A 70,687-nucleotide genomic window follows, 5' to 3' on the forward strand; every position below is an offset into this window, starting at 1 on the left:
AACCTGAGAAAAAAATTTAATTTTTTAAATTTTCGTGAACATATACTTCCCAACATTATCCACCTAATCAACACTAAATAACATAAGATCCGTAAACCTATCTAAATTCCCTATACTAACCACCTAATCTATCCTAAACTAATCAAACTAGAGAGGAATTAGCGAGACTTACCATTGCTACGAATTAGGGAAGAAGTGGAGAGGAAGTAGAGAGGAAAGACGGAGCGAGCTCGCTCGGGATATATATAAGATTACTTGTCCTCGTAATTTCCTCGTAAACTTACGAGGAATTACAGAGGCCCGCGTTTTCAGTTACGACGAAATAGCGACGAAATACAAAGGCCCGCGTTTTCGTTAACGACGTTTTTACGACGAAAAGGGTTACGTGGAATTAACGAGTTAACCAGTTACGAGGAATTAGCGAGCCTTTATTTTCTATAAATACCCACAACTTTCCTTCTCAAACCACACACACAAACTCACAAAACACACCCTATCTCAAATCACACTCCTCACCAAAATACTTTTCAAATTAGAAATATTTGAAAAAAAAAGAAGAAAAGAAGATATTAGAATTTATGTGGGTGAGACTTAAGTCTCGCCACATATAATTCCAGTATCTTTCTTTTTTTATTTTTTTCTAGTTTTTATACTATGAGGAAGTAGCAAGTCCCGCTTTTCACCAATTTAGAAAATTTGGAAAAAAAAAGAAGAGAAGAAGATATTTGGAACTCATGTGGTCGAGACTTACGTAAGTCTCGCCAAATGTGATTCAAGCATCTTTCTTCTCTTCTTTTTTTTAGTATTTTTAATATTTTCGTCGTAATATCGTCGTTAGTTTACGACTCTTTTACGACGATTTTGGCTTACGTGGAATTAGCGTGCCCCGCTTTTTTAATTTCGTCGTAAAGTCCTCGTGGCCTTACGAGGTGTTTACGACGAAATCATCCTACGTGGAATTAAAGAGTGCCTCCTTCGTCATTTACTTTACGTGGTATTTACGTCAATTTACCTTACGAGGTCTTTACGACGATTCTGTCCTACGTGGAATAAACGAGTGCCTCCTTCGTCATTTACTTTACGTGGTATTTACGTCAATTTACCTTACGAGGTCTTTACGACGATTCTGTCCTACGTGGAATAAACGAGGATTACGTCGTACATTCGACGTAAGATTACGAGGAATTAACGAGCAGTACGTTTAAATCCCTAAAATCCGAAACCCCAAACCCCAAAACCCATATTCCTTATCTTCTACTTCATATATTCCAAACCCCATCTTTATTTTCATTCCAAACCACAATTCCCACATTTACTTATTTATAAAACAAACTCCCACAATTTCTTATTCATAAAACAAACTCCCACATTACCTTATTCATAAAACAAACTCTCACATTACCTTATTCATAAAACAAACTACACAAAATCAAATACATCAATCGGATACATCGACATTCTCGTCATCACTAGAAATATCATCATTTTCATTAACTCGTCTTCTACAGCTTCGTCTGTGGCATCATCGGTAAGATCTTCGTATTCGTGATTATGCGGATCAATGAGAAGGATGTCATCAACTTCTTGTTCAGGTTCCTCGACTTCATTTATCTGTTCTTCTTGCAATGGTGGTTCTTCTCCACTGATGATTCGTCCTCGAGGTGTAACTTTGATCACTGCTAACCAATTTATACCCGAATCTCTCATCCGAGGGTATGGAAGGAAGCTAACTTGGTTCGGACCAGGTATCAATATCGTCAAGAATAGCAACTCCCGTTGCATGCACATCTCCGGTGGCAGGTTGTATGGCGTAAGAAAGACTGGCCACAATGAATATTGTCTCCCTGACATTCCGAACGGACTAAATCCATCTGTGCATAATCCGAGATACACATTCCGGCTATTGCTAGCAAAATCCGGATGTACTTTGTTGAAATGTTTCCAGGCTCTTGCATCTGATGGATGAGTCATCTCACCATCCGTCTGAGTATGCTCGGCATGCCATCTCATCTTTGCAGCAGTCTGCTCTGATTGATACAATCTTTTCAATCTGTCTGTAATTGGTAGGTACCACATCCTTTGGTACGGTACCCTATTACGTCCCCGTCCTTGCGGCTTGAATCGTGGCTTCTTGCAGAATCGACATACTTCTAGCTTCTCATCATCTCCCCAATAGATCATGCAGTTGTCGATGCAGACATCTATCATCTCCGAAGGCAACCCAAGACTATAAACTAATTTCTGAATCTCATAATAAGAATCAGCAGACACATTGTCTTCCGGCAAATACTCTTTAAACAAGTCCGCCCATTCGTTCATGCAACTTTCAGGTAGATTGTGATCAGTTTTAATATTCATCATTCTAGCAGCCAACGACAATTTAGAGAGACCTTCTCTACAACCACTGTAAAGTGGTTGATTCGCCGCGTTTAACATTCCGTAAAACTTTTTTGCATCTATATTAGGTTCTTCATCTTCATCATGAGCTACGAATGCATCAGCTACCATATCATGAACCCTATCATAATCTACCATCTCCTCCTGATGGTAACTATGTTCATTATGCAAATGATGATTAACCGGTTCTTCCTGAAAATTGCTATTACTACTACTAGCTTCATTCTGATCATAATTATAACCTTCCCCATGTTGAAACCAGATATAGTAATTTGGCGTGAAACCTCTATTTATTAAATGCTTCCAAACATTTTCACGGTTTGCCAATTTCGAATTGTTGCATTTCCGACAAGGACAGAACATCTTACCACTTTCTTGGGCGAGCGGTGTTGAATCTGCTTGGTGCATAAATGTCTCCAGCCCCGCAAGGTATTCTTTCGTCACTCTCCCGTTAGCATCTCTATGCATATACATCCAATTCCGCAACTCGTAAATAGTCCCAGAGCCAGCCATTTTTTTTTCACGTTTTTTGTTGTTGGTGTGTTTAAAATGATGTTCCAACATCCATATTTAGAGAAAATTTCGAATCTGGTAGTTGTAATTTTACTATGAAATTACGACGAAAATTAATTGTATGGCCAAAAAAAAACGTGAGCCACCTACCAAGTTGGTGGATTCAAAATTTCCTCGTTAAGTACACGTAAAATATTTCGTCGTAAAGCACTCGCGAAATTTACGTGGCTTTTACGAGGAAAAACTATTTCCTCGTAAAAGCCACGTCAATTTACATCGTCTTTACGACGAATATTTTTTGTCGTTACCTTACGACGAAATAACGATGCTTTTCTTTCTCAACGTACTTTCCTCACAAAATCAACGTTTTTTTACGAGGATTATTTTTCCTCGTTAAACTTCCTCGGTAAAGATACGTTTTCTTGTAGTGATGCCGTCTTTTTTTAAGTGAAAAATAGTAATCTTACATATGTTTAATGTAGTTTTTCCATTTTTTTATGCTGTATGTTTACATATTTTTTACAATTTTCGAAAATAAGTAATATTAAAATGTAAAACTATATTTTATGCCACGTGTCAGATTTTGGGAGAATTTTTTTCCGCTGATTTGGACGCCCTATGGAGCCTCAAAGCTCCCTTTTATTAGTAGAGACTAGGGATTAACCCGGGCTACGCCCGGGATTTTTATGTTTTTTTCAATTTAAGTTGTTAAATTATTTATATTTAGGTTATGATATATATTTATATAAATGTTAAGATGCATGTCATAATTAAAATTTATTTTTAAATTTTAACACATTAAATTAACATATTTTTTACTATTTAAATATTTTTTTGGAATTTTGTTGGCTATCTAGTTATCATATTTAGCAAAATTATCTGTTGAGTGTTGGAATAAATGTTTTAGATATTTAATCAAACTGCAGAGTATTTTCGGATCGACCATATGCTAAACAATCGATCGATCCGTAAAAAGATGGTCGATCTCCTTAGCCAGGTAAGTACAATTTTAGCAAAAATATCTTTGATTTTTAAATATTAAGTATATAACTATTCTTTTGAATATTGTTTTTTTGAATTGTATTTTCTGATTAAGTCATTGTATTATAATGTTTATGTAAATATTTTTTTGTGATGTTTGAATTTGTGTTGTTCGTATACTTAACCTAGATGATATTGATGTTTAACAATTTATTGTTTTCTGGAAATAGAAAATAATGATATATCAAAACATATCTAATACTTATTAAATGATAGTATAATGTAAATTACATCCATTATTTGAAAATACCATTTGTTGTTTTTATTTTATTTTTAAATCAGAAATTCTTTTTATTTAAAAACATTATCATATATAGTATAATAGTTTAAGTTTGGAAGATTAATATATATATATATATATAGATATATAAATTATGTATATTTAAAAAAAAAAATTAAGAAATTATATATTGAGTAACTGAATAAAAGCTGAATTTCTTATCTTGAAAATCAAATAATTATATTTTTTTCTTTATGTTATACTCACCAATCCATCATTGATATTTATAACTCAGTATGTTTTTAAAAAAATTTAGTTTTAAGGAATAAACAAATTTAATAAATTAAATTCATCACCTATAATGTTCTGTAAACTATATTTGAAAACTCTCTAAAATTGTATTTTAAGCATAATATTACTATTATATAATTTAAGTTATTTTAAGCATAATATATGCTAAACCAACTTAAATTATATTTACAATAGGACCATCCTAAACCGGTTAATAAACCAAAACAATACTAAACCAACATGAATCAATACCTGATTCGGCGAGAAAGGAAGTGTTTCGGGATAAACGCTTGAATGGTTATTAACTGTAATGGTTTGATCATGAAAGAGTTACTATGAATATTAACAATAAAATTATGGATTAGATTAATTTAAAATTGTAAGAATACCTTTGAGTCTATGAAAAGCAATTCAATTCCCATGAATAAGTTTGGCTTTTGGAAGTTGCGGGTTTTCCAACAATGAATCCACCTAACAAAAAGTTCGTTGTTATAAAAAATCTCTTTCAAGGTCATTAAAGGTTTTTGGGACGGCAAGAGTTGATGGTGGAACCATTTTTTTTGCTCGAGTGCTTTGAAGTTTTCCTTGATAGTGTGAGGTTGATGTTGATGGAATAATGAGTTTTATAGAGACTTTCTTGATGTAAAACTACACATTTTTATTTTTTTTGTTTAATGTGGTATTTCTATTTTAATATAGTTTACTACCATTTTAAGATAGATGTACATTTAAGATAGATGTTTAAATCTTAATGTACTTTTTCCATTTCTTATATTTTTTATTTACATAATATCTATATTTTATATTTTAAAATAGATATTTAAATCTTAATGTACATTTTCCATTTTTTTCAATTGTGTATTTACTTATATTATATATTTTCCATTTTAAGATAGATGTTTAATGCTTCATGAACTTTTTCCATTTTTTTTTAAAATTGTGTATTTACTTATTATTATATATATAATTCATATATTATATATTTACATTATTCACTTATTATTTATTTTCATGTTTATGTATTTCCATTTCTTGTATTTTTTATTTACTTAATGTCTCTATTTTACATTTTAAGATAGATGTTTAAATCTTAATGTATGTTTTCCATTTTTTTAAATTGTATATTTCCATTTGTTATACTTTCTATTTACGTAATATCTGTATTTTAAATTTTAAGATATATTTTTAAATCTTAATGTAATGTTCCATTTTTTAAATTGGGGATTTACTTATATTATATATTTACTTAATATTTTTTTATTGTGTATTTATATTTCTTATATTTTCTATTTACTAATAATTTTATAATTTAAGATAGATTTACATTTTAAGATAGATGTTTAAATACTAATGTAATTTTTCCATTTTTTTTCAAATTGTGTATTTCCTTTTTTTGAACTTTCTATTTGCGTAATATCTATATTTTATATTTTAAGATAGATGTTTAAATCTTAATATACTTTTTCCATTGTTTTTAAGTTGTGTATTTATTTTTCTTATACTTTCTATTTTCTTAATATCTATATTTTACATTTTAAGATAGATGTTTAATATTTAATGTACTCTTTCCATTTTTTTAAAATTGTGCATTTACTTATTATTGTATATATAATTCGTATATTAATATATTTATAATATTTAATTATTATTTATTTTTCTATATATTTATTATTTCTCTTTCTTATACTTTATATTTATTTAATATCTATATTTTATATTTTATATTTTAAGTCTCAATGTATTTTTTCATTTTAATGTAAAACGGTAATATTTAATAGAAGAACTTGGACAAATAGTCAAATAGTTATATTTATGTTTTTTTATTTTTTTAAAATGATAATGTTACATTATGGAGATAAGCCGTTTTTTCTAGTGTAAAATGGTAATCTTACATATGTTTAATATAGTATTTTCATATTTTATGTTGTATGTTTACATATTATTTATTATTTTCAAAATTATATATAATGTTTTTTTTACAAAATAGTAATGTTACATTATGGAGATAAGACGTCTTTTTTTTAGTGAAAAATAGTAATCTTACATATGTTTGATGTAGTTTTTCCATTTTTTATGTTGTATGTTTACATATTATTTTTAAAAAAATAAAAATGTAAAATGGTAATCGTACATATGTTTAATGTAGTATTTCTATTTTTTATGTTGTATGTTTACATATATTTATTATTTTCCAAATTATATATAATGTTTTTTGTTTTTTTATAAGACGGTAATGTTACATTATGGAGATAAGCCGTCTTTTTTCAAGTGAAAAATGATAATCTTACATATGTTTAATGTAGTTTTTCCATTTTTTATGCTGTATGTTTACATATTATTTATAATTTTCGAAAATTAGTAATATTAAAATGTAAAACTATATTTTATATCACGTGTCATCTTTCGGAAGAAGTTTTTTTTGCTGATGTGGACCCTCTATGGAGCCTCAAAAGGTCACTTTTATTAGTAAGGATTTCGAAAGTAAGTAATATTAAAATGTAAAACTATATTTTATGCCACGTGTCATCTTTCGGGAGAAATTTTTTCCACTGATGTGGACGCCCTATGGAGCCTCAAAAGCTCCCTTTTATTAGTAGAGATATGTTTAATGTAGTTTTTCCATTTTTTTATGTTGTATGTTTACATATTTTTTACAATTTTCGAAAATTAGTAATATTAAAATGTAAAACTATATTTTATGCCACGTGTCATCTTTCGGGAGAAATTTTTTTCGCTGATGTGGACGCCCTATGGAGCCTCAAAAGCTCCCTTTTATTAGTAGAGATTAGTAATATTAAAATGTAAAACTATATTTTATATCACGTGTCATCTTTCGGGAGAAGTTTTTTTTGCTGATGTGGACCCTCTATGGAGCCTCAAAAGGTCACTTTTATTAGTAAGGATTTCGAAAGTAAGTAATATTAAAATGTAAAACTATATTTTATGCCACGTGTCATCTTTCGGGAGAAATTTTTTCCACTGATGTGGACGCCCTATGGAGCCTCAAAAGCTCCCTTTTATTAGTAGAGATATGTTTAATTTAGTTTTTCCATTTTTTTATGTTGTATGTTTACATATTTTTTACAATTTTTGAAAATTAGTAATATTAAAATGTAAAACTATATTTTATGCCACGTGTCATCTTTCGGCAGAAATTTTTTCCGCTGATGTGGACGCCCTATGGAGCCTCAAAAGCTCTCTTTTATTTTACATTATTTTATATCACGTGTCATCTTTCGGGAGAAGTTTTTTTTGCTGATGTGGACCCTCTATGGAGCCTCAAAAAGTCACTTTTATTAGTAAGAATTTCGAAAGTAAATAATATTAAAATGTAAAACTATATTTTATGCCACGTGTCATCTTTTGGGAGAAACTTTTTCACTGATGTGGACGCCCTATGGAGCTTCAAAAGCTCCATTTTATTTGTAGAGATATGTTTAATGTAGTTTTTCCATTTTTTTATGTTGTATGTTTACATATTTTTTACAATTTTCGAAAATTAGTAATATTAAAATGTAAAACTATATTTTATGCCACGTGTCATCTTTCGGGAGAAATTTTTTTCGCTGATGTGGACGCCCTATGGAGCCTCAAAAGCTCCCTTTTATTAGTAGAGATTTCACTTCTAGTTTTATATATTTTTATCAATATTTGTATATTATATCTTTTGATGGGACAGTGCAACTATATATTTTTATACATCTATCAATACCGTAAACACTAAAGCTTTCCTCGGAATCTCCGAATGACGAAGAAGAAGCTCACCCCTTTGGAAGATCCACCGACGGCATCTTCAACCGACGACGATCAAGTCGAGGCCTTGTCCGGAGACGATGAAAAAGAACAGATCTCCGACGATTCTTCCTCTGACCATCTCATGAATCCAGTCGCCATCCCGTCCGCGAAGAGATCCAAATCTGAGAAGCCGATCGCCGTCACCAAACCCAAGGCGGTGAAGAAGCGGCCGATCGAAACGACCTCCGTCAGTGCAAAACGGGCCAGAATTGCAGAGGAGGCGAAGAAACCGTCGTCGTTTCAGAGGCTGTGGAGCGAGGAAGATGAGGTCTCTTTGCTTCAAGGTATGATCGATTTCAAAGCTGATTCGGGGAAGAGTCCGTACGAGGACATGGATAGGTTTTACGAACTCGCCAGCAAGTCGATTAGCTTCGAGGCTAGTAAGATCCAGTTCGTGGATAAGATTAGGTCTTTGAAGAGGAAGTATATGGGGAAAGCCAAGCACGGTGCTGAGTCCTTGACTAAAGCTCATGATATTGACTGTTTGAAATTGGCCACGTGTATTTGGGGATTGGCTCTCGAATCTAATTCGAGTGCGAAGAAGCTTGGTAAAGAAGAAGAAGAAGAAGTTGTGGCTCCTGAATCTGCTAATGGTGACAAAGTAGAAGAAGATAGGGAGGTCTTGGTTAGTGGTGGCGAAAAGGATAAGGAAGTGTTGATTAATGGAGGAGGAGCTTCCAAGTCTCATGGTGTGAGAGCAGATGACTGGTTTGAAGACTCGTTTCTTGTAGGATCTATTGCAGGTTTAGGTGTGAGTGAACAGTTTGTGAAACAGAAATGGAGCATGGTGACAGTGGAGACGAAGAAGAGGATGGAAGAGAAGTGGAAGTTGTTGCAGGCCAAAGAAATGGAACTGGTGCTGCACAAGACTGACTTTATGCGTGAGATAGGCTCTGTCATTGCTGAAGCATCTTAAGAAGAAGAAGCTATTAGGTATATAATGGTTTATCGGTTAGAACAGAAACGGAGCAGGGTTGCTATGTCTCTTTTGTTGTGTAATTTAGGACTTCCCTTGTCTTCCTACTTAAGTTTCTGGTTTGCTAGTTGATCTTGTGAACTCATTTTTGGATTGTTGCTTGCTTATGTACACGTAAGTAAGTTCTGCCAAATTCGGGTAATTAGCTACAAGACTTTCTTTTGTAAGACACGTTAGCCAACATTAAGATCTCGAGGTCTGTCTTAAACAGATTTTACAGGCCTTTGATTCTCTTTAAAAAAAAACCTTTAGCCAGGTGAAAAAAAAAAATATCTATCAATACCGAAATTACATTGAGTTCCTTTTTTAAACTCACTATGTAACTTTTATTTTATATATATGTGGAAACAATAATTATATATCTCTTTTGTATCATAAAAATTAATATGTTTATTTATTGTAATAGTAGATGTTGTTGCATCTACTTGCTAATCATGTACTTATTATACTATAAAAAACTTCATAAACTATAATTATTTTGATTTTGATTTTGATATTAGTCACATTAATATGCGACGTTTTACATGATTGAGATTATGTGCGTTTAAAATCATTAAAACATGTTTGTAAATATATTTTGTCAGTAAAACCACATAGATTGAAGATCTTTATTTTTTGAAAAATATTCGTGATATATCTCTTAATTTATGTAGTTTTATATAAAAACATTTCATTTAATAAATGTAAGTAAAATAATAAATAGAATTGGTGTTAAAAAAATAGAAAAAATGACAAGACTAATACAAAAAAGTGAGCTAATGACTATACTAATAAAATTATAGATTAGATTAATTTAAATTTGTAAGAATACCTTTGAGTCTATGAAAAGCAATTCAATTCCCATGAATAAGTTTGGCTTTTGGAAGTTGCGGGTTTCCCAACAATGAATCCACCTAACAAAAAGTTTGTTGTTATAAAAAAATCACATTCAATGTCATTAAAGGTTTCTGGAACGGCAAGAGTTGATAGTGAAACCATTTTTTGCTCGAGTGCTTTGAAATTTTGCTTAATAGTGTGAGGTTGATGTGGATGGAATAATGAGTTTTATAGGGACTTTCTTGATGTAAAATTATACATTTTTTTTTGTTTACTGTGGTATTTCCATTTTTATATAATTTACTACCATTTAAAGATAAAAGTACATTTTAAGATAGATGCTTAAATCTTAATGTACTTTTTCCATTTTTTAAAATGTTTATTTCCATTTCTTATATTTTTATTTACGTAATATCTAAATTTTATATTTTTAAATAGATATTTAAATATTAATGCACTTTTTCCATTTTTTAAATTGTGTATTTACTTATATTATATATTTTACATTTTAAGATAGATGTTTAATGCTTGATGAACTTTTTCCATTTTTAAAAAAATAGTGTATTTACTTATTATTACATATATAATTCATATATTATATATTTACATTATTTACTTATTATTTATTTTCATGTATATGTATTTCCATTTCTTGTACTTTTAATTTACTTAATATCTATATTTTACATTTTTAGATAGATGTTTAAATCTTAATGTATGTTTTCCATTTTTTAAATTGTATATTTCCATTTGTTATACTTTCTATTTACGTAATATCTATATTTTAAATTTTAATATATATTTTTAAATCTTAATGTAATTTCCCATTTTTTAAATTTGGTATTCACTTATATTATATATTTACTTATTATTTATTTTTCTTTATATTGTGTATTTCTATTTCTTATACTTTCTATTTACTAATAATTTTATATTTTAAGATTGATTTACATTTTAAGATAGATGTTTAAATACTAATGTATTTTTTCCATTTTTTTAAATTGTGTATTTCCTTTTCTAATACTTTCTATTTACTTAATATTTATATTTTACATTTTAAGATAGATGTTTAATATTTAATATTCTCTTTTCATTTTTTAATAATTGTGCATTTACTTATTATTGTATATATAATTCGTATATTTATATATTTATAATATTTACTTATTATTTATTTTTCTATATATTGAGTATTTCTCTTTCTTATACTTTATATTTAGTTAATGTATATATTTTATATTTTAAGATAGATGTTTAAATCTTTACGTATTTTTCTATTTTTAATGTAAAACGGCAATGTTTAATAGAAGAACTTGGACAAATAGTCAAATAGTTATATTTATGTTTTTTTTTCTTTTTTTAATAAAATTCTAATGTTACATTATGAAGATAACCCGTTTTCTTAGTGAACAATGGTAATCTTACACATGTTTAATGTAGTTTTTCCATTTTTTTATGTTGTATGTTTACATATTATTGTTATTTTTAAATGTAAAATGGTAATTTTACATATGTTTAATGTAGTATTTCCATTTTTTATGTTGTATGTTTACATATTATTTATTATTTTCGAAATTATATATAATTTTTTTTTTACAAAATAGTAATGTTACATTATGGAGATAAGCCGTCTTTTTTTAGTGAAAAATAGTAATCTTACATATGTTTAATGTAGTTTTTTCATTTTTTATGTTGTATGTTTACATATTATTTTCTAAAAATAAAAATGTAAAATGGTAATCTTACATATGTTTAATGTAGTATTTCCATTTTTATGTTGTATGTTTTACATATATTTATTATTTTCAAAATTATATATAATGTTTTTTGTTTTTTTTTATAAAACGGTAATGTTACATTATGGAGATAAGCCGTCTTTTTTTAAGTGAAAAATAGTAATCTTACATATGTTTAATTTAGTTTTTACATTTTTTTATGCTGTATGTTTACATATTTTTTATAATTTTCGAAAATAAGTAATATTAAAATGTAAAACTATATTTTAATGCCATGTGTCATCTTTCGAGATTATATTATATATTTACTTATTATTTATTTTTCTTTCTATTGTGTATTTTTTATTTCTTATACTTTCTATTTACTAATAATTTTATATTTTAAGATTGATTTACATTTTAAGATAGATGTTTAAATACTAATGTACTTTTTCTATTTTCTTAAATTGTGTATTTCCTTTTCTTATACTTTCTATTTGCGTAATATCTATATTTTACATTTTAAGATAGATGTTTAAATCTTAATATACTTTTTCCATTGTTTTTAAGTTGTGTATTTCTTTTTCTTATATTTTCTATTTACTTAATATCTATATTTTACATTTTAAGATATATGTTTAATATTTAATATACTCTTTCCATTTTTAAAAAATTGTGCATTTACTTATTATTGTATATATAATTCATATATTTATATATTTATAATATTTACTTATTATTTATTTTTTATATATTGAGTATTTCTCTTTTTTATACTTTATATTTAGTTAATGTCTATATTTTATATTTTAAGATAGATGTTTAAATCTTTACGTATTTTTCTATTTTTAATGTAAAACGGCAATGTTTAATAGAAGAACTTGGACAAATAGTCAAACATATTTATGTTTAATGTAGTATTTCCATTTTTATGTTGTATGTTTTACTTATATTTATTATTTTCGAAATTATATATAATGTTTTTTGTTTTTTTTTTATAAAACGGTAATGTTACATTATGGAGATAAGCCGTCTTTTTTTTTTAAGTGAAAAATAGTAATCTTACATATGTTTAATGTAGTTTTTCCATTTTTTAATGATGTATGTTTACATATTTTTTACAATTTTCGAAAATAATTAGTATTAAAATGTAAAACTATATTTTATGCCACGTGTCATCTTTCGGGATAAATTTTTTCCGCTGATGTGGACGCCCTATGGAGCCTCAAAAGCTCCCTTTTATTAGTAGAGAAGTCAAACATATTTATGTTTAATGTAGTATTTCCATTTTTAGTTGTATGTTTTACTTATATTTATTATTTTCGAACTTATATATAATGTTTTTTGTTTTTTTTTATAAAACGGTAATGTTACATTATGGAGATAAGCCGTCTTTTTTTTTTAAGTGAAAAATAGTAATCTTACATATGTTTAATGTAGTTTTTCCATTTTTTAATGCTGTATGTTTACATATTTTTTACAATTTTCGAAAATAATTAATATTAAAATGTAAAACTATATTTTATGCCACGTGTCATCTTTCGGGATAAATTTTTTCCGCTGTTGTATGTTTTACTTATATTTATTATTTTCGAAATTATATATAATGTTTTTGTTTTTTTTATAAAACGGTAATGTTACATTATGGAGATAAGCCGTCTTTTTTTTTAAGTGAAAAATAGTAATCTTACATATGTTTAATGTAGTTTTTCCATTTTTTAATGATGTATGTTTACATATTTTTTACAATTTTCGAAAATAATTAATATTAAAATGTAAAACTATATTTTATGCCACGTGTCATCTTTCGGGATAAATTTTTTCCGCTGATGTGGACGCCCTATGGAGCCTCAAAAGCTCCCTTTTATTAGTAGAGAAGTCAAACATATTTATGTTTAATGTAGTATTTCCATTTTTATGTTGTATGTTTTACTTATATTTATTATTTTCGAACTTATATATAATGTTTTTTGTTTTTTTTTATAAAACGGTAATGTTACATTATGGAGATAAGCCGTCTTTTTTTTAAGTGAAAAATAGTAATCTTACATATGTTTAATGTAGTTTTTCCATTTTTTAATGCTGTATGTTTACATATTTTTTACAATTTTCGAAAATAATTAATATTAAAATGTAAAACTATATTTTATGCCACGTGTCATCTTTCGGGATAAATTTTTTCCGCTGATGTGGACGCTTCCATTTTTTTATGTTGTATGTTTACATATTTTTTACAATTTTCGAAAATTAGTAATATTAAAATGTAAAACTATATTTTATGCCACGTGTCATCTTTCGGGAGAAATTTTTTTCGCTGATGTGGACGCCCTATGGAGCCTCAAAAGCTCCCTTTTATTAGTAGAGATTTCACTTCTAGTTTTATATATTTTTATCAATATTTGTATATTATATCTTTTGATGGGACAGTGCAACTATATATTTTTATACATCTATCAATACCGTAAACACTAAAGCTTTCCTCGGAATCTCCGAATGACGAAGAAGAAGCTCACCCCTTTGGAAGATCCACCGACGGCATCTTCAACCGACGACGATCAAGTCGAGGCCTTGTCCGGAGACGATGAAAAAGAACAGATCTCCGACGATTCTTCCTCTGACCATCTCATGAATCCAGTCGCCATCCCGTCCGCGAAGAGATCCAAATCTGAGAAGCCGATCGCCGTCACCAAACCCAAGGCGGTGAAGAAGCGGCCGATCGAAACGACCTCCGTCAGTGCAAAACGGGCCAGAATTGCAGAGGAGGCGAAGAAACCGTCGTCGTTTCAGAGGCTGTGGAGCGAGGAAGATGAGGTCTCTTTGCTTCAAGGTATGATCGATTTCAAAGCTGATTCGGGGAAGAGTCCGTACGAGGACATGGATAGGTTTTACGAACTCGCCAGCAAGTCGATTAGCTTCGAGGCTAGTAAGATCCAGTTCGTGGATAAGATTAGGTCTTTGAAGAGGAAGTATATGGGGAAAGCCAAGCACGGTGCTGAGTCCTTGACTAAAGCTCATGATATTGACTGTTTGAAATTGGCCACGTGTATTTGGGGATTGGCTCTCGAATCTAATTCGAGTGCGAAGAAGCTTGGTAAAGAAGAAGAAGAAGAAGTTGTGGCTCCTGAATCTGCTAATGGTGACAAAGTAGAAGAAGATAGGGAGGTCTTGGTTAGTGGTGGCGAAAAGGATAAGGAAGTGTTGATTAATGGAGGAGGAGCTTCCAAGTCTCATGGTGTGAGAGCAGATGACTGGTTTGAAGACTCGTTTCTTGTAGGATCTATTGCAGGTTTAGGTGTGAGTGAACAGTTTGTGAAACAGAAATGGAGCATGGTGACAGTGGAGACGAAGAAGAGGATGGAAGAGAAGTGGAAGTTGTTGCAGGCCAAAGAAATGGAACTGGTGCTGCACAAGACTGACTTTATGCGTGAGATAGGCTCTGTCATTGCTGAAGCATCTTAAGAAGAAGAAGCTATTAGGTATATAATGGTTTATCGGTTAGAACAGAAACGGAGCAGGGTTGCTATGTCTCTTTTGTTGTGTAATTTAGGACTTCCCTTGTCTTCCTACTTAAGTTTCTGGTTTGCTAGTTGATCTTGTGAACTCATTTTTTGGATTGTTGCTTGCTTATGTACACGTAAGTAAGTTCTGCCAAATTCGGGTAATTAGCTACAAGACTTTCTTTTGTAAGACACGTTAGCCAACATTAAGATCTCGAGGTCTGTCTTAAACAGATTTTACAGGCCTTTGATTCTCTTTAAAAAAAAACCTTTAGCCAGGTGAAAAAAAAAAATATCTATCAATACCGAAATTACATTGAGTTCCTTTTTTAAACTCACTATGTAACTTTTATTTTATATATATGTGGAAACAATAATTATATATCTCTTTTGTATCATAAAAATTAATATGTTTATTTATTGTAATAGTAGATGTTGTTGCATCTACTTGCTAATCATGTACTTATTATACTATAAAAAACTTCATAAACTATAATTATTTTGATTTTGATTTTGATATTAGTCACATTAATATGCGACGTTTTACATGATTGAGATTATGTGCGTTTAAAATCATTAAAACATGTTTGTAAATATATTTTGTCAGTAAAACCACATAGATTGAAGATCTTTATTTTTTTGAAAAATATTCGTGATATATCTCTTAATTTATGTAGTTTTATATAAAAACATTTCATTTAATAAATGTAAGTAAAATAATAAATAGAATTGGTGTTAAAAAAAATAGAGAAAATGACAAGACTAATACAAAAAAGTGAGCTAATGACTATACTAATACAAATCTTTTGAAAATGACTAGAGTGTTTTTAGAACCCTAGTAAATTACTGTTTAAGTCCTTTATTTTTATTTTTAGTTGTGATTAATTTTAATTTGAAAATCCACATCAGAAGTAATGATACCACGTCACCTAACACGAAGGAAAATCAAACGACGATCATTAACTTCTCCGAGACTGTTCTCCCACTAAACCCTAACTGTTTTCGAAATCGTGTTCACTACAACTCTTCTCGGCAAAGCGGTTTCTTTGAAATAATCTCCGTAATCTTCTTCTCTAGTCTCCGTAAGCGTTTTTTCTGAAATCGTGTGTCCGTAAGCTTCTTCTTCAGATTGGTTGTCTCCTCAAATCTCCGTAATCGTATTCTCTGGTATATTTCGAGGCTTTGCTTTGATTTTATCGAGTATTTGAGTGAGTATAATTAATGCTGTGAGTTAGATATATGTTTTGTCTGAGTTTGAGTTAGTATTCGTTACGACTGATTTAGGATCCTTAACGACTGATTTAGGATCCTTAACGACTGATTTATAGAAGGTAATTGTGACTGATTTAGTATTCTTTGTGACTGATTTATTTATGTAATGATGGCTGAGTTATGTTTTGTGGCTTGTTTATTTTATGTCTTTCTTCTGATTTATCATTGATAAGTTATATATGTCTTTTTTGATCAGATGGATGTTTCCGAAGATCTAGCAAGTGATTACCCTCAAAGACTTTACCTTGAAGGGGCTTCTATTTTTGAAAACAAAAGCATTAATACGAATAGCCATTTTTCTGAGATCCCTCGACTTAGACAAGCAATTGGAATAGATGTGTGGGATAATCTGAAGACGTATCCTGTTGGATTGATTGCTAAACTGGCTGAGAGCAAATTGGTGTGGTCTGGTAAGACCGTACATTATCTACTTTGTAGACAGCTGCGAGTCTATAAGAAGGAGATTTGGTCTCTCGTTGTTGATCAACCTCTCAGGTTTAGCTTAATAGAACTTGGTGAGATCACGGGTTTAAACACAAATCCACTGCCAGAAGAAAGTTTTGAACCTGATCAAGAGAATTACAAAACGTTGTGGGAGTTGTTGAAAGTGCCGCTTGGGTACGGACCCAAGTTTGATGAACTTATAGAAGCTTTAACGGAGTGTCCATTCTGGAGTGCTGATCAGCGGAAATGGTATGGGCTGTTGTTTCTTCAAGCCATTGGACTTTATGGCTTGCATCATAATTGTAGAATACCCTTTGAAAGTGCAAAAAGAGTATTCGATGATGACGCCCTGATGACTTATCCTTGGGGTCGGACTGCCTATGAATTTCTTGTTGATTCTATCAAGTTTTTGCATCCACAAGGAGGGTCGTACACCCTTAGCGGCTTCAAGGACGTGTTATTGGTTTGGGCGTATGAATCTGTCACAGTGTTCGGAGAGCTTTATGGTAGAAAAGTGAATCCAGACGAAATTCCGCTTTTGCGATGGGGTGGAAGTCGTACTCGTGCAAGTGGTGATTTTACAAATAAAGTAACACCTCAAGAATGCCGAGGCGTGCCTCACCACTTGCTCGGAGTGTTTGACTCCGAAGCTGGCAACCTAACGGCCACCGACTTCTGCCGCCTTGCGTCACAAGAAATCTCAACACTCTCGGCTAACAACAAGCTTCCTATCGTAGCCGGTGGATCAAACTCATACATCGAAGCACTTGCGAATCATTCGTCTGGATTCTTGTTAAACAAGTACCAATGCTGTTTTATTTGGGTCGACGTTTCCTTACCGGTTCTTAACTCATTCGTCTCAAAACGTGTCGATCGTATGATGGAAGCAGGATTACTCGAGGAAGTAAGAGAATTACACGATCCGAAAGCTGATTATTCTGTCGGGATACGACGAGCTATCGGTGTCCCCGAGCTTCACGAGTACTTATGCTACGAATCTCTAGTGGACCGTGGTACACAGAGAAAGATGCTTGACGCAGCGGTTAAAAAGATTAAGGAGAACACAGAGATTCTAGCTTGTCGACAGTTACTTAAGATTCAACGTCTGAGCAAGAAGTGGAAGTTGTCTATGCACCGCGTGGACGCAACAGAAGTGTTCTTGAAACGTACCGAGGAAGAAGCAGACGAGGCTTGGGAGAATCTAGTAGCGAGACAGACCAAGAGAATAGTTGATAAGTTCTGTGATAACCAAGTGATGAAAAATGATGATGTTGAGCACTGTTTGACCTCCATTGGAGCGGCGTCTTACGGCGGAGGAAGTGGAAGTAGGGCTCACAATATGGTATGAGAAGGTTTTGTCTTTTGGTCGTGTGATGCTTTTTGGGGTGTAAAAGTGAGATTGCTACGTAGCGACCGAGCGAGATTTTTATATTTATTTATTATAACCGAGCGAGATTGTGGTGGTGACGACGGCGGTCCTCTGAAACTCGTGCTCACCACTCCAATCTGCCACAATTCTTCTTCTTCACTGTGCCGAGCTTGGGATTTCAAGCTTTGTCGTTCTCTGTTCAAACTCATCAAGACGATGTGATCTCACATCTCTTATACATAAATTATTATATTATAAGTTGAAGAACATTGGTGATTAGCAGATGAAAAATCATCCACGAAATTTTGTTCACATTATATAAAAATAGGTCCACATGAACTCATATCCATATTTATATATCCACATTTCTGAGTCCACAATTCCAATGACCCGCAGGTCTTTGTTCATATTTTCACTAATCCACATTTTTGATTTTTAAATTTTCTTATTTGTCTACATATTTTGCGTACATGTCAATTTTTTTTTTAAAGATTTCAAATTTGTAATAGTAGAAGTAAATTGTCGTACATATTCTTTGTATTTCTTTGATTCATATATTCACAAGTTACTCGTCATCCACAATTCGTCACAACTTGTCATCCATAATTCGTCATCCACAACTCTCCATTTTCCATAAAGATAAATTTGTCAAAAATACACTTAAGCCCCACCAGAAAGTGCCTCATAAGTGGAAAGTAACTCTCAATGTAAAGGAAAGACAAAAAGTGTCTTTATGTGTAATCAACTCTACCTTTTATACACATAAAATTCATTAAGAATTACATCTTTTTTAAACTCATTATACACAAACAATAGTTTTATTATACACACACCAGTAGGAAACAACTTTAACCACATTTTTTTATTCTTTAAAATCATAACTACTCAAAATTACAATATAACAATATACTACAACAATATGACTATAGCCCATCGAGACATATCAAATTCGACCACATGATATATTATTTTCTAAGAAATCAGATTCATTCAATATATTGACGGAGGTAATCTTTATTTAAATCAGATTCATTCAATATATTCCCAATCACAATTCATTCAATATATAACTTACAGATAAATGTCGATGGCTCTGCAATTCTGGCCCGTTTTGATCCGTTTTCCAATATATTTTTAACGGATCAATATATTGAATCTAGGAATCTGCATGAGTAAAGCATCCTTGACCATCCAGTCCTGAATTTAATCTGTCATACTAGACAACTGGAAAAAGGCTACCGTTGAACTAGAAAGCTAGTGAGCATTATCAACTTACGCCTAAGGCTTAACTAGAAGCATCGATCAATACTATCTTTTGACAATCGATCGATATTTGTGAAAGGTTTATCGATCGATATCCCTATAGGACCATCGATCGACACTTTCTTGTGATCAATATACGACAGTTGAGATCCAAGTTCTAGTTAGTTAATCAGTGAAACATTGCCATCATTGATCACTGTGTCTAAGGGGTTGAGCTCTAATATATCATGCATGCAACTGATACGCATCTATAGGATTATAATCTCCAATACCTGAATAGAAACCCTGCATCTAATACATTTCCAATAAGTTACACCCCCAAATCATCTTGTTAGTCGAGCAATAGACTTGCTCAATTAGGATTGCTATTTACTTTAAAACCATAAAACAACAAACACTTAGAATTAATAAATTACTAGATTTAATAGGTTCCCTAGCTCCTTGTGGATTCGATCCCTAAGTACTACAATTGAACCTCTTATTTGAGAGAGTAATTCACTGCTTAGGGTAATTTGAGTGGTATCAAATTTGGCGCCATTGCCGGGGAGCTTTGATCGCCATTAGATTTAGTGTTATTAATTCTTTTCTTTTTCTTTACCCCCATTCTGACACAAAAAAATTTTCTTGTCTTTTCACGTGCATGCCCAGCAGTACCAGAAGCAACAAGGAAAAACACCTGCTATTCTCAGAAGATCCTGCTCACCTGGAATGCACAATCCGTAAAGGTCAACTTATCACATCGATCGACGCAGCATCTTTCACGTCGACTGATTCTCGCACCAACCCATCGACCGATACCCGACCTTCATCGTCGACCGATATACCTCGTTCGACATCGATTGATCCTACACCGCTTACATCGATCGATCCCAGTCGCGGAACATGGTTGCGACTGTTATTCTCAGAAAAGGATGAGAATGGAAACCTGTATGACCAGGATGGTCATTCGCGTAATACAACAAGTCAGAAACTAGACACTCAGGGGAATGTAATCCCTGATGCTGATACTACAGGAGCTGCTCAACCTGTAGAAGAGGCTGCTCCACCAAAGGCACTGGCCGACTACAATCGTCCAGACGAGTACTACACCAACAGATCAGCTATTCGCCTTCCAGAGATTCAGAAGGAGAATTTTGAGCTGAAGCCTCAGTACTATACACTTGTGTCGCAGCTATCTACTCTGGGTTATCGCACGAGCATCCTATGGATCATCTGGAGAGGTTCGAGGATCTTATCGCTGCTATTCGTATGGATGGAGTCCCTGAGGACTACCTATTGGTCATGCTCTTCAAGTATACTCTAACTGGAGAAGCGATGCACTGACTTAAGTAGCTACCCACATGATCTCTAAAATCCTGGGCCGACATCAAGAATGCTTTCTTGCAAAAATTCTTTGATGAGGCATGCGCTGAAGACTTGAGGAGCAAAATTGCTACGTTCGCGGAGGAGACTGGAGAGTCTTTTAAAGATGCGTGGATCAGGTTCAAGTTCTTCCAGCGAGACTGTCTACACTATGGATTCAATGAAGTGCAACTGCTAAGCACTTTCTTCAGAGGTATCGCCTTGAGGTATCAAATGGCTCTTGATACAGCTAGCGAGGGAAAGTTCAACACCAGGAATCCGGTGGAGGCTATGAGACTGATATAAAATCTAGCAAACAGCAGCAGCACCAAGAACACTAACTTTGAGAGGAAGAAGTTTGTTGCATCCCTAGGAAAGGAACAGAGGGACGAAGTTAGAGCAAAGTTAGATGTGGTTCATGAGCTTCTTAGGAAGCATGTCTATTCAGCTGAAGGAGAAGTAGTTGTAGAAATGGAAGGAGAAGAGGATGTGAACTACATTGGAGGTACTAGATTTCAGAGATCTGGAAACCAGTGTGGAAACAAAAACTTCTATGGTAATGGTCAGAGGAGTAACCAGAGTTCACAGTTCCAGAAACCTTTCAGCAACAACAGCAGAGGCTATGGAAACTTATACTACCAGAATCCACCACCACAGACTTAGGAAAGCAAGATTGATGCACTACTTGACAGAGTTCTGGAAGGACAACAGCAACTCACTGTGGACTTCAATGGAAAGATAGATTCTACCTACAACAGTCTGAACACAAGAATTGAGACCTTAGGAACTCAAGTGAGGAAGCTTGAAATGCAAGTGGCTCAGACTGGAGACACTATACAGAGGCAAGAAGCCTTGGCTAGAGAGGTAGGAGTTGAGAAAGCAAAACACCACGTGAATGCCATCCTAGATGATGATTTCAGGCAAGTGGTGAAGCATGAGAAGCTTGAAGAAGGAGACTTCGAAGTCGAAAGCTCCATGAGTTTCAGCGGATCACACTGGTGTCGACCGATGTCAACGGATGCATATCGCTCGACAGACCAAGACGAAGATCGATCGACGGATTACTCTAGACATAGATCGACGTCATCTGCTGAATCGACTGCGGAGTGTAGTGCAGTTCGAATCATGACTCATGAGGAATTTGCAGAAAAACACCCTCACCCATCCTCCCTTCTCTACGTCAAAATCGATCAACCGCATGAGCCAGACATCGATCGACAAAGAGAGACCGACATCGATCGACCCCCCTCACTTCCCATCGATCGACTGATACCTCTCACCCACCGAGTGCGATTACCATCAATTGATAGTAACTGAATCAACGCACTCAGACCACCACCTAAACCTTTAGCAAACCTACCAGAACCTACAACCAACCCTTCAGACACTACACCAGAGCCTATGCAAGTTGATGAGGCAACTGAGGGAAGAGTGTTAAGAAAAAGGAAGGAGAAAACTCCTAAGAACATTAAGAGGGAAGCTAATGAGAAGAACATGGATGGTTTCACTAAGAGAGTCCTCAGAATCCTAGTGGAGAAACAATTTGATGAAGTTTATTTCACATACCGGTTGTGGATGTTCTTCAAGGAGACTAAGGAAACTAAGGAGGACATTAGGAGAATGTTTCATCATGTCAGGGAAAGGATGAAACTAAGGATCACATTGAAGAAGAAGAGTGATCCTGGGAAGTTTGTAATACCATGTCTGGTAAAGGGTATTGAATTTCCCTATGCACTTTGTGACACAGGAGCATCAGTCAGTATCCTACCTAAGGTTATGGCAGACCAGCTGGGTCTGAAAATAGAGCCAAATGCCTCGTCATCTATATTTTTCTTTATACTTCAAATCAGATAAACTTTCAGAACCAATCCTCAGGATGTTGAAGCCTTTGGTGTTTGGGGACTATCCAGATGCAATGAAGAGAGTCTTGGGACCGAGGTTACCTGTTTTCTCAGAGGGAGAGTCAGAGCAAGTTAAAGGTTCGTCTGACTTTTTAGGAATTATCCACTACACCACAGTCTATGTGAGAAACAGTACATCCACCACACCTTCTCTGCTTCCCAGAAGACAAGACTTCTTTACAGACATGGGAGCCGAGACGATCTGTAAGATTACTTTCTTTTCCACTCATCAATAGATCAAAACATGGCGTCTTGGTTCTTGTAACTGAAAAAATCTTCTTGTTCTTGTTTTTGGATAAGTCATGGGGAATTCTACATTCTTTGAGGTAAGAACCTGCTCACAAAACTATTGATATCTTTCTTCTTGACTTTAGAAGTCTTCCTTATTTGATTTGGATACTTGATAATTATGTAAACATACATTTACATTTGAGGTAAGAAGCTGTATTGATCCTGTAAACGGTTATAAAAATATGAGGAAGAGTAAGTAAGAGATGTTTTCTTCATAACCAATGCTCTTATTATTTTACTATTATAGATTATCAAAATCCCACCAGTTCTTGTCTCCCATTTCTCAAAAAAGTCTCAAGCTTTTGACTTGTTTGACTGATTTTAATCCCATTCCTCATGCTTTACATTTTATAGGTTTTGACAAATGGAATCGAAGTGAAGTTGCAGAGGAATGCACTTAGTGTCATTGAAGCTCCTACAGGGAATGAAGATCAAGAAGATGATATTGAAGTCGACCATACGCAATGGAATAATCCCCTCATATGGGTAAGTTTGGTTCCTTGTCGGAAATCTGTAATTGTCTCATGTGTTAAGACATGTTCTTGTGTGTGTGAAGACATGTTCTTTGATTGTCTCTGATGTTACGTGTGTTAAGACATGTGCTTTGATTGTCTTTTCCAGCATCTGATGACACTTTGAAGCCTCATAAGGCGAAGCAGAGAGGATACAGATCAGCTCGGTTATCACAAAAGACAATGTGCAAAGCCTTATCTTGTGACTCACACTCAAAAAGCCAGAGTATTATTACTCCTCGTGCGAACATGGTAATGCCAGTATATTGTGGTGGTGACGACGGCGGTCCTCTGAAACTCGTGCTCACCACTCCAATCTGCCACAATTCTTCTTCTTCACTGTGCCGAGCTTGGGATTTCAAGCTTTGTCGTTCTCTGTTCAAACTCATCAAGACGATGTGATCTCACATCTCTTATACATAAATTATTATATTATAAGTTAAAGAACATTGGTGATTAGCAGATGAAAACTCATCCACGAAATTTTGTTCACATTATATAAAAATAGGTCCACATGAACTCATATCCATATTTATATATCCACATTTCTGAGTCTACAATTCCAATGACCCGCAGGTCTTTGTTCACATTTTCACTAATCCACATTTTTGATTTTTAAATTTTCTTATTTGTCTACATATTTTGCGTACATGTCAATTTTTTTTTAAAGATTTCAAATTTGTAATAGTAGAAGTAAACTGTCGTACATATTCTTTGTATTTCTTTGATTCATATATTCACAAGTTACTCGTCATCCACAATTCGTCACAACTTGTCATCCATAATTCGTCATCCACAACTCTCCATTTTCCATAAAGATAAATTTGTCAAAAATACACCTAAGCCCCACCAGAAAGTGCCTCACAAGTGGAAAGTAACTCTCAATGTAAAGGAAAGACAAAAAGTGTCTTTATGTGTAATCAACTCTACCTTTTATACACCTAAAATTCATTAAGAATTACATCTTTTTTAAACTCATTATACACAAACAATAGTTTTATTATACACACACCAGTAGGAAACAACTTTAACCACATTTTTTTATTCTTTAAAATCATAACTACTCAAAATTACAATATAACAATATACTACAACAATATGACTATAGCCCATCGAGACATATCAAATTTGACCACATGATATATTATTTTCTAAGAAATCAGATTCATTCAATATATTGACGGAGGTAATCTTTATTTAAATCAGATTCATTCAATATATTCCCAATCACAATTCATTCAATATATAACTTACAGATAAATGTCGATCGACACTTATGATGGAAGCAGGATTACTTATCAGTTTACAGCCTTGTTTACAGATAAATGCTTTTATCTGTAAAAACTAATCCGTTTTGTCTATGAGAAAGCTACAAATATATTTTATTGATTTAAATCCATAACTTTTTCCAGTTTACAGCCTTGTTTACAGATAAATGCTTTTTAAAGCCATAACATGAAAGCTATTTCTTATACAAAAGTATCCTTGGCTCGGGCTCGGTCGCTACGTAGCGACCGAGCGAGACGGACGCTCGGTCGCTACGTAGCAACCGAGCTGTGTGCATGCTTGGTCGCCGCGTATCGATCGAGCTTGGCTTGTCCGCGGTCTGATTTCCATACTTGAGTTTGTCCGCGGCCGATTTGGATACATGTCCGTTGCCTTCGGACAATCGGTATTTAGTGGTTCGATTGAGATTTGGACGATATTTTACTGCAAGGATCTTCGTAAAGATATCTTTACGAAGATTACTTTTCGTAAAAACGTTTATGCTGATTTTTACGGACTTCAGACATTGATTCCGTCGTGACCGATTTTGACCCTAACAATAACGGAGATCTCACAGTTATTTTTAGGAAGAGGAAGTAAACACAATGTCGACAGCGATTTCGTATCCTTGCGGTTCCTTCTCCGTATCCGACAATGTTTTTTTTTTCTAATTGTTTTGTCAATCAATATTACTGGTTGATGAGACTATCTGAGCATAAAAGTAAATAAAACTAACCAAAGGCTATTTATGTCATTTACCAGAGGTAACAAAACATTCTCGCTTTTATCAATTTGATTTAACGGCTGAGTTATATATTAATAAACGCATAGTTTTGTTTACATACGACTGAGTTAAAACAACTTAAAAGTTAATAAATGCTGAGTTACATAACACGCGAAAGCTGACTTATGATGACAAAACATGACTAAACAGAGAAGTAGTAGTAGCAAAGTATCGCCATTACAGCCACACAAACAACCACATTCCTCAAACACCGACTCTTACTCAAACATTCGCCTCCTTTTCTCTCAGATTCTGTCTTTACTCCATTCGCCAACCGAGCAACGTTAACTCGCAACTCCGAGATGTCTCTATTCATGCCATTTATCACTGCCTTAATATCTTCAACCTCTTCCACTAAGCACTCATCCGCCCATTTGAATAAATGACTCTGTTTTCACCAATGTAACAAGATCTAAGTATTACGTTTCCGAACATGGGAAATAAGAACCAGAACTAACCTTATGATATCCTTTTGCAAAGCAATAGTACAATCTTCCTGGATTTGTTTCGCTTCCAGATGTAAAAATGTCAGATGGTGCACCACACCAACACTCTTTTGGCGTTCTTCTTTCCGTATTCCTACGTCGTCTGTAATAATATCCTGAGGTGAAGGATGAGGAAGACATTGTTAAAATAGATTTCAAAGTCCTTGGAAACTAAAAATTGTTTTACTTTGTAAGAAGAGATACGACATCACAGATATAATACTATTAAATATATAAAATACAATATAATATCAGTGTCTCGATATTGTAAATGAAACATATATATAAAAACTCGTAATAATGAGTCTCGATATTATCATGGCAGTCAAATTTTCCCACGTGCATAATGATGGAACTTCTCATATACCGCCTCTTAAAATTAAATCGATGCTGAGTTATTTAAATACAATGATGACTGAGTTATTTAAATACGATATGCCTGACTTATTTAAATAAAATGATGGCTGAGTTATACCTTAATTATATTAGATATGTGGCCGAGATAACATTCACAAAGCGTTTCAAAATACAATTACGGCTGAGTTATTGAAACAAGTTATGGCTGAATTATATAAAATGTGTGGCCGAGATTACATTCAAACTAGTTGCGGCTGAATCATTGAAACAAGTTATGACTGAAATAATGAAGTTCAAAATACATACACGAAAAGACTTTCAGGAACCAAAATTATCTGGACCAAACTCTTCAAACATGTGGCAGAGATCAAGCCAAACGCTGGTTAGCATCCAAGTTGGCTTCTCGCCTCCTTCCGACCAAGTCCACCTCAAATGGCGCATCTGACAACGAAATAGACTTCTGGCCACAAGATTAAAATTACGCCAAACTGTCAAATGATGCCTTCGATCCCATGTGTTTGTCCGCTACGGCAAACAAAAAAATACAAAGATTACAGACCGATGGTATATATTAATATATATGAACAAATGTCGGGCCTTACAGCGAGTTGAAGAAACCAGCGTTCTTTAAAATGATCGGGAATGTCGCAGTATGTCGGCCATGCATGAACCCATCCTTCTGCAAGAATTGTCGGGATGACCAGGGAGAGATCAATTAAAAATTTAAACCATGTAGGGCTGGTTGTGTCAAGCATGTCACACGGACCAGGGTATAGAACAGGGAGGTTTTCACGATTTGCAGAGCTTAGTATCGCAAAAACACTGTTCTCTAACCTCTGTGAATTTCCAGGAACAATCGGCATGGCTTTTGATGGGATAGAGAGATATTGTTTAGGTTTTTTCTAGAGAGATAAAGGCGTAAGAAAGGGTATTAGAGAGGGCACTATATATAGAGAAACATAGAACGTGAAACGGCGGGAATTGAAATTTCTCAAAATTTATTCATCTTATTTTCCGCCAAACAACAACATTTAACAAACGTGGCATCCGAGTTATATAGCCTATTACGGCTGATTTAATATTTGGGATTTAGGGTTTAGGGTTTAGTATTTAGAGTTTAGGTTTGTTTATTTAGGGATTTATGATTAGGATTTGGAATAACGGTGTGATAAATATAACAAATAACATAAATTTAGTCTTAAAATGCATTGTATATAGTTTAGGAGAGTTGTATTATGATCACACTCTATATCTACATGTAAGGTTTTAAGTAATTGTAAGACAACATATACCTCAAGATAATGATCGATTCTAAACTCGTTAATTCAATAAATAAGAGACATTCGGTTGATTATATATTCACTTATTAGGGAATGTTATAATATTTTGAAGTATAAACATATCAATTATTTTAATTCAGGGTATGGTTTGAGGTATGGCTGACTTTTATCTACCTTAACGGCTGCTTTATGAAGACGAATCGGCTGACTTATTAAATATTTTCCTATCTTAGGGTATGGTTTGAGGTTTGGCTGAGCTATATCTACCTTAACGGCTCTTTTATGAAGACGAATCGGCTGACTTATTAAATATTTTCCTATTTTGGGGTATGGTTTGAGGTTTGGCTGAGCTATATCTAACGTAACGGCTGCGTAATTTAAACAAGGTGGCTGAGTTACGATAAACAAATCATAACTTTAAGTCAAGTACAAAATATCTAGCCATAAGTCATACAAAACTCATCTTCATTCATCGCCAAACGACCCTACCAAACTACAATTTCCTTCATCGAAGACATCTGCTGCCATCTTCATTCTCAGACCTTGAATATTTTCATCCGATATCCCATCAAAAGCTACACCAAGCGCTAGACACTCAACGAACTTCAATGCATACACTCCACAGTCGCCTTTCAGGTTGTTTTGTGGAACAATACGTTTTGTTCTTCGTCTGAATACAAACTTTTTCTTGGTAGGGACTCGGATATCATCAGGAATAAGGGCATTCAGAATCGCAGGGATCATACCAGTAAGCGGCCTAAAGAAATTTAGCATTCTCAGCTCACTTTCGAGTGTTTGCTCTCCAACGATTGAATCATAGCAATCAACCTTCTCTTTATGCAGATCCACGTGAAAACCCACCCAATGATTGCCGCCAGTATTAAGCACTCCGTACAAGTGATCTACATATGTAAACCACCGCAACTTTGTCTGAATGTATGTGGGGATCAAACCGTTTGCTAACCCTTCGTAACCACTTCCTTTGAATTTGACCATTTCCGGTTTGGCTTCGAACTCCTTATAATCGTGAACCCATGATTGAAGGAACCAAGAGTCTATAAAGGCAACGCGCTTGGACCAGAATGGGCTGGGATCTTGTTTGGACCTTTGAATGAGGACTCTAATATACGCAGCAATATGCTGCACAGATAATATATAACTCAGTTGTACCATACTTATAACTTAGCCGTAAAGTAAATATAACTCAGCTGCATACTTACATTTTCAATCAGCCATCTATATTCTTTGATGGGCCAAGGTCTTGGAGTGATGAGGATTCTGTAGAACTCAATATCCTCGTGAGTTTCTCCATGTGGAATTTCCCTGATAATTTAACACAACTCAGTCTCTGCAAAATCTTTTTATTAGCTAAAATCAACGAAATGGTGCAAAAGTCCTTACTCTTGTGGCTTTAGGTGTTGCAAAAGATTATCCCTTTTAACCGGATCAACAGGTCCTAGGGGATCATATATTGCAGGTGAAGGTTCTAAACCTTTTCTCATGCACGTCGTTACATTGTCTCCGATGTGGGGAAATGGTACAGAAGGACCAAATTCCGCACTCATTTGAGACCCATCTGGATATAATTGAACAGCTTTCAGCCGATACTCCTTTATTCTTCCACACCTTTTCCTTTCATCTTCCTCCACATCAGATTCTGGCAACAGTTCGTCTGGCAACAGTTCGTCTGTTTCCGCCTCAATTTGCTTAGTCGGAATGGTTATTCTTATTGTACCACTGCGAGTCCTTTTTGAAGCAGGAATATCTTTCTTTAAGTCAGCCTCTTCTTGCTTCTTCTTCTTCTTTAAATCAGCCTCTTCTTGCTTCTTTTTCTTCTTTAACTCAGCCTCTTCTTGCTTCTTCTTCCTCTTCAACTCAGCTTCTTCTTGCTTCTGCTTCTTCTTTAACTCAGCTTCTTCTTGCTTCTGCTTCTTCTTTAACTCAGCTTCATTCCTCTCCAAATCAGCCGCTAAGTTATTTCTTTTCCCTAAGCCCCTGCAACCGCTTCCGAATGGTGGTTCCTTACGAGGAGAATCAGAGACCAAATCAGCATTTGTTGCATCGGCATTACCAAACGCCGAATCCAAGTTCTTTTTCACCCCAGCAGCCTTATCCCTGACAACCTTCGAATTCAGCTTTGCTCCCATACCTTTCGCATCAGCTTTAGCAATATCATCTGCCAGATTCTTCTCAGATTGGCCTTTATCAGGGGTCTTTTGCGGTTGGCTGTCTTCGGACTGTTTATCAATAGGGGTCTTAGATGCAGGTTGACCACTATTGGAGTCCGGCTGTCGGTTGTCTTCTGAGACCATCACGTTTTGACCATCAGGTTGACCACTATTGGACTTCGGCTGTTGGTTGTCTTCTGAGACCATCACATTTTGACCTTCAGGTTGACTACTATTGGACACCCCCAAAACTCTCAGACGCTCTTCAACTGTAGTTTTCACTGTATCTCGAATGGTATCCAAAAGGCCTCGGGAAAAAGATCCAAACTTGGTGTCGTTTTCTGTTAATCTCGAGTCAAATTTTCGGTCCAACTTCTCGAGATGAGCAACTATGTTCAGCAGAACCGCTTCGCTACGACCCTTCTCCTTTGCACTCTCCTTCTCCTCTACAACAGCAGTTTCACCCTCATTGATTTTCACCTCCTTCTGTTTCTTACCTTTCTTCTGCTTCTTTGAGGGTGGCTCAGCCTTTGACGAAACTCCAGCCTTCGTTTTATTGTTCTTCTCATTCGATTGCACATAAAAATCTCTAAGAAACCTATCTGCATGTATATCTTTAATTAGGTTATCAAGTTGTGGGTCATCTGCTTCATCCTTCCACTGAGGAAACAGCTCTTCTAGACCCTCCTTCATCACCATTTTCCTCACACGCACCTACAACACAAAAACATAAATCAGTCATTAAAATTAACAACTCAACCATAAAATAATCCAATAACTCAGACATTACATTACAGGATTCATATGTCTGATTTAAACCTTACCGTTCCATGATCATTCATCTCCTTAGCTATTGTAGTAGCAAGACTTGCACGAGTACGACTTCCACCCCATCGCAAAAGCGGAATTTCGTCTCGATTCACTTTTCTACCATAAAGCTCTCCGAACACTGTGACAGATTCATACGCCCAAACCAATAACACGTCCTTGAAGCCGCTAAGGGTGTACGACCCTCCTTGTGGATGCAACAACTTGATAGAATCAACAAGAAATTCATAGGCAGTCCGACCCCAAGGATAAGTCATCAGGGCGTCATCATCGAATACTCTTTTTGCACTTTCAAAGGGTATTCTACAATTATGATGCAAGCCATAAAGTCCAATGGCTTGAAGAAACAACAGCCCATACCATTTCCGCTGATCAGCACTCCAGAATGGACACTCCGTTAAAGCTTCTATAAGTTCATCAAACTTGGGTCCGTACCCAAGCGGCACTTTCAACAACTCCCACAACGTTTTGTAATTCTCTTGATCAGGTTCAAAACTTTCTTCTGGCAGTGGATTTGTGTTTAAACCCGTGATCTCACCAAATTCTATTAAGCTAAACCTGAGAGGTTGATCAACAACGAGAGACCAAATCTCCTTCTTATAGACTCGCAGCTGTCTACAAAGTAGATAATGTACGGTCTTACCAGACCACACCAATTTGCTCTCAGCCAGTTTAGCAATCAATCCAACAGGATACGTCTTCAGATTATCCCACACATCTATTCCAATTGCTTGTCTAAGTCGAGGGATCTCAGAAAAATGGCTATTCGTATTAATGCTTTTGTTTTCAAAAATAGAAGCCCCTTCAGGGTAAAATCTTGGAGGGTAATCCCTTGCTAGATCTTCGGAAACATCCATCTGATAAAAAAAGACATATATAACTTATCAATGATAAATCAGAAGAAAGACATAAAATAAACAAGCCACAAAACATAACTCAGCCATCATTACATAAATAAATCAGTCACAAAGAATACTAAATCAGTCACAATTACCTTCTATAAATCAGTCGTTAAGGATCCTAAATCAGCCGTAACGAATACTAACTCAAACTCAGACAAAACATATATCTAACTCACAGCATTAATTATACTCACTCAAATACTCGAAAAAATCAAAGCAAAGCCTCGAAATATACCAGAGAATACGATTACGGAGATTTGAGGAGACAACCAATCTGAAGAAGAAGCTTACGGACACACGATTTCAGAGAAAACGCTTACGGAGACTAGAGAAGAAGATTACGGAGATTATTTCAAAGAAGCCGCTTTGCCGAGAAGAGTTGTAGTGAACACGATTTCGAAAACAGTTAGGGTTTAGTGGGAGAACAGTCTCGGAGAAGTTAATGATCGTCGTTTGATTTTCCTTCGTGTTAGGTGACGTGGTAACATTACTTCTGATGTGGATTTTCAAATTAAAATTAATCACAACTAAAAAAAAAAATAAAGGGCTTAAACAGTAAGGTACACACGTACATACAAACTTAACTTGTTACCCCTCCATATATAAGCACATAGCTAAAGATCAGTTTGTGTACAGTTGGGAGCAGAGTTTGTTGGGACACTGATACTGATATTCGCCGGAACAGCCACGGCGATTGTGAATCAGAAGACAGATGGAGCTGTGACGCTTATCGGATGTGCCGCCTCGGCTGGTCTGGCAGTTATGATCGTTATATTGTCCACCGGTCACATCTCCGGGGCACATCTCAATCCGGCTGTCACCATTTCATTTGCTGCTCTTAAACACTTCCCATGGAAACACGTCAGTTACTTTAATTTTATTTCTTGTATACATTTTTGGACATTACTGAGAAATATGCCAATTTGTAATTTTTATATTAATTTATTCACTGTGTTGTCCAATAAATTTGAAATGATTAAAACTCATTATTTTTTGTATTTTCAAGATTGGAAATTAGCGGATGGTAAGCAATCTGATATCAAATTTAATTAAACTTTGTTTATGCTTTACATACTTTTATCTTATTTATTTAGGTTTTCATATTAAAAACTTGTTAGAATTTACAACTCATTTAAAACTTAGTTATGTTTTTAGAGTCATTGAGTTCATGTTTCTCTGGCATCAGTTTTCAAAGGTAGTATAAAAGTAGAATCCGGCTCTTTACATTTTCTATGGTGATGAATGTAAAACTATATTTTATGCCACGTGTCATCTTTCGGGAGAAATTTTTTTCGCTGATGTGGACGCCCTATGGAGCCTCAAAAGCTCCCTTTTATTAGTAGAGATTAGTAATATTAAAATGTAAAACTATACTCCCTCCGTTTCATATTGTAAGTAGTTTTAGGGAAATTTTTTTGTTTCAAAATGTAAGTAGTTTTCATATTTCTAGGTAACTTTTACATTTATTGAGTATAGTGTGACCAATCAAATTAAATAAACTTATTTTTGATTGGTTAAGTTATATCTAACCTATTTAATATACAATACTTTTTAAAACATAATAATTTTCTTAATCTTTGTGCTTTTATCCAAAACTACTTACATTATAAAACGGAGGGAGTATTTTATATCACGTGTCATCTTTCGGGAGAAGTTTTTTTTGCTGATGTGGACCCTCTATGGAGCCTCAAAAGGTCACTTTTATTAGTAAGGATTTCGAAAGTAAGTAATATTAAAATGTAAAACTATATTTTATGCCACGTGTCATCTTTCGGGAGAAATTTTTTCCACTGATGTGGACGCCCTATGGAGCCTCAAAAGCTCCCTTTTATTAGTAGAGATATGTTTAATGTAGTTTTTCCATTTTTTTATGTTGTATGTTTACATATTTTTTACAATTTTCGAAAATTAGTAATATTAAAATGTAAAACTATATTTTATGCCACGTGTCATCTTTCGGGAGAAATTTTTTCCGCTGATGTGGACGCCCTATGGAGCCTCAAAAGCTCTCTTTTATTTTACATTATTTTATATCACGTGTCATCTTTCGGGAGAAGTTTTTTTTGCTGATGTGGACCCTCTATGGAGCCTCAAAAAGTCACTTTTATTAGTAAGAATTTCGAAAGTAAATAATATTAAAATGTAAAACTATATTTTATGCCACGTGTCATCTTTTGGGAGAAATTTTTTTCACTGATGTGGACGCCCTATGGAGCTTCAAAAGCTCCATTTTATTTGTAGAGATATGTTTAATGTAGTTTTTCCATTTTTTTATGTTGTATGTTTACATATTTTTTACAATTTTCGAAAATTAGTAATATTAAAATGTAAAACTATATTTTATGCCACGTGTCATCTTTCGGGAGAAATTTTTTCCGCTGATGTGGACGCCCTATGGAGCCTCAAAAGCTCCCTTTTATTAGTAGAGATTTCACTTCTAGTTTTATATATTTTTATCAATATTTGTATATTATATCTTTTGATGGGACAGTGCAACTATATATTTGTATACATCTATCAATACCGTAAACACTAAAGCTTTCCTCGGAATCTCCGAATGACGAAGAAGAAGCTCACCCCTTTGGAAGATCCACCGACGGCATCTTCAACCGACGACGATCAAGTCGAGGCCTTGTCCGGAGACGATGAAAAAGAACAGATCTCCGACGATTCTTCCTCTGACCATCTCATGAATCCAGTCGCCATCCCGTCCGCGAAGAGATCCAAATCTGAGAAGCCGATCGCCGTCACCAAACCCAAGGCGGTGAAGAAGCGGCCGATCGAAACGACCTCCGTCAGTGCAAAACGGGCCAGAATTGCAGAGGAGGCGAAGAAACCGTCGTCGTTTCAGAGGCTGTGGAGCGAGGAAGATGAGGTCTCTTTGCTTCAAGGTATGATCGATTTCAAAGCTGATTCGGGGAAGAGTCCGAATCATAAAACAAACTCCCACATTACCTTATTCATAAAACAAACTCTCACATTACCTTATTCATAAAACAAACTACACAAAATCAAATACATCAATCGGATACATCGACATTCTCGTCATCACTAGAAATATCATCATTTTCATTAAACTCGTCTTCTACAGCTTCGTCTGTGGCATCATCGGTAAGATCTTCGTATTCGTGATTATGCGGATCAATGAGAAGGATGTCATCAACTTCTTGTTCAGGTTCCTCGACTTCATTTATCTGTTCTTCTTGCAATGGTGGTTCTTCTCCACTGATGATTCGTCCTCGAGGTGTAACTTTGATCACTGCTAACCAATTTATACCCGAATCTCTCATCCGAGGGTATGGAAGGAAGCTAACTTGGTTCGGACCAGGTATCAATATCGTCAAGAATAGCAACTCCCGTTGCATGCACATCTCCGGTGGCAGGTTGTATGGCGTAAGAAAGACTGGCCACAATGAATATTGTCTCCCTGACATTCCGAACAGACTAAATCCATCTGTGCATAATCCGAGATACACATTCCGGCTATTGCTAGCAAAATCCGGATGTACTTTGTTGAAATGTTTCCAGGCTCTTGCATCTGATGGATGAGTCATCTCACCATCCGTCTGAGTATGCTCGGCATGCCATCTCATCTTTGCAGCAGTTTGCTCTGATTGATACAATCTTTTCAATCTGTCTGTAATTGGTAGGTACCACATCCTTTGGTACGGTACCCTATTACGTCCCCGTCCTTGCGGCTTGAATCGTGGCTTCTTGCAGAATCGACATACTTCTAGCTTCTCATCATCTCCCCAATAGATCATGCAGTTGTCGATGCAGACATCTATCATCTCCGAAGGCAACCCAAGACTATAAACTAATTTCTGAATCTCATAATAAGAATCAGCAGACACATTGTCTTCCGGCAAATACTCTTTAAACAAGTCCGCCCATTCGTTCATGCAACTTTCAGGTAGATTGTGATCAGTTTTAATATTCATCATTCTAGCAGCCAACGACAATTTAGAGAGACCTTCTCTACAACCACTGTAAAGTGGTTGATTCGCCGCGTTTAACATTCCGTAAAACTTTTTGCATCTATATTAGGTTCTTCATCTTCATCATGAGCTAAGAATGCATCAGCTACCATATCATGAACCCTATCATAATCTACCATCTCCTCCTGATGGTAACTATGTTCATTATGCAAATGATGATTAACCGGTTCTTCCTGAAAATTGCTATTACTACTACTAGCTTCATTCTGATCATAATTATAACCTTCCCCATGTTGAAACCAGATATAGTAATTTGGCGTGAAACCTCTATTTATTAAATGCTTCCAAACATTTTCACGGTTTGCCAATTTCGAATTGTTGCATTTTCGACAAGGACAGAACATCTTACCACTTTCTTGGGCGAGCGGTGTTGAATCTGCTTGGTGCATAAATGTCTCCAGCCCCGCAAGGTATTCTTTCGTCACTCTCCCGTTAGCATCTCTATGCATATACATCCAATTCCGCAACTCGTAAATAGTCCCAGAGCCAGCCATTTTTTTTTTCACGTTTTTTGTTGTTGGTGTGTTTAAAATGATGTTCCAACATCCATATTTATAGAAAATTTCGAATCTGGTAGTTGTAATTTTACTATGAAATTACGACGAAAATTAATTGTATGGCCAAAAAAAAAACGTGAGCCACCTACCAAGTTGGTGGATTCAAAATTTCCTCGTTAAGTACACGTAAAATATTTCGTCGTAAAGCACTCGCGAAATTTACGTGGCTTTTACGAGGAAAAACTATTTCCTCGTAAAAGCCACGTCAATTTACATCGTCTTTACGACGAATATTTTTTGTCGTTACCTTACGACGAAATAACGATGCTTTTCTTTCTCAACGTACTTTCCTCGCAAAATCAACGTTTTTTTACGAGGATTATTTTTCCTCGTTAAACTTCCTCGGTAAAGATACGTTTTCTTGTAGTGATGCCGTCTTTTTTTCAAGTGAAAAATAGTAATCTTACATATGTTTAATGTAGTTTTTCCATTTTTTTATGCTGTATGTTTACATATTTTTTACAATTTTCGAAAATAAGTAATATTAAAATGTAAAACTATATTTTATGCCACGTGTCAGATTTTGGGAGAATTTTTTTCCGCTGATTTGGACGCCCTACGGAGCCTCAAAAGCTCCCTTTTATTAGTAGAGACTAGGGATTAACCCGGGCTACGCCCGGGATTTTTATTTTTTTCTAATTTAAGTTGTTAAATTATTTATATTTAGGCTATGATTTATATTTATATAAATGTTAAAATGCATGTCATAATTAAAATTTATTTTTAAATTTTAACACGTTAAATTAACATATTTTTTACTATTTAAATATGTTTTTGTAATTTTATTGGCTATTTAGTTATCATATTTAGCAAAACTATATTTTGAGTGTTGGAATAAATGTTTTAGAGATTTTATTAAACTGCAGAGTATTTTTGGATCGACCACATGCTCAACATTCGATCGATCCGTAAAAAGATGGTCGATCTCCTTGGCCAGGTAAGTACAATTTTAGCAAAAATATCTTTTATTTTCAAATATTAAGTATATAACTATTCTTTTTAATATTGTTTTAATTGTATTTTTGATTAAATTATTGTATTATAATGGTTATGTAAATATTTTTTGTGATGTTTGAATTTTTGTTGTTCGTATACTTAACCTAGATGATATTGATGTTTAACAATTTATTGTTTTCTGGGAATAGAAAATAATGATATATCAAAACGTATATAATACTTGTTAAATGATAGTATAATGTAAATTACATCCATTATTTGTAAATAAACATTTGTTGTTTTTATTTTTATTTTAAATCAGAAATTATTTTTATTTAAAAACATTATTCATATATAATATAATAGTTTAAGTTTGGAAGATTAATCTATATATATAAATTATGTATATTTTTTAAAACATAATTTAAGATATTATATATTGAGTATCTGAATAAAAACTGAATTTCTTATCTTGAAAATCAGATATTTATATTTTTGTCTTCATGTTATACTCACCAATCCATCATTGATATTTATAACTCAGTATGTTTTTTAAAAAACTTAGTTTTAAGTAATAAACGAATTTAGTAAATTAAATTCATCACCTATAATGTTCTGTAAACTATATTTGAAAACTCTCTAAAATTATATTTTAAGCATAATATTATTATTATTTAATTTAAGTTATTTTAAACATAATATATGCTAAACCAACTTAAATTATATTTACAATAAGACCATCCTAAACCGGTTAGTAAACCAAAAACAATACTAAACCAATATGAACCAATACCTGATTCGGCGAGGAAGGAAGTGTTTCGGGATAAACGCTTGAATGGTTATCAACTGAAATGGTTTGATCATGAAAGAGTTAGTATGAATATTAACAATAAAATTATAGATTAGATTAATTTAAATTTGTAAGAATACCTTTGAGTCTATGAAAAGCAATTCAATTCCCATGAATAAGTTTGGCTTTTGGAAGTTGCGGGTTTCCCAACAATGAATCCACCTAACAAAAAGTTTGTTGTTATAAAAAAATCACATTCAATGTCATTAAAGGTTTCTGGAACGGCAAGAGTTGATAGTGAAACCATTTTTTTGCTCGAGTGCTTTGAAATTTTGCTTAATAGTGTGAGGTTGATGTGGATGGAATAATGAGTTTTATAGGGACTTTCTTGATGTAAAATTATACATTTTTTTTTTGTTTACTGTGGTATTTCCATTTTTATATAATTTACTACCATTTAAAGATAAAAGTACATTTTAAGATAGATGCTTAAATCTTAATGTACTTTTTCCATTTTTTAAAATGTTTATTTCCATTTCTTATATTTTTATTTACGTAATATCTAAATTTTATATTTTTAAATAGATATTTAAATATTAATGCACTTTTTCCATTTTTTAAATTGTGTATTTACTTATATTATATATTTTACATTTTAAGATAGATGTTTAATGCTTGATGAACTTTTTCCATTTTTTAAAAATAGTGTATTTACTTATTATTACATATATAATTCATATATTATATATTTACATTATTTACTTATTATTTATTTTCATGTATATGTATTTCCATTTCTTGTACTTTTAATTTACTTAATATCTATATTTTACATTTTTAGATAGATGTTTAAATCTTAATGTATGTTTTCCATTTTTTAAATTGTATATTTCCATTTGTTATACTTTCTATTTACGTAATATCTATATTTTAAATTTTAATATATATTTTTAAATCTTAATGTAATTTCCCATTTTTTAAATTTGGTATTCACTTATATTATATATTTACTTATTATTTATTTTTCTTTATATTGTGTATTTCTATTTCTTATACTTTCTATTTACTAATAATTTTATATTTTAAGATTGATTTACATTTTAAGATAGATGTTTAAATACTAATGTATTTTTTCCATTTTTTTAAATTGTGTATTTCCTTTTCTAATACTTTCTATTTACTTAATATCTATATTTTACATTTTAAGATAGATGTTTAATATTTAATATTCTCTTTTCATTTTTTAATAATTGTGCATTTACTTATTATTGTATATATAATTCGTATATTTATATATTTATAATATTTACTTATTATTTATTTTTCTATATATTGAGTATTTCTCTTTCTTATACTTTATATTTAGTTAATGTATATATTTTATATTTTAAGATAGATGTTTAAATCTTTACGTATTTTTCTATTTTTAATGTAAAACGGCAATGTTTAATAGAAGAACTTGGACAAATAGTCAAACATATTTATGTTTAATGTAGTATTTCCATTTTTATGTTGTATGTTTTACTTATATTTATTATTTTCGAAATTATATATAATGTTTTTTGTTTTTTTTTTTTATAAAACGGTAATGTTACATTATGGAGATAAGCCGTCTTTTTTTTTAAGTGAAAAATAGTAATCTTACATATGTTTAATGTAGTTTTTCCATTTTTTAATGATGTATGTTTACATATTTTTTACAATTTTCGAAAATAATTAGTATTAAAATGTAAAACTATATTTTATGCCACGTGTCATCTTTCGGGATAAATTTTTTCCGCTGATGTGGACGCCCTATGGAGCCTCAAAAGCTCCCTTTTATTAGTAGAGAAGTCAAACATATTTATGTTTAATGTAGTATTTCCATTTTTAGTTGTATGTTTTACTTATATTTATTATTTTCGAACTTATATATAATGTTTTTTGTTTTTTTTATAAAACGGTAATGTTACATTATGGAGATAAGCCGTCTTTTTTTTTTAAGTGAAAAATAGTAATCTTACATATGTTTAATGTAGTTTTTCCATTTTTTAATGCTGTATGTTTACATATTTTTTACAATTTTCGAAAATAATTAATATTAAAATGTAAAACTATATTTTATGCCACGTGTCATCTTTCGGGATAAATTTTTTCCGCTGTTGTATGTTTTACTTATATTTATTATTTTCGAAATTATATATAATGTTTTTGTTTTTTTTTATAAAACGGTAATGTTACATTATGGAGATAAGCCGTCTTTTTTTTTAAGTGAAAAATAGTAATCTTACATATGTTTAATGTAGTTTTTCCATTTTTTAATGATGTATGTTTACATATTTTTTACAATTTTCGAAAATAATTAATATTAAAATGTAAAACTATATTTTATGCTACGTGTCATCTTTCGGGATAAATTTTTTCCGCTGATGTGGACGCCCTATGGAGCCTCAAAAGCTCCCTTTTATTAGTAGAGAAGTCAAACATATTTATGTTTAATGTAGTATTTCCATTTTTATGTTGTATGTTTTACTTATATTTATTATTTTCGAACTTATATATAATGTTTTTTGTTTTTTTTATAAAACGGTAATGTTACATTATGGAGATAAGCCGTCTTTTTTTTTAAGTGAAAAATAGTAATCTTACATATGTTTAATGTAGTTTTTCCATTTTTTAATGCTGTATGTTTACATATTTTTTACAATTTTCGAAAATAATTAATATTAAAATGTAAAACTATATTTTATGCCACGTGTCATCTTTCGGGATAAATTTTTTCCGCTGATGTGGACGCTTCCATTTTTTTATGTTGTATGTTTACATATTTTTTACAATTTTCGAAAATTAGTAATATTAAAATGTAAAACTATATTTTATGCCACGTGTCATCTTTCGGGAGAAATTTTTTTCGCTGATGTGGACGCCCTATGGAGCCTCAAAAGCTCCCTTTTATTAGTAGAGATTTCACTTCTAGTTTTATATATTTTTATCAATATTTGTATATTATATCTTTTGATGGGACAGTGCAACTATATATTTTTATACATCTATCAATACCGTAAACACTAAAGCTTTCCTCGGAATCTCCGAATGACGAAGAAGAAGCTCACCCCTTTGGAAGATCCACCGACGGCATCTTCAACCGACGACGATCAAGTCGAGGCCTTGTCCGGAGACGATGAAAAAGAACAGATCTCCGACGATTCTTCCTCTGACCATCTCATGAATCCAGTCGCCATCCCGTCCGCGAAGAGATCCAAATCTGAGAAGCCGATCGCCGTCACCAAACCCAAGGCGGTGAAGAAGCGGCCGATCGAAACGACCTCCGTCAGTGCAAAACGGGCCAGAATTGCAGAGGAGGCGAAGAAACCGTCGTCGTTTCAGAGGCTGTGGAGCGAGGAAGATGAGGTCTCTTTGCTTCAAGGTATGATCGATTTCAAAGCTGATTCGGGGAAGAGTCCGTACGAGGACATGGATAGGTTTTACGAACTCGCCAGCAAGTCGATTAGCTTCGAGGCTAGTAAGATCCAGTTCGTGGATAAGATTAGGTCTTTGAAGAGGAAGTATATGGGGAAAGCCAAGCACGGTGCTGAGTCCTTGACTAAAGCTCATGATATTGACTGTTTGAAATTGGCCACGTGTATTTGGGGATTGGCTCTCGAATCTAATTCGAGTGCGAAGAAGCTTGGTAAAGAAGAAGAAGAAGAAGTTGTGGCTCCTGAATCTGCTAATGGTGACAAAGTAGAAGAAGATAGGGAGGTCTTGGTTAGTGGTGGCGAAAAGGATAAGGAAGTGTTGATTAATGGAGGAGGAGCTTCCAAGTCTCATGGTGTGAGAGCAGATGACTGGTTTGAAGACTCGTTTCTTGTAGGATCTATTGCAGGTTTAGGTGTGAGTGAACAGTTTGTGAAACAGAAATGGAGCATGGTGACAGTGGAGACGAAGAAGAGGATGGAAGAGAAGTGGAAGTTGTTGCAGGCCAAAGAAATGGAACTGGTGCTGCACAAGACTGACTTTATGCGTGAGATAGGCTCTGTCATTGCTGAAGCATCTTAAGAAGAAGAAGCTATTAGGTATATAATGGTTTATCGGTTAGAACAGAAACGGAGCAGGGTTGCTATGTCTCTTTTGTTGTGTAATTTAGGACTTCCCTTGTCTTCCTACTTAAGTTTCTGGTTTGCTAGTTGATCTTGTGAACTCATTTTTTGGATTGTTGCTTGCTTATGTACACGTAAGTAAGTTCTGCCAAATTCGGGTAATTAGCTACAAGACTTTCTTTTGTAAGACACGTTAGCCAACATTAAGATCTCGAGGTCTGTCTTAAACAGATTTTACAGGCCTTTGATTCTCTTTAAAAAAAAACCTTTAGCCAGGTGAAAAAAAAAATATCTATCAATACCGAAATTACATTAAGTTCCTTTTTTAAACTCACTATGTAACTTTTATTTTATATATATGTGGAAACAATAATTATATATCTCTTTTGTATCATAAAAATTAATATGTTTATTTATTGTAATAGTAGATGTTGTTGCATCTACTTGCTAATCATGTACTTATTATACTATAAAAAACTTCATAAACTATAATTATTTTGATTTTGATTTTGATATTAGTCACATTAATATGCGACGTTTTACATGATTGAGATTATGTGCGTTTAAAATCATTAAAACATGTTTGTAAATATATTTTGTCAGTAAAACCACATAGATTGAAGATCTTTATTTTTTTGAAAAATATTCGTGATATATCTCTTAATTTATGTAGTTTTATATAAAAACATTTCATTTAATAAATGTAAGTAAAATAATAAATAGAATTGGTGTTAAAAAAAATAGAGAAAATGACAAGACTAATACAAAAAAGTGAGGTAATGACTATACTAATACAAATCTTTTGAAAATGACTAGAGTGTTTTTAGAACCCTAGTAAATTACTGTTTAAGTCCTTTATTTTTATTTTTAGTTGTGATTAATTTTAATTTGAAAATCCACATCAGAAGTAATGATACCACGTCACCTAACACGAAGGAAAATCAAACGACGATCATTAACTTCTCCGAGACTGTTCTCCCACTAAACCCTAACTGTTTTCGAAATCATGTTCACTACAACTCTTCTCGGCAAAGCGGCTTCTTTGAAATAATCTCCGTAATCTTCTTCTCTAGTCTCCGTAAGCGTTTTCTCTGAAATTTTGTGTCCGTAAGCTTCTTCTTCAGATTGGTTGTCTCCTCAAATCTCCGTAATCGTATTCTCTGGTATATTTCGAGGCTTTGCTTTGATTTTTTCGAGTATTTGAGTGAGTATAATTAATGCTGTGAGTTAGATATATGTTTTGTCTTAGTTTAAGTTAGTATTCGTTACGACTGATTTAGGATCCTTAACGACTGATTTATAGAAGGTAATTGTGACTGATTTAGTATTCTTTGTGACTGATTTATTTATGTAATGATGGCTGAGTTATGTTTTGTGGCTTGTTTATTTTATGTCTTTCTTCTGATTTATCATTGATATGTTATATATGTCTTTTTTGATCAGATGGATGTTTCCGAAGATCTAGCAAGGGATTACCCTCCAAGACTTTATCCTGAAAGGGCTTCTATTTTTGAAAACAAAAGCATTAATACGAATAGCCATTTTTCTGAGATCCCTCGACTTAGACAAGCAATTGGAATAGATGTGTGGGATAATCTGAAGACGTATCCTGTTGGATTGATTGCTAAACTGGCTGAGAGCAAATTGGTGTGGTCTGGTAAGACCGTACATTATCTACTTTGTAGACAGCTGCGAGTCTATAAGAAGGAGATTTGGTCTCTCGTTGTTGATCAACCTCTCAGGTTTAGCTTAATAGAATTTGGTGAGATCACGGGTTTAAACACAAATCCACTGCCAGAAGAAAGTTTTGAACCTGATCAAGAGAATTACAAAACGTTGTGGGAGTTGTTGAAAGTGCCGCTTGGGTACGGACCCAAGTTTGATGAACTTATAGAAGCTTTAACGGAGTGTCCATTCTGGAGTGCTGATCAGCGGAAATGGTATGGGCTGTTGTTTCTTCAAGCCATTGGACTTTATGGCTTGCATCATAATTGTAGAATACCCTTTGAAAGTGCAAAAAGAGTATTCGATGATGACGCCCTGATGACTTATCCTTGGGGTCGGACTGCCTATGAATTTCTTGTTGATTCTATCAAGTTGTTGCATCCACAAGGAGGGTCGTACACCCTTAGCGGCTTCAAGGACGTGTTATTGGTTTGGGCGTATGAATCTGTCACAGTGTTCGGAGAGCTTTATGGTAGAAAAGTGAATCCAGACGAAATTCCGCTTTTGCGATGGGGTGGAAGTCGTACTCGTGCAAGTCTTGCTACTACAATAGCTAAGGAGATGAATGATCATGGAACGGTAAGGTTTAAATCAGACATATGAATCCTGTAATGTAATGTCTGAGTTATTGGATTATTTTATGGTTGAGTTGTTAATTTTAATGACTGATTTATGTTTTTGTGTTGCAGGTGCGTGTGAGGAAAATGGTGATGAAGGAGGGTCTAGAAGAGCTGTTTCCTCAGTGGAAGGATGAAGCAGATGACCCACAACTTGATAACCTAATTAAAGATATACATACAGATAGGTTTGTTAGAGATTTTTATGTGCAATCGAATGAGAAGAACAATAAAACGAAGGCTGGAGTTTCGTCAAAGGCTGAGCCACCCTCAAAGAAGCAGAAGAAAGGTAAGAAATAGAAGGAGGTGAAAATCAATGAGGGTGAAACTGCTGTTGTAGAGGAGAAGGAGAGTGCAAAGGAGAAGGGTCGTAGCGAAGCGGTTCTGCTGAACATAGTTGCTCATCTCGAGAAGTTGGACCGAAAATTTGACTCGAGATTAACAGAATACGACACCAATTTTGGATCTTTTTTCCCGAGGCCTTTTGGATACCATTGGAGATACAGTGAAAACTACAGTTGAAGAGCGTCTGAGAGTTTTGGGGGTGTCCAATAGTAGTCAACCTGAAGGTCAAAACGTGATGGTCTCAGAAGACAACCAACAGCCGAAGTCCAATAGTGGTCAACCTGATGGTCAAAACGTGATGGTCTCAGAAGACAACCGACAGCCGGACTCCAATAGTGGTCAACCTGCATCTAAGACCCCTATTGATAAACAGTCCGAAGACAGCCAACCGCAAAAGACCCCTGATAAAGGCTAATCTGAGAAGAATCTGGCAGATGATATTGCTAAAGCTGATGCGAAAGGTATGGGAGCAAAGCTGAATTCGAAGGTTGTCAGGGATAAGGCTGCTGGGGTGAAAAAGAACTTGGATTCGGCGTTTGGTAATGCCGATGCAACAAATGCTGATTTGGTCTCTGATTCTCCTCGTAAGGAACCACCATTCGGAAGCGGTTGCAGGGGCTTAGGGAAAAGAAATAACTTAGCGGCTGATTTGGAGAGGAATGAAGCTGAGTTAAAGAAGAAGCAGAAGCAAGAAGAAGCTGAGTTAAAGAAGAAGCAGAAGCAAGAAGAAGCTGAGTTGAAGATGAAGAAGAAGCAAGAAGAGGCTGAGTTAAAGAAGAAAAAGAAGCAAGAAGAGGCTGATTTAAAGAAGAAGAAGAAGCAAGAAGAGGCTGACTTAAAGAAGGATATTCCTGCTTCAAAAAGGACTCGCAGTGGTACAATAAGAGTAACCATTCCGACTAAGCAAATTGAGGCGGAAACAGACGAACTGTGGCCAGACGAACTGTTGCCGGAATCTGATGTGGAGGAAGATGAAAGGAAAAGGTGTGGAAGAATAAAGGAGTATCGGCTGAAAGCTGTTCAATTATATTCAGATGGGTCTCAAATGAGTGCGGAATTTGGTCCTTCTGTACCATTTCCCCACATCGGAGACAATGTAACGACGTGCATGAGAAAAGGTTTAGAACCTTCACCTGCAATATATGATCTCCTAGGACCTGTTGATCCGGTTAAAAGGGATAATCTTTTGCAACACCTAAAGCCACACGAGTAAGGACTTTTGCACTATTTCGTTGATTTTAGCTAATAAAAAGATTTTGCAGAGACTGAGTTGTGTTAAATTATCAGGGAAATTCCACATGGAGAAACTCACGAGGATATTGAGTTCTACATAATCCTCATCACTCCAAGACCTTGGCCCATCAAAGAATATGGATGGCTGATTGAAAATGTAAGTATGCAGCTGAGTTATATTTACTTTACGGCTAAGTTATAAGTATGGTACAACTGAGTTATATATTATCTGTGCAGCATATTGCTGCGTATATTAGAGTCCTCATTCAAAGGTCCAAACAAGATCCCAGCCCATTCTGGTCCAAGCGCGTTGCCTTTATAGACTCTTGGTTCCTTCAATCATGGGTTCACGATTATAAGGAGTTCGAAGCCAAACCGGAAATGGTCAAATTCAAAGGAAGTGGTTACGAGGGGTTAGCAAACGGTTTGATCCCCACATACATTCAGACAAAGTTGCGGTGGTTTACATATGTAGATCACTTGTACGGAGTGCTTAATACTGGCGGCAATCATTGGGTGGGTTTTCACGTGGATCTGCATAAAGAGAAGGTTGATTGCTATGATTCAATCGTTGGAGAGCAAACACTCGAAAGTGAGCTGAGAATGCTAAATTTCTTTAGGCCGCTTACTGGTATGATCCCTGCGATTCTGAATGCCCTTATTCCTGATGATATCCGAGTCCCTACCAAGAAAAAGTTTGTATTCAGACGAAGAACAAAACGTATTGTTCCACAAAACAACCTGAGAGGCGACTGTGGAGTGTATGCATTGAAGTTCGTTGAGTGTCTAGCGCTTGGTGTAGCTTTTGATGGGATATCGGATGAAAATATTCAAGGTCTGAGAATGAAGATGGCAGCAGATGTCTTCGATGAAGGAAATTGTAGTTTGGTATGGTCGTTTGGCGATGAATGAAGATGAGTTTTGTATGACTTATGGCTAGATATTTTGTACTTGACTTAAAGTTATGATTTGTTTATCGTAACTCAGCCACCTTGTTTAAATTACGCAGCCGTTACGTTAGATATAGCTCAGCCAAACCTCAAACCATACCCCAAAATAGGAAAATATTTAATAAGTCAGCCGATTCGTCTTCATAAAAGAGCCGTTAAGGTAGATATAGCTCAGCCAAACCTCAAACCATACCCTAAGATAGGAAAATATTAAATAAGTCAGCCGATTCGTCTTCATAAAGCAGCCGTTAAGGTAGATAAAAGTCAGCCATACCTCAAACCATACCCTGAATTAAAATAATTGATATGTTTATACTTCAAAATGTTATAACATTCCCAAGTGAATATATAATCAACCGAAAGTCTCTTATTTATTGAATTAACGAGTTTAGAATCGATCATTATCTTGAGGTATATGTTGTCTTACAATTACTTAAAACCTTACATGTAGATATAGAGTGTGATCATAATACAACTCTCCTAAACTATATACAATGCATTTTAAGACTAAATTTATGTTATTTGTTATATTTATCACACCGTTATTCCAAATCCTAAACATAAATCCCTAAATAAACAAACCTAAACTCTAAATACTAAACCCTAAACCCTAAATCTCAAATATTAAATCAGCCGTAATAGGCTATATAACTCGGATGCCACGTTTGTTAAATGTTGTCGTTTGGCGGGAAATAAGATAAATAAATTTTGAGAAATTTCAATTCCCGCCGTTTCACGTTCTATGTTTCTCTATATATAGTGCCCTCTCTAATACCCTTTACGCCTTTATCTCTCTAGAAAAAACCTAAACAATATCTCTCTATCCCCATCAAAAGCCATGCCGATTGTTCCTGGAAATTCAGAGAGGTTAGAGAACAGTGTTTTTGCGATACTAAGCTCTGCAAATCGTGAAAACCTCCCTGTTCTATACCCTGGTCCGTGTGACATGCTTGACACAACCAGTCCTACATGGTTTAAATTTTTAATTGATCTCTCCCTGGTCATGCCGACAATTCTTGCAGAAGGATGGGTTCATGCATGGCCGACATACTGCGACATTCCCGATCATTTTAAAGAACGCTGGTTTCTTCAACTCGCTGTAAGGCCCGACATTTGTTCATATATATTAATATATACCATCGGTCTGTAATCTTTGTATTTTTTTTGTTTGTCGTAGCGGACAAACACATGGGATCGAAGGCATCATTTGACAGTTTGGCGTAATTTTAATCTTGTGGCCAGAAGTCTATTTCGTTGTCAGATGCGCCATTTGAGGTGGACTTGGTCGGAAGGAGGCGAGAAGCCAACTTGGATGCTAACCAGCGTTTGGCTTGATCTCTGCCACATGTTTGAAGAGTTTGGTCCAGATAATTTTGGTTCCTGAAAGTCTTTTCGTGTATGTATTTTGAACTTCATTATTTCAGTCATAACTTGTTTCAATGATTCAGCCGCAACTAGTTTGAATGTAATCTCGGCCACACATTTTATATAATTCAGCCATAACTTGTTTCAATAACTCAGCCGTAATTGTATTTTGAAACGCATTATTTCTGTTTGTGAATGTTATCTCGGCCACATATCTAATATAATTAAGGTATAACTCAGCCATCATTTTATTTAAATAAGTCAGGCATATCGTATTTAAATAACTCAGTCATCATTGTATTTAAATAACTCAGCATCGATTTAATTTTAAGAGGCGGTATATGAGAAGTTCCATCATTATGCGCATGGGAAAATTTGGCTGCCATGATAATATCGAGACTCATTATTACGAGTTTTTATATATATGTTTCATTTACAATATCGAGACACTGATATTATATTATATTTTATATATTTAATAGTATTATATCTGTGATGTCGTATCTCTTCTTACAAAGTAAAACAATTTTTAGTTTCCAATGACTTTGAAATCTATTTTAACAATGTCTTCCTCATCCTTCACCTCAGGATATTATTACAGACGACGTAGGAATACGGAAAGAAGAACGCCAAAAGAGTGTTGGTGTGGTGCACCATCTGACATTTTTACATCTGGAAGCGAAACAAATCCAGGAAGATTGTACTATTGCTTTGCAAAAGGATATCATAAGGTTAGTTCTGGTTCTTATTTCCCATGTTCGGAAACGTAATACTTAGATCTTGTTACATTGGTGAAAACAGAGTCATTTATTCAAATGGGCGGATGAGTGCTTGGTGGAAGAGGTTGAAGATATTAAGGCAGTGATAAATGGCATGAATAGAGACATCTCGGAGTTGCGAGTTAACGTTGCTCGGTTGGCGAATGGAGTAAAGACAGAATCTGAGAGAAAAGGAGGCGAATGTTTGAGTGAGAGTCGGTGTTTGAGGAATGTGGTTGTTTGTGTGGCTGGAATGGCGATACTTTGCTACTACTACTTCTCTGTTTAGTCATGTTTTGTCATCATAAGTCAGCTTTTGCGTGTTATGTAACTCAGCATTTATTAACTTTTAAGTTGTTTTAACTCAGTCGTATGTAAACAAAACTATGCGTTTATTAATATATAACTCAGCCGTTAAATCAAATTGATAAAAGCGAGAATGTTTTGTTACCTCTGGTAAATGACATAAATAGCCTTTGGTTAGTTTTATTTACTTTTATGCTCAGATAGTCTCATCAACCAGTAATATTGATTGACAAAACAATTAGAAAAAAAAAACATTGTCGGAAACGGAGAAGGAACCGCAAGGATACGAAATCGCTGTCGACATTGTGTTTACTTCCTCTTCCTAAAAATAACTGTGAGATCTCCGTTATTGTTAGGGTCAAAATCGGTCACGACGGAATCAATGTCTGAAAGTCCGTAAAAATCAGCATAAACGTTTTTACGAAAAGTAATCTTCGTAAAGATATCTTTACGAAGAGCCTTGCAGTAAAATATCGTCCAAATCTTTATCGAACCACTAAATACCGATTGTCCGAAGGCAACAGACATGTATCCAAATCGGCCGCGGACAAACTCAAGTATGGAAATCAGACCGCGGACAAGCCAAGCTCGATCAATACGCGGCGACCAAGCATGCACACAGCTCGGTTGCTACGTAGCGACCGAGCGTCTGTCCCGCTCGGTCGCTACGTAGCGACCGAGCGTCCGTCTCGCTCGGTCGCTACTTAGCGACCGGGCTCAAGCCAAAGTTCCGTCGCTGCGTAGTGACCGAGCTCTTCCGAACATCGGTACGACATCAGTACATGCGTTCTCGTCAAACCTTCAAATGTTATCTCCCGAAGACCGTAGCGAGCTCAGTCTATGTTTTCCGCTATTCTAAATCATCGATCAAACTTCGCGGATTAGAAACCACGGAAAGTTCTTTCTTTGTCGAAAGAAATCGTAGTAAACTCTTCGAGTCGGAAGACGGCCCAAAGGGACCTAAAACACGACTCGAGGCCCATCCTGCGATTTCTTAACCAAAAGCCCGTAAACCACAGCACGGTTTACGCTTGGTCCACAAGGAAGGATAAATGTCAAGTTTCCGCGGATAAATACGGAAGTTTTGAAGATAATTGTGAAAATCGGGAAAAATGGAATATCTCCATTTTTATGCTATGACGGCTTAAGGGCAGAAGAGTAAAAGCGTAAACCGACCTTGGAGCTAGTATATAAGGAGTCCTAGGCGAGGAGCATGAAAAAAGACTTTTTAGACTCGAAATTTTCTGCACTTAGAAACTTTAGGCTTTATTCTCGACAAGTTCAGTTTCTATGACTGGCACTCAATTACTAGACGAACTCGCCCAGGCAGTTCGATCTCTTGTCCAGCTCTATCAATTGAACTACGTTCGGCTTGATCCTCGAAAGGGGTACGTAGGCAGCCTTTAACAAGGTTCAGTCCGAAATCAATCAAAAACCTTTTATTTATCTTTTTCGTCTTTTGTTATCGAGCTGCGACTCAACTAGGTCTGAGCTTTTAGGAAGCTAGAACTAAGTAACTCGCTGACAGCCTTTGCGGCCAAAGCTCTTATGATCTCTTGTAATGATCGCAATGCTCTTACGCGGACTCGAAATAAGATCTAATGTTTTCTCTAAACTCGTTTGTTATCTTTTTATGATTTCCTCATATATTCGGTCACTTGTCGTTGGCTCTCCCAGAGATCCGGGATCTCTGGGAAATTAGGGTTTTCCTAGTTTCCTTATTTAAACGGAAATCGACAGTGCGAATTTCGGTTCCCACAGTTTGGCGCTAGAAGAAGTGGGGGTTACGGATTACTCTTACTCATGGCCACAAAACGCTTGATCGAAACTATGTCTGGATATATGAAAGACAAACTCGCAGCACTGACTGCTCCTATGTTCAACAAAATTGAAACCCTTGCTGCGACCTTCCGCGACAGGAAGAGCACTAAAACAAGCTCGCGATTTCTCTTTCTAAACGTAAAGGGAAACGATAAATCTTATCAAACCCCGTGAGTTTGGCTCATTATCGAACAAAAGAAATCTCGATGCGTAAGGGTTTTACCAAAACACGTTTTCCGTTGACATTTCGGAAGGATAAAACTTGTTCTCCCAAAAACCGCTGAAAAACCCCTAGGTTAATCGCGGAAAAAGGAAACACAACAAAACGATTACCTAGCTCGGTCGCTACGTAGCGACCGAGCACGCACACTGCTCGGTCGCTACGTAGCGACCGAGCACGCACACCGCTCGGTCGCTACGTAGCGACCGAGCACGCACACCGCTCGGTCGCTACGTAGCGACCGAGCACGCACACCGCTCGGTCGCTACGTAGCGACCGAGCACGCACACCGCTCGGTCGCTACATAGCGACCGAGCACGCACACCGCTCGGTCGCTACGTAGCGACCGAGCACGCACACCGCTCGGTCGCTACGTAGCGACCGAGCACGCACACCGCTCGGTCGCAACGTAGCGACCGAGCACGCACACCGCTCGGTCACTACGTAGCGACCGAGCACGCACACCGCTCGGTCGCTACGTAGCGACCGAGCTCAAGCCAACTCTCCACTCGCTACGTAGCGACCGGTAAGGCCTCATAAAGGTCCTCCTTTGGGTTCTCTTGTGAATCCCCATCGCCACGCTTTTCGTTTCGTCTCAATCGGAGTTTCCTGTGAGATTTTACGACGAAAACAAGTAGGACTCTTCTTGGCTTGCTTCCACTCGCTACGTAGCGACCTGTCAGACCGTCAGTCGCTACGTAGCGACCTGTAAGGCCTCAGAAAGGTCCTTCTTTGGGTTCTATTTTGAATCCTCATCGAAACGATTTTCGTTTCGTCTCAATCGGAGTTTCCGTTGAGATTTTACGACGAAAACAAGTAGGACTCTTCTTGGCTTGCTTCCACTCGCTACGTAGCGACCTGTCAGGCCGTTAGTCGCTACATAGCGACCTGTAAGGCCTCAGAAAGGTCCTCCTTTGGGTTCTCTTTTGAATCCTCATCGAAACGCTTTTCGTTTCGTCTCAATCGGAGTTTCCGTTGAGATTTTACGACGAAAACAAGTATCCCAAGTCGTCTTAAAACTGATTCGTTTCTGGCAATTTTCTCGGAACCGACATATCCCAAGTCGTCAACGTGGAAACAACCAAATCACAGTCCAAGCGTCGTCTATAAATCGTCCCGAATTATTGATCATTCCAAACATCAGAAGAGGAAACGTACACAACCCTTCAAAGTATCGGTTCAACCGTTTTCTTTCTTAAAGAAAAAAAGGGGGAGTAGGTACGTATACTATACTCGTATACTCCCAAACTTCAAAAAACTTCTGCAAATCGTCAAGAATAGGCAAACGACAATCTTAATATTCGTCTAAACGCTAGCAACATATCCAGACGATCATGAACATAATCTCAAAAACTATACATCATTTCTTGTCGCAATCATGCGTACAGAAAACTTGTACCAATATCAAACTGAAACTCGACGATTAGCCAAAGTATTGAAGCCTTTTCCGGCTTCCGAAAGCCAGTTTCGTTTTAAAAATTTCTACGCGAAATCTTCAATCACCAAAGCATTTCTTTCAGTTTCCGTTGTACCAAGTAAGTCACGGAAAAGCATCGAAAACATTTGCGACAAAGAAAACTCGAGAATATATGTAGCATCGTGCACATTAAAAGGATCACTTTCCTCCCGATGGTTAGCTAGATCCACCTCTGGTTGACCAATTCGTTCAAGAAACGAATGTGTCATGAGAATCCTCTCGAAAAACCTATGAAAAACGTTCCGCGACTAGATCGTATTAAATAAACTTTGGTAATACTCCATGAGTAACTCCAAGCAACTTTCACCTAAGATCAAAATCACAGCGGGAACGTTTCTCGTAAAACCTGCAGAAACAATGCTACTTTGACATATGTATACATATCACTGATTTACGACCTTCGTAAAATCGGTGATATGATATGATAAATTATCGTATAGCCCACAGTCGGAAATCATATGATAAATTCTTCGCAACGAAACTAAGTCCTAACAACCAAACGGTTAACAGAGAATCTAAACTTTTCGAAAATTGACCAAGTTCAATACGCTCCACAATTCACTTTAAGCCCGCAACGTTTTAACCATAATACGCGGCATGTAAGGAAAAATTCGTAACAAAGCTTCTAGAGCCATACGAAACATCCTAAAAAATGCACGAAATACATCTCGGAAGGCCAACACTTCACAAAGCACTATGAAGGAAAACGCTTGTTCCCATGGACAAATTTACACGACACCTCAGTCATAATTCCTCGATCGCAAATAAAATTATTAGCATCCAAACATGAACAACAATTTTGGCTGCGAACATTCGTAGTCAAACTAGAATGTTTTTCAAACGCATGGCTAAGACTAAACCCTTGCAACATCGCGAAATATCTTCAAGCACGCGAACATTTCAAGCACGAAACGTGGCATACGAAAGAATGACAAATCTTCAGCATCGCGAGACGTCGCAGACGCCTGAAGATTAGTTCTTCGACGAAATTTCCTTCCTCGATAAAAATACCTTCATGGAAGACCAAACAATCATACGCACTAACATCTTCTCAAAAACTATTCTTCGCGAAGACTCGAAACGGTATTTTTTACCATTAAGTTTGTTGCTGATCACAACAAACTCTCAACGTCCTAAACAGACATAGCCATCTTACGAAGATGACTCTCTTACATCCGACACAAGGATAATAGCGCTATAAAAGAAATCCGAAATTTTGGTCCAGCACTTCCGGTCTCCGGAGAGATACTCGATTCGTATCAAACAAGTCGTATAAGCCGAGAACCTATCGCGGACTTTAAATCGATACGAATCAGGAAGAAATCGCAACAGGAAAAACAATAGCCGGCCAGTCACCGCATAATCCTTAAACCGAAAGTAAACCTAGGTCTTGCCCTAAACCCAACGCACTGGTCTCTAACATCTCTAGGCATAGTATCAAACACTCTGATACGAGATCCCAAAATTTGTCTCTTTGCCAATGTTCGAACGTCTTCAGAAAATCCCGCAAGTTTACACACTGCGAAAAACTCTCGAAACAGATTATGGATATGGCAATTCACACAAAGTTAGATTACGAGACGACAACTCGTAGTCTTCCCTCTACACCCATACAAAATGCCATCGGCAGCAACACGCCTTATAACCGCTACATAAAAACTAGACCATAAAGGTCCTACTGGAAAACTAGTCATAAGAACCTTAACTCCAAGACGAACTACGAAAGGCTTAATCCGTTCAACAAGGGTACGTAGGCAGCCGTCATAAGGCGCAGCCCCAATCTTATCGCGTTTTCTACTTTTAGGAGAGCGAGAAGATCACTTACCACAGACCTTTTCAACCATTAATTCCGCCTAACTCACCTAACTTGCCTAACTTGCAGAGCCACTCGCTAGAACCTCACGCTAGAAGCTCATGGTTCTAACGAGCTAGGGGGCTAACTGTTGGGGTCAAAATCGGTCACGACGGAATCAATGTCTGAAAGTCCGTAAAAATCAGCATAAACATTTTTACGAAAAGTAATCTTCGTAAAGATATCTTTACGAAGAGCCTTGCAGTAAAATATCGTCCAAATCTCAATCGAACCACTAAATACCGATTGTCCGAAGGCAACAGACATGTATCCAAATCGGCCGCGGACAAACTCAAGTATGGAAATCAGACCGCGGACAAGCCAAGCTCGATCGATACGCGGCGACCAAGCATGCACACAGCTCGGTCGCTACGTAGCGACCGAGTGTCCGTCCCGCTCGGTCGCTACGTAGCGACCGAGCTCAAGCCAAGCTCGGTCGCTACATAGCGACCGAGCGTCAGTCTCGCTCGGTCGCTACGTAGCAACCGAGCCCGAGCCAAGCTCGGTTGCTACGTAGCGACAGAGCGTCCGTCTCGCTCGGTCGCTACGTAGCGACCGAGCTCGAGCCAAGCTCGGTCGATACGCGGCCACCAAGCATGCTCACAGCTCGGTCGCTACGTTGCGACCGAGCGTCCGTCCCGCTCGGTCGCTACGTAGCGACCGAGCTCGAGCCAAGCTCGGTCGCTACGTAACGACCGAGCCCGAGCCAAGCTCGGTCGCTACGTAGCGACCGGGCTCAAGCCAAAGTTCGGTCGATGCGTAGTGACCGAGCTCTTCCGAACATCGGTACGACATCAGTACATGCGTTCTCGTCAAACCTTCAAATGTTATCTCCCGAAGACCGTAGCGAGCTCAGTCTATGTTTTCCGCTATTCTAAATCATCGATCAAACTTCGCGGATTAGAAACCACGGAAAGTTCTTTCTTTGTGGAAAGAAATCGTAGTAAACTCTTCGAGTCGGAGCCCAAAGGGACCTAAAACACGACTCGAGGCCCATCCTGCGATTTCTTAACCAAAAGCCCGTAAACCACAGCACGGTTTACGCTTGGTCCACAAGAAAGGATAAATGTCAAGTTTCCGCGGATAAATACGGAAGTTTTGATGATAATTGTGAAAATCGGGAAAAATGGAATATCTCCATTTTTATGCTATGACGGCTTAAGGGCAAAAGAGTAAAAACGTAAACCGACCTTGGAGCTAGTATATAAGGAGTCCTAGGCGAGGAGCATGAAAAAAGACTTTTTAGACTCGGAATTCTCTGCACTTAGAAACTTTAGGCTTTATTCTCGACAAGTTCGGTTTCTATGACTGGCACTCAATTACTAGACAAACTCGCCCAGGCAGTTCGGTCTCTTGTCCAGCTCTATCAATTGAACTACGTTCGGCTTGATCCTCGAAAGGGGTACGTAGGCAGCCTTTAACAAGGTTCAGTCCGAAATCAATCAAAAACCTTTTATGTATCTTTTTCGTCTTTTGTTATCGAGGTGCGACTCAACTAGGTCTGAGCTTTTAGGAAGCTAGAACTAAGTAACTCGCTGACAGCCTTTGCGGCCAAAGCTCTTATGATCTCTTGTAATGATCGCAACGCTCTTACGCGGACTCGGAATAAGATCTAATGTTTTCTCTAAACTCGTTTGTTATCTTTTTATGATTTTCGCATATATTCGGTCACTTGTCGTTGGCTCTCGCAGAGATCCGGGACCTCTGAGAAATTAGGGTTTTCCTAGTTTCCTTATTTAAACGGAAATCGACAGTGCGAATTTCGGTTCCCACAGTTATCGTTATCGTTCGTTTGTACGAAATCGTCTTCGCCGCATTCATATCTACAAGTTCGTCTTTTCGGTAGGATGTCGCGACGTTAAATATTGATTTGGGGTTTTGTTTCGAGTGAGTTAGGGTGTTGTTTCGAGTGAGTTAGGGCTATGTTTCGAGTGAGTTAGGGTGTAGTTGTGATTAGGTTATTGTTGTGTTGTGGCTAAGTTATTGTTATGTTGTGGCAGAGTTATTGTTATGTTTTCCCGGAGTTATTGTTATGTTTTACCTGAGTTATTGTTATGTTGTGTCTGAGTTATTTAGAGAGATAGAGAAAATGTGTAATAATTGACTGTTGAGAGTCCGATTGTTCTCAGTACCTTATTTATAATTCAGCCAACTCAGCCGAAACATGATTCGCGACGGTTGGGATTTCACGTGAATTTTAATAAATCAAAATTAATATTAGGCGTGAAATTAAATGAACTCAGCTGTAAAAAGAATTAATTCAGCCTTCAAATAGCATTTACCTAGCCTAAGAAACAATTAACTCAGCCTTGGAAACAATTAACTCAGCCTTTAAATAGCATTTAATCAAATATTTAAAAATAACATTATTATGCGTGTGAGAATTTTTGGCTGCCATGATAATATCGAGACTCATTATTAGTATGTCTTTACATATAGGGATACGGCAAGCACTCATGTATTAGAACTAACAATAATAAGAATTATCTAAAATCTAAAAAATATTTTAAAATAAAAAAAAGATAATTCTTATATATTGTGTGGTTATCCGAACTAATAAATCAAAATTAATATTAGTCGCTTCAATCAATTATGCCGCCCTTTATTAGGGGTGTGAAAATAAGTCAAGGTTCAAACAAATATCGAGACCTTTATACTATCGAGACAATAAAATTTTTGTTAATGGAGTTTCTTGTTAGGTTGGTTTAATTCAGTCCTATGTAAACGATAACCTGACCGAAACCGTAAATCAGTCTTTTGATAAGTCAGTATGTTTTAATAAAATCATTTAATAACCAGAAAATTAAATTAACTCAGCCGTGAAAACAAATAATTCAGTCTTCAAATAGCATTTACCTAGCCTAAGAAACAATTAACTCAGCCTGAGAAACAATTAACTCAGCCCTTAAATAGATTTTACTTAGCCTTAGGAACCATTAAATCAGTCTTCAAATATATTTAACTTAGCCAACGAAACAATTAACTCAGCCTTTGAAACAATTAACTCAGCCCTTGGAAACAATTAACTCGTAGTCGAAGAGATGCTTTCCAAAGGACATGAATTATCTCGTAGTCGAAGAGATGCTTTCCAAACGACTCCAATAGATCATTTTTTATCTATAAATACAAGCGCACAATGCCACAAATCCAAACCCTCATTAAGTGATCAAGTGGCAATGGAAGGATCGAAAAGATCGATGAAACGTCCTATGGAGGATGTCTATGGAGCGGATGCTGTTGAAGGTTATAACAAAGGGAAAATGGAAACGACGGAGCCTTACAGGGCGCTTCTCCGCTTGGCCAAGGAACAAAGGCAATCTGAATCTGAATGGAACGACGCCTCCAGCAAAGTAAATTCTATTACTGTGCGCATGAAATTGCTTGATGCCATTATCAAGGCCGAAGGCAAATTTGACCTCGTGGCTGAGTTGAAGACACTTACCGCTCAGCATTGTGAAGCCGAAGCAGAGTTGGGAGCTGTGAAGGTCATCGACCCTGACTGGTGTAAGCTTCACGGAAAATGGATGCTGGATGATTAATCTCATGTCATCAACTTCTCTTTTATTTTTATGTTTTTTAAGACCGGATTTTATGTACTATGTAACACACATCATGTTTTATTTTCTACCTATTCATATAACTCAGTCGTGACATAAATTAACACAAATCAGTTTTTATGCATCAATAACTCAGCAAGACGGTTCATTTATCCAGACCAGTGTAAATCGAGACCATTATTATGCGCGTGATCAAATTCAGTTGCCATGAGTTTTTTGATGTTTTCCTCGACTCTAATTGGCCAGTAAGATATAATTCAGCCAACTCAGCCGAAACATGATTCGCGACGGTTGGGATTTCACGTGAATTTTAATAAATCAAAATTAATATTAAGCGTGTGAAAATAAGTCAAGGTTCTAACAAATATCGAGACCTTTATACTATCGAGACAATAAAATTTTTTTTAATGGAGTTTCTTGTTAGGTTGGTTTAATTCAGTCCTATATTTTAATCAAATCATTTAATAACCGTGAAATTAAATTAACTAAGCATTTACCTAGCCTAAGAAACAATTAACTCAGCCTTGGAAACAATTAACTCAGCCCTTAAATAGATTTTACTTAGCCTTACAAAAATTAACTCAGCCTCGAAATAGATTTTACGTTGCCTTAGGAACCATTAACTCAGTCTTCAAATATATTTAACTTAGCCAACGAAACAATTAACTCAGCCTATAAATAGCATTTAATCAAATATTAGAAAACAACAACTTAGCCATAGAATATTAGTCTCGACATACAACATACTGGAATAGCAAATAACATAAAAAGATAAGTTTTGATACAATACATCTTCACCACTTCCTTGTGTCCCTTAACAGGCTTATCGGTTCAAAATCACGTAAGAACAAGCCGAGCTCTTTGATCCAGAAACAGCGGTTACACATGTTATCATCCTTAGTGACATCAATGTGCCACAAGCAGTGACATTGTCGCTTCACAAGATTTGCACATTTGCATCTGTAGAACGATGACATAAAAAGCAAATGAACAGGACCTTATGGTCGCGAAAATAGTCACCATGCCACAAACCCCAAGCCCATTTCACAGAGCGCACTAGTTTACCGATCCTGTCAACAGATTCAAATAGAATACCATCAAAATACTTCCCTTCACCCTCAAAGATTGCTCGAGTCATTGCGTGTGTATACACAGCACGCTCATATCCAGCATCTGCTGCACGCTTCATGAGAGAAAGCCCTTCTTCGTGAAGGTCCAAGGAGTAGAAAAACTGTACACCCTTTATATAAAGCGTGCTTGGATTTCCCTCACCGTAGCAAGCTTTCAACAACTCAGAAGGCATATTGAGTCCCCAGGGAACGGATAAAACATCGAGGAAATGGCAAACCCCACGCCGCTCTGCTAACGCCTTCATCGACCTCGACGATGAGCTTTGAGGCCATAGAGATCTTGGATGGAGTTACGGGCCGCACGTTCAACCACTACCGCCTGAATTTCTTCAGGCAATTCAAGAAGAGGGAAAAATTCCATTTACTCTCTCAGGGGTGAAATTGATTTAGATAGACAGAGAAAATGTGTAAAAATATAGAATATAGAGTTGAAAGTCTTATTTATTGGCAGTGTGAAACTCAGTCGTCTGACGACCTTTCTTTTTTTTTGGCGGGAATTTTTAAAGAATAAACATGAAAATCAACAAATCAGCCGTAATACAAAAATATTAAAACCATAAGCTAAGCTGTAATACAAAAACATGAAAATCCCTACAACACTTGCTTACATCGGACAAGTTTTCGCATTATGATATAAGAAAAATAGGATGAAATCTGCTTTAGAAGTTGCACTATCAACTTCTAAAGCAGATTTCATCCTATTTCATACTACTAATTCAAAATAACTCAGCCGTTAAAAAGGTAACTCAGCCTAGTAAACAATAACTTAGCCCATGTTAACACTAACCCAGCCGTTACGCATATCAGAGTCGTTGAGAAGCTTTCCATAGGACATGAAAAATAACAGCCCGGCCATAAGTATTAACTATTAAAATCAACAACCTAGACGTAAGAAAAACATGAAAATCAACAAATCAGCCGTAATACAAAAATATTAAAACCATAAACTAAGCCGTAATACAAAAACATGAAAATCCCTACAACAACCCAGACGTAAGAAAAACATGAAAATCAACAAATCAGCCGTAATACAAAAACATTAAAACCATAAACTAAGCCGTAATACAAAAACATGAAAATCCCTACAACACTTGCTTACATCGGACAAGTTTTCGCATTATGACCACTCTGTCTACATCGAGAACATGTGTGCTCTTTCCTAGGACGTTTGTTTGATAGTGCAACTTCTAAAGCAGATTTCATCCTATTTTTCTTCGGTCTGCCTGGTGGTTGACGTACAGTCGGGGGCAAGCAGTGTTGGTTAGCCACGAGTTCTGGAACAGGTTGCGCTGAATCAACCGGCATGACCGATTCAGCGTATGCGCTAACCAAATAATTGCTGGTATAGTAAGGACTGCACAGAGATATACGAGAAACATTCATGTACTCCGCCGCTGCGATTGCGTGTACACATGGTAATTTCTCGAGTTCGAAACGGCGACATGTGCACTTTCGCTCTACCAAATTAACAACATGCAAAGACTCGCGGGAAGATCCATATTTAACTTCAGTGTGATGATCATCAATCCTCTGTACCGCCAAATCTCTGGCGGCAGTTACACGACCCTATTAAAAATATATAATTAATGTGAAACGACTGACTTAGTACATCTTAAGGGCTGACTTAAGAGCTGTAAAGACTGACTTATGAATTTAAAGGCTGACTAATTTTTTTAAAGGCTTACTTACATGTAGTAGTTTCTCCACACCACGAGTAAGCGTGGTTCGCTGCGATCTGGCATCCTCTCTTCGTTCAGCAAACCATCTGGTCATCATAACCCGTATCGATTCTAATATCCGAACAATGTTAAGACCTCTAGCATTCGACAATGCTCTGTTCATTGATTCCGCTATGTTCGTAGTCATCAAATTGTACCTCTCGCCCGGGAAATGAACACGCGTCCAAAGTCGGACATCAGCCCTTTGGAGGTAGCCGTGGAGTGCTGGATTAATCGCTTCAATCTCCTCGAAAATCTGAGTAAAGTCAAACATCCTAAAACATCTCGCTGCTTTCTTCACCAGACGAAATGCATCTTTTCCTTTGTACCGTCCCAGTATATTCTTATATAGATGGTACGTGCAAATTCCACGAGAAGCAAGCGGATACACATTTGTAATTGCTTTCCCAATCGAGTTATGCCTATCCGAGATTATCGCAAGACCCTCGTCGTCAGGAATCAAAAGTTTTAGTTGCGTAAAAAACCAATGCCAGGAATCATCATTTTCAGTGTCAACCACTGCGAAGGCTATTGGAAAAATCTGAAAGTTACCATCTTGAGCTAGTGCTGCGAGAAGAGTCCCTTTGTATCTACCATTAAGAAACGTACCGTCGACAGCCACAACTTTACGAATGAAAGGAAACCCATTTACGCTCGCACCAAACGCAAGAAACACATACATGAATTTTCCATTCTCATCGATTTGAAGACGCGCAACTGTACTCGGATTTTCCCTTATTATCATGTATAAGTAAGAAGGCAAGCGTTCAAACCCACTCTCAGGTGTTCCCTGAACGATTTCCCTTGCAAATTGCAGCGTCCGGTAAGATTTCCAATACTCCATCTGTTCACATGAAAAACGATACACATAACTCAGCCACATCATACAATTAAGTCAGTCACAACGTAAAACTAATTCAACACTATTTTAATATAACTCGGCCGCATTGTGTAAATATATCAACCGCTACGAAACACATATTACTCAGCTGTTTCGTAAACATAACTCAGTTACACCAAAGTAATTATCTTTACACCAAACTGCTTAGTGATAGCTATTCCAACACTCGTAGGGCGAACGGCTGGACTAACGTCGCCGAGAAAGTTCTTGTACAACTCTCCTAAAATATCTGGTGTTGCATTTCGACATCGATTAGAATGCTCAGTTGTAGAACATGTATGATTCGATTCGTAAATACAAACATAGAACGCCGGGGATTCCCCTTTGGTAGAAGCACGAACCCTCCAGATACATCCATCAACCCAACACTTAACAATGAATAATGTTCGGGTTGATATGTCTACATCATAATCAAATCGATCCTTCACTGTAAGAAGTTTCAGTCGTCTCTCCAAATCGTCTTTACTCTCGTATCGTTGCCCTACCGCAAGATTTAACGACGACATCTCCAACCTTAGAAGAACCTCCTCACTCTCTTTAGACCCGCTCATCGAGAAGTTCTGATATATCTTCTTGGGAGGTATCATTGGTGACTCTTCGTCTTCTAAAGGAGACTCACCGTATGAGCTTAAGTTATCATCTTCAGATGACGCACCGTCCGAGTCGTCGAACATATCAAATCGGCTATCAAATTCATCGTCTTCTTCGTTTTCTTTGCCTGTTTCATCTTCTCCGCCTACGTTCTGATTTTCTCCTTCCACAATACTAGAGCAATCAATCTCATTGTCCTCTTCTTCCTTCTCCGAACTGCAACCATCGTAACTCCCACTGTAATTATCGTCTCTGGACTCAACTTCTGACGCTTCTACTTCTGAGCTAAAATTGAAGTTTGTTTTAGTCTTCTCTCTTGCTTTGTCGTCCTTGTTCTCCGTAATCTCAACACAAGGACGTAGTTGTTCGATTTTCTTTAGGGCTACAAAACCTTCCAACTGCCGAGTATTGGACACGTACACTGGTGGAGTGTCGTGCGTCATTGTTTTCAATGATTTATTCGAGAACATGTAGCTTAGCTGAATATGATCACTCATTTCATTCAATGCGTAATCATCGAGAACAGACTTTGCGAAATCTTCATGTGTAGAGTTCTCATCTAAATGGAGAACTCTACACCCTCTACTATCAGCGTTGAATACATATTTGTTTTTCTTAATCCAGTTACCGGAAACAATAATAACCGGATCCATAACCAACTGAGATAGATGAAGAAGAGAAATAACGGGTATGAAAGGGGAGGAGAGGAATATGAACAGGCTGATTAAAACCTAGTTTTGAAGTTCTTTCGTTACTGATGACATGGCAAATCCGAATTGATGACATGGCAGCTGACATGGAAATTCGGTTTTTCAGCCACCAAAAGAATATATAACTCAGACACCCTAAGTCAGTCCACATGTAGTAAGTAAGTCTGCCGAAACGTGGATACTAGTTCAGTAATTAATCTTTTTTGATAACCCAGCTGTAAATAGGATGAAATACAATAAGCCAACCATATCGTTTAACAATTCAGCCATAAAACAATATTATTCTAGTAATTAATCTTTCGCTAATAACTCAACCACAATATAGCTGAGTTTCATTAAACCATCCAGTTTCGGCTGATATAAAATAACTCAGCCGTCAAACATCCCATAACCCAGCCATTCGGTGTTCATTAACTTAGTCGTGGGGATATAACTGAGTCGTGTCTTTACTACGACTCAACCAAATTTTCCAGAAATCAATCTATCGATGATTAAGTCAGCCGTAAAGTCAGTACGTAAGTCAGCCGTTGTCCAATAACTCAACTAGATTCATATAACTCAACCCTTACGCGTGGTTTACTTATCGTCTTAAATCAGCCATTTTTACTAAGTCAACTATTTTATTATAAGTCAGCCGAAACTTATACATATACCAGCCGTAACGAAAGACGTATTCTTTTACGGCTGACTTAATGAAAACACAGAAGCGTATTCCTACGTGTCGCCGGATTTTTGCTTACGTAGCGTTAAAAAGTAAGGGCATTCTCGTAAATACGTTTTTTCTCATAACGTGGATAAAGGACACGCTTGGCATTTAAAAAATGCCAGTAATAAAAAAAAGATTTGTATGGTTCTGGTCATAAGTCCTAAAATATATAATATCTGAGTCAACTTCCCAAAAAAAAATAGCTCTAAAAGTTCATTAAAAAAACTTTTTCTCATTTTTTATTTGTTTTAAGCTGTTGTTCTGTGGCTGTTATCAACCAAAGGAGTCCACCAACGTGTTCGTCTTATAGGATTAGAAGTGAGAGAGATTTTGTTCAGCTAGTGCTTCATGCATGGATCTAAGGTCTGATGAATCTCGAAGTACCGGCAGAATAACAAATAACAAACAACAAACACATGGGAACTGCTTCCTCTGACTTTAAAGTTTCATCAAATAAAGGAAGTACTCAGAAGATCCTCACCCAACATTACTAACAATGTGATGCCACCTTCCTTTGCGGCTTTGAGAGCTTATATGTTTTTGCAGTCGCAGTTCTTCTAATATAATTCTGCCATCTACAGATACTTATCTGTACAATAGATATAGATATACATATTTTGTTTGACCAAAAAGTTGGTGGTATATATATTGATTTATTTCCCATTCTGTTTCACCAGATTCTTATGGTCCTTTAGTTAAATTATTTCATCTCAATTTTCATGAAGGAGTTAATTTGAAAACGATAAGCATTTATTTTTGGGAAGCCCAAGAGCAGATATTCCTTTAAGAACTTTTTACAAAAAAAAGTCAATTAAGCATAGATTACTTGCTGGGTACGTAACTTTATAACAAACCAAATCTAAACTTTCAAAAAAGAGCTACGCACTCAAGTATGACTTATTAAGACAAACTGGATAGCAAAGCTGCATATGTAGTTCACAACAGTGACATGTACCTTACAGGGGGAAGGTTTTAAATTAAGCAACAATAACTCAGCAGGAACACTAGTCAACTTGTTAATCCCATCATCATAAGCAATGAACATGGCAGTATCGTAGCATCATTAGCTGACATCTTAACCCGGTACCTAGTGGTGAAAACAAGAGACCATTTGTTAGCTGTCAAAGTAATGAGAGTTGCATTAGGACCAGTTAGAACGAGATAATGGAAAATAGCGTAGCTTGGCTTACTTTACAGCCGAACAGTTTTTTCAACATGGCACGCTGCACACATGAAGGATGACAACCCCTGCTGAAGTTTTCGGAAGCACTTGGAGCATGATATTTTTATTGTTGGCATTCGGTTCGTTTTAGTGTTCTTGATGTAAACTCAGATTACTCATTAAAGGATAAAGGTTGTTACAATCTGTTTATATACAAGTGTAACTACTAAACCAAGAATAACCAACTGGTTTACATCATAATTAGATTGATAATAAACCGGACATTCCAGAGCCCTTAACCAACTACACTAAAAGCCTCCCTCAAGATGGAGATATGAAGATGTTAGTCATTCCCATCTTGCTAATGAGGTCTCTGAAAGGTGCAGGGTGCAACGCCTTCGTCAATGTATCAGCTAGCTGATTCCCAGTCTTGACGAACATCGTTTTGAGAAAGCCACATTCAATAGCCTCTCGAGTCTTGTAACAATCCAGTTCAATCCACTTAGTTCTCTCATGGAATACAGAATTGTTAGCAATGTGTAAAGCCGAGGTGTTATCACAGTAGAGATAAGCTGGAGGATGAAATGGAACTCGAAACTCAAGAAGTAACCGAGCTAACCAGATCATCTCCTTCGTTGCTAAGGCCATAGCTCTGAACTCTGCTTCAGCCGTACTACAAGACACTGTGTCTTGCTTCTTAGATCTCCAAGAGGATTCACCTATGAACATACAGATACCACTCACTGATCTTCTTGTATCTTTACATGCTGCCCAATCAGAATCCGAAAATCCACGGAGATCAAACTTGTTATCAGCTGGATAAAACAACCCTTGACCAACCGTGCCCTTTAGATACCTCAAAACTTTATATGCTGGGTTGAGATGAATATCCGTAGGAGCATGAGAGAATTGGCACAAAGTGTTTACCGCATAAGAGATGTCAGGTCCTGTTGTATGTAGATACATCAACTTCCCAATCAACTTTCTATAAGAAGAAGAGTCTGATAATGGAACTCCTTCTTCAAGAGAGAACTTGATACTCGGATCCATTGGTATAGTAGAAGGTTTGCATCCAAGAAGTCCCGTTGTAGATAGTAGCTCCAAAACGTACTTTCTTTGACACACTGATATCCCTTTAGACGATCTTGCTATCTCCAGACCAAGAAAGTATTTAGCTGGACCAAGATATCTCAACTTGAAATGAGATTGTAACCCTTCAATGAAATTCTTGATCATACTATCATCATTGCTGACGACTAGTATATCATCTACATAAACTAAAACTCCCATTATAACACCATCCTTGTAACGCATGAACAGAGTATGATCTGAATGTGATTTAGAGAATCCCATTCCAGTTAAAGTAGAGGAGAGCTTGAGATACCATTGTCTCGAAGCCTGTTTCAACCCGTATATCGACTTGAGTAGCTTACACACTGCATTCTTGGGAAGAACTTCTCCTGTAATCTCCTCATAACCCGGTGGGATCTTCATGTATATCTCCTCAGTAAGATCACCATTCAAGAAAGCATTTGAAATATCCAATTGATGGACTGACCAGTTCATCTTAGCCTCTAGAAGCAAAAGCATGCGAACAGAGGTATGTTTGGCGACAGGTTAGAAGGTTTCTTCATAATCTAACCCTTCCTGTTGAGTAAACCCCTTTGCAACTAGTCTTGACTTTGGTCTCTCAATCGTACCATCAGCATTGTATTTGATTGTATTCACCCACTTACAACCAATTGCTTTCTTGTCCGGAGGTAGAGTAGTAATACTCCATGTCGCTGTTCTTGTCATAGCTCCAATCTCCACTCCCATCGAATCAATCCAAACCTTATGACCCTTTGCTTCTGAATATGTTTGTAGTATGAAGTCTTTGGTGATTGTATTAATGAAGGCACAAAAAGGCACAGATAGTAATGAATAAGAAATATAGTTTGACATAGGGAATGGAATATTAGAAGTAGTATTATAACAATGAAAATCCTGCAAGTGTTAGGAGGTTTCTTTTGTCTGTGAGACTTTTATTCGAAAGGAGCCACAGTCTCTGAGGATGATACATCAGGATTTGGATGTACATCAGACGATGTTGCTTCAGAGGAAACAACATCAGGGGTTGTAGGTGAATGAAAATGAGGAAAGAAGTATTTGGTCATGTCTTTGATGTTAGACGATGCCAAAGGGAAAATATCCTCATGAAAAGGACATGTCTCGAGACAGAAACGGCATGTGTCTCTATATCTAACAGTTTATACCCTTTATATCCAGAAGGATAGCCTAAGAAAATACAAGCTCTAGCCCGTGGTTCAAACTTATGTCTACCCTTAGGAGAAGTAGAACAATAACATAAACACCCAAAACTTTTCAAAGAATGATAGCCAGGGGTTTTGTTAGTTAGTTTCTCATACGGTGACTTGTTTTCTAGGACAGGAGTGGGAAGTCTATTGATAAGAAAGACAGCTGTTAACACGCAATCACCCCAAAACTCTAGAGGAATATTTGATTGAAACAAAAGAGATCTAGCTACATTCAAGATATGTTGATGCTTTCTCTCGACTACTGAGTTTTGTTGAGGTGTTTCAGGACAAGAGTGATATGCAACAATGCCTTTCTCAAGAAACAAATCATTAAATTTCAACTCATGAGCATTATCAGATCTAACTGCTTGAACTTTAAGTTTGTATTGAGTTTCTATCATGGCTATAAACCCGGGAAATATATACAAGACATCAGACTTATTTTTCATCAAATATATCCAAGTGGCTCTACTATGATCATCTACAATTGTCAGAAAATATCTACGATCATCAACTGTAGGTACAGAGAATGGTTTCCATGTGTCTATGTGAACGAGTTCAAATGGTTTAGTACAAATGTTATTTCTAGATTTGAAAGGTAAATGTTTCTGTTTTGCAAGATGACAAATATGACAGACATGCGAACTCTGTTTTTCATTCTTTAATCCTTTCAAACAACAAATCAGAAAGAACATCAAATTTTGAACTAGATGGGTGACCCAATCTATTGTGCCAAGTAGATGAATCAATAGTAAAGCTAGAACATACTGGTGGAAAGGAACAAGTGGTAGACACATCTTGTAAACAAATTGACTGAGTATTTTTATTGAAATCCATGACGTATAAATTCCCAACTTGACTACCTTGACCAGTCATCAATTCCCGTGTAAGTTCCTGAATAAACCATTGATCAGAAGTAAAGCTCACTTTAGAATTAAAAGTCTTTGTTAAGACACTAACACTGATCAAGTTGAATTTAAACTCAGGAATATACAAAACATTATGCAGAGATATATCATCAGTTAGTTGAATGAATCCTATGCCTTCTATATGAACAGTGTATCCATTAGGAAGAGTGACATAAGTATTCTCTAATGATCTATATTCTATATAAAGATCTTTAGTATGAGAAACGTGATGAGTTGCCCCTGAATCTAATACCCAAGCTCTAAGAGACACAGCCGGTTCTGTAGATACTGAAGAAACGAGCATGTCATAGTAAGATTTAGAATATAGATCAAGGAAAGTACCTGAAATCTGTGAGATAACATGCACAAAAGTTGAAGTCGAAGCAAAGGATTTGTCAGGTAAGGATTTAATATGTGATCCGTGAAGTTTGGAACTAAGATAAGAAATCATGGTCTGAATCTGATCTCTAGACATATCTTCTTTCAAATGATCTGACTTCTCTGTTTGTTGTTCTGAGACGACTTGAACTGGTAGAGTAGCCAGATTGGTGGCACCAATAGTCTGAGGTTTCTTCCACTTTGGAGGACCAGAACCCGGAGGGTAACCATGTAGCTTGTAGCATTTGTCAGCTGTATGACCCATCTTGTGGCAATGAGAACACTTAGGTTTCTGGTAGCCAGTCTGAGCCAAGAGAGTGTGAGGTTGCTCAACAAGATTAGAGGACTGAATCTGAAATGCAGACGGATTAGCTACGCTCTTCAAGGAGTGACCAATGGATCTCTGACTCTCATCTTGATCAAGCATGTTATATATCTCTGTTAATCCCGGTCGTGGTTTCATGTTCAAGATTTGTCCACGAATGTTGGCAAAGCTCTCATTAAGCCGCATAAGGAACTGAATGATCCTGCTCGTCTCAGCTTCTTCTACCAGCTCCTTGACATGATCGCAATTACAACGCTTCACAGTAGTAGTTCTTGTGTTTGCTAACTGCTCCCATAATGCCTTCTTCTTCGTGTAATATGTTGACAGATCAAGGTTCTCCTGCTTCAAGGTCATGCTAGATTGTTCGAGTTGATACTTCCTCGGAAGATTACTCACTCGAAACCTCAAATACAAATCATTCCACATCTCAACTGCATCCTCATAGTACAGAATACTATCATATATCTCCTTATTCACTACATTCAACAACCACGCCTTCACCATACTGTTACATCTACTCCAAATTTTGAACAAATTGTCAGCAATATCTGGCCTAGGAAGCGATCCATCAACGAAGCTCAATTTGTTCTTTGCATCCAAACTCATTCGCATGGCAATAGACCCGTTATTATAGTTCGTTCCATCTAAAACATGAGTGACAATGGATAGACCTGGATGATCAGCCGAGTGAAGGAAGAACGGACTGTGAACGTCGAAGATCGGAAAAGTCGAATGTCGATCGCGAATGTTCATCATTTCAGGATGTGGACTCATCGCGATCTCATTTGCAGCTAGAGGAGTTGAAATCGGAGATTGATTCGGGGAAGTAGGTGTACGTCCTCTCGCTTTTCTTCCTTGCTTCACCATTGTAGAGAATCAGAGCTCAAAGATGATGATATGAGATCACGGAGAAGTTCGCAAAGGTGATTTGGATACTTCCGAGATCAATTCAGCAACAGAAGCAGCTTCCGATCAATATTCTGATGATGAAAACGCCAAGAAAAGAGAAGAGAATCGACGAATCTGAGCTCATTCGAAGAAATTTTTGCGGAAAAGCTCTGATACCATTTTAGTGTTCTTGATGTAAACTCAGATTTCTCATTAAAGGATAAAGGTTGTTACAATCTGTTTATATACAAGTGTAACTAACTAAACCAAGAATAACCAACTGGTTTACATCATAATTAAATTGATAATAAACCAGACATTCCAGAGCCCTTAACCAACTACACTAAAAGTTCGCCATTCGGGATCCTAGGTGAATCTTCTTTCGCACCAGAACTGCGTATTTAATAGATACATGGAATGGTTCTCTCCTTTCTACAATATGTACTACAGTCTCAGAAGAATGTAATGGCGAGGTTGCTGTTGTCTAAATTTTTCAACCTTTGGATATGATGTCCTCAATGGTGAAATGTTGGTGGATTGAGGTTGTCCATGTATTGTATGAACTCACGAGGTTCTCATCGTTAGACAGGTGATTCCACCTTTTTTAAATTTCCAATGCTCTCTAGTGTGGCTTGATTCGAGTGTGTGATGCTAATACTAGCA

At 36.0% G+C, this 70,687-nt stretch overlaps 10 protein-coding genes across 11 annotated transcripts; 7 read left to right on the forward strand and 3 right to left on the reverse strand.

Annotated features, from left to right (window-relative positions):
* The first annotated feature begins 8,121 nt into the window (after positions 1-8,121).
* Positions 8,122-9,318, forward strand: LOC125592499 (probable transcription factor At1g61730). The gene has a single exon (XM_048767704.1). The coding sequence runs from the start codon at positions 8,208-8,210 to the stop codon at positions 9,171-9,173; it is 966 nt and encodes a 321-aa protein (XP_048623661.1). The 5' UTR covers positions 8,122-8,207; the 3' UTR covers positions 9,174-9,318.
* A 4,853-nt stretch (positions 9,319-14,171) lies between these two features.
* LOC125591799 (probable transcription factor At1g61730) lies at positions 14,172-15,507 on the forward strand. Its single transcript, XM_048766654.1, has one exon. It carries the CDS (start codon positions 14,258-14,260, stop codon positions 15,221-15,223), a length of 966 nt encoding a protein of 321 aa, XP_048622611.1. The 5' UTR covers positions 14,172-14,257; the 3' UTR covers positions 15,224-15,507.
* Positions 15,508-16,651: 1,144 nt separating this feature from the next.
* Positions 16,652-19,955, forward strand: LOC106356242 (adenylate isopentenyltransferase 7, mitochondrial). Its single transcript, XM_048777236.1, has one exon. It carries the CDS (start codon positions 16,730-16,732, stop codon positions 18,323-18,325), a length of 1,596 nt encoding a protein of 531 aa, XP_048633193.1. The 5' UTR covers positions 16,652-16,729; the 3' UTR covers positions 18,326-19,955.
* Positions 19,956-25,846: 5,891 nt separating this feature from the next.
* Positions 25,847-26,330, reverse strand: LOC125607271 (uncharacterized protein At4g04775-like). Its single transcript, XM_048777174.1, has 2 exons — positions 26,163-26,330; positions 25,847-26,092 (listed from the first exon to the last, which is right to left on the reverse strand). The coding sequence occupies exons 1-2, from the start codon at positions 26,328-26,330 to the stop codon at positions 25,847-25,849; spliced, it is 414 nt and encodes a 137-aa protein (XP_048633131.1).
* A 1,961-nt stretch (positions 26,331-28,291) lies between these two features.
* Positions 28,292-31,679, reverse strand: LOC125607272. The gene is made up of 5 exons (XM_048777175.1): positions 30,819-31,679; positions 29,750-30,708; positions 29,228-29,572; positions 29,047-29,149; positions 28,292-28,966 (listed from the first exon to the last, which is right to left on the reverse strand). The coding sequence occupies exons 1-5, from the start codon at positions 31,677-31,679 to the stop codon at positions 28,292-28,294; spliced, it is 2,943 nt and encodes a 980-aa protein (XP_048633132.1).
* A 2,551-nt stretch (positions 31,680-34,230) lies between these two features.
* LOC125591770 (probable transcription factor At1g61730) lies at positions 34,231-42,327 on the forward strand. 2 transcript variants are annotated; one of them, XM_048766605.1, is made up of 2 exons: positions 34,231-34,626; positions 41,423-42,327. In XM_048766605.1, exons 1-2 carry the CDS (start codon positions 34,282-34,284, stop codon positions 42,041-42,043), a joined length of 966 nt encoding a protein of 321 aa, XP_048622562.1. In that variant the 5' UTR covers positions 34,231-34,281; the 3' UTR covers positions 42,044-42,327. The 2 variants fall into 2 exon arrangements, with proteins under 2 accessions (XP_048622562.1, XP_048622559.1); XM_048766602.1 differs by lacking the exon at positions 34,231-34,626 and having other exon boundaries at positions 40,954-42,327.
* A 1,200-nt stretch (positions 42,328-43,527) lies between these two features.
* LOC125607273 lies at positions 43,528-45,186 on the forward strand. The gene is made up of 3 exons (XM_048777176.1): positions 43,528-44,388; positions 44,499-44,715; positions 44,906-45,186. The coding sequence occupies exons 1-3, from the start codon at positions 43,528-43,530 to the stop codon at positions 45,184-45,186; spliced, it is 1,359 nt and encodes a 452-aa protein (XP_048633133.1).
* Positions 45,187-45,234: 48 nt separating this feature from the next.
* LOC106427453 lies at positions 45,235-46,916 on the forward strand. Its single transcript, XM_013868186.2, has 4 exons — positions 45,235-45,458; positions 45,636-45,980; positions 46,059-46,161; positions 46,242-46,916. The coding sequence occupies exons 1-4, from the start codon at positions 45,235-45,237 to the stop codon at positions 46,914-46,916; spliced, it is 1,347 nt and encodes a 448-aa protein (XP_013723640.2).
* A 1,966-nt stretch (positions 46,917-48,882) lies between these two features.
* On the forward strand, positions 48,883-49,366 carry LOC125607275 (uncharacterized protein At4g04775-like). Its single transcript, XM_048777177.1, has 2 exons — positions 48,883-49,050; positions 49,121-49,366. Exons 1-2 carry the CDS (start codon positions 48,883-48,885, stop codon positions 49,364-49,366), a joined length of 414 nt encoding a protein of 137 aa, XP_048633134.1.
* Positions 49,367-60,535: 11,169 nt separating this feature from the next.
* Positions 60,536-63,303, reverse strand: LOC111215888. The gene is made up of 3 exons (XM_048777178.1): positions 62,194-63,303; positions 61,130-62,002; positions 60,536-61,006 (listed from the first exon to the last, which is right to left on the reverse strand). Exons 1-3 carry the CDS (start codon positions 63,301-63,303, stop codon positions 60,536-60,538), a joined length of 2,454 nt encoding a protein of 817 aa, XP_048633135.1.
* Positions 63,304-70,687: the final 7,384 nt, after the last annotated feature.

The sequence above is a fragment of the Brassica napus genome, chromosome A3, assembly GCF_020379485.1.
Source record: "Brassica napus cultivar Da-Ae chromosome A3, Da-Ae, whole genome shotgun sequence".
In the NCBI taxonomy this organism is placed as follows: Eukaryota; Viridiplantae; Streptophyta; class Magnoliopsida; order Brassicales; family Brassicaceae; genus Brassica; species Brassica napus.

What these genes read in the sequence shown, in the direction of transcription:
- LOC125607275 (XM_048777177.1), top strand. Translation starts at nt 48,883, where the DNA reads ATGTCTTCCTCATCCTTCACCTCAGGATATTATTACAGACGACGTAGG. An exon ending in TTGCAAAAGGATATCATAAG is followed by an intron (nt 49,051 to 49,120) that starts GTTAGTTCTGGT and finishes TGGTGAAAACAG; the next exon opens with AGTCATTTATTCAAATGGGC.
- LOC106427453 (XM_013868186.2), top strand. Translation starts at nt 45,235, where the DNA reads ATGGGAGCAAAGCTGAATTCGAAGGTTGTCAGGGATAAGGCTGCTGGG. An exon ending in CAACACCTAAAGCCACACGA is followed by an intron (nt 45,981 to 46,058) that starts GTAAGGACTTTT and finishes TTAAATTATCAG; the next exon opens with GGAAATTCCACATGGAGAAA. An exon ending in ATGGATGGCTGATTGAAAAT is followed by an intron (nt 46,162 to 46,241) that starts GTAAGTATGCAG and finishes TTATCTGTGCAG; the next exon opens with CATATTGCTGCGTATATTAG.
- LOC125591770 (XM_048766605.1), top strand. Translation starts at nt 34,282, where the DNA reads ATGACGAAGAAGAAGCTCACCCCTTTGGAAGATCCACCGACGGCATCT. An exon ending in TGCTTCAAGGTATGATCGAT is followed by an intron (nt 34,627 to 41,422) that starts TTCAAAGCTGAT and finishes GGTATGATCGAT; the next exon opens with TTCAAAGCTGATTCGGGGAA.
- LOC125607272 (XM_048777175.1), bottom strand. Translation starts at nt 31,679, where the DNA reads ATGGATGTTTCCGAAGATCTAGCAAGGGATTACCCTCCAAGATTTTAC. An exon ending in AGATGAATGATCATGGAACG is followed by an intron (nt 30,709 to 30,818) that starts GTAAGGTTTAAA and finishes TTTGTGTTGTAG; the next exon opens with GTGCGTGTGAGGAAAATGGT. An exon ending in CAACACCTAAAGCCACAAGA is followed by an intron (nt 29,150 to 29,227) that starts GTAAGGACTTTT and finishes TTAAATTATCAG; the next exon opens with GGAAATTCCACATGGAGAAA.
- LOC111215888 (XM_048777178.1), bottom strand. Translation starts at nt 63,303, where the DNA reads ATGGATCCGGTTATTATTGTTTCCGGTAACTGGATTAAGAAAAACAAA. An exon ending in CTATCACTAAGCAGTTTGGT is followed by an intron (nt 62,003 to 62,193) that starts GTAAAGATAATT and finishes TCATGTGAACAG; the next exon opens with ATGGAGTATTGGAAATCTTA. An exon ending in GTGTGGAGAAACTACTACAT is followed by an intron (nt 61,007 to 61,129) that starts GTAAGTAAGCCT and finishes TATTTTTAATAG; the next exon opens with GGTCGTGTAACTGCCGCCAG.
- LOC125591799 (XM_048766654.1), top strand. Translation starts at nt 14,258, where the DNA reads ATGACGAAGAAGAAGCTCACCCCTTTGGAAGATCCACCGACGGCATCT.
- LOC125592499 (XM_048767704.1), top strand. Translation starts at nt 8,208, where the DNA reads ATGACGAAGAAGAAGCTCACCCCTTTGGAAGATCCACCGACGGCATCT.
- LOC106356242 (XM_048777236.1), top strand. Translation starts at nt 16,730, where the DNA reads ATGGATGTTTCCGAAGATCTAGCAAGTGATTACCCTCAAAGACTTTAC.
- LOC125607273 (XM_048777176.1), top strand. Translation starts at nt 43,528, where the DNA reads ATGGATGTTTCCGAAGATCTAGCAAGGGATTACCCTCCAAGACTTTAT. An exon ending in AGATGAATGATCATGGAACG is followed by an intron (nt 44,389 to 44,498) that starts GTAAGGTTTAAA and finishes TTTGTGTTGCAG; the next exon opens with GTGCGTGTGAGGAAAATGGT. An exon ending in CTCAAAGAAGCAGAAGAAAG is followed by an intron (nt 44,716 to 44,905) that starts GTAAGAAATAGA and finishes TTTTTTCCCGAG; the next exon opens with GCCTTTTGGATACCATTGGA.
- LOC125607271 (XM_048777174.1), bottom strand. Translation starts at nt 26,330, where the DNA reads ATGTCTTCCTCATCCTTCACCTCAGGATATTATTACAGACGACGTAGG. An exon ending in TTGCAAAAGGATATCATAAG is followed by an intron (nt 26,093 to 26,162) that starts GTTAGTTCTGGT and finishes TGGTGAAAACAG; the next exon opens with AGTCATTTATTCAAATGGGC.